The sequence below is a fragment of the Zea mays genome, chromosome 3 (assembly GCF_902167145.1).
Source record: "Zea mays cultivar B73 chromosome 3, Zm-B73-REFERENCE-NAM-5.0, whole genome shotgun sequence".
In the NCBI taxonomy this organism is placed as follows: Eukaryota; Viridiplantae; Streptophyta; class Magnoliopsida; order Poales; family Poaceae; genus Zea; species Zea mays.
In genome coordinates this window covers 111,409,334-111,481,422 of record NC_050098.1, presented here as the reverse complement: position 1 = coordinate 111,481,422, position 72,089 = coordinate 111,409,334, and the positions used below count along the sequence as shown (strand labels likewise).

The 72,089-nt window shown below is 42.0% G+C and overlaps 2 protein-coding genes and 2 pseudogenes across 3 annotated transcripts; 2 read left to right on the top strand and 2 right to left on the bottom strand.

The window, feature by feature from the left end:
* Window positions 1–10,267: 10,267 nt before the first annotated feature.
* Window positions 10,268–12,386, bottom strand: LOC109945070 (uncharacterized; annotated as a pseudogene).
* A 21,021-nt stretch (window positions 12,387–33,407) lies between these two features.
* On the bottom strand, window positions 33,408–35,985 carry LOC103652043 (quinone oxidoreductase PIG3-like; annotated as a pseudogene).
* Window positions 35,986–49,639: 13,654 nt separating this feature from the next.
* Window positions 49,640–52,549, top strand: LOC103652044 (uncharacterized). Its single transcript, XM_035966576.1, has 8 exons — window positions 49,640–49,722; window positions 49,861–49,991; window positions 50,075–50,156; window positions 50,669–50,798; window positions 50,895–51,046; window positions 51,160–51,559; window positions 51,651–52,132; window positions 52,291–52,549. Exons 1-7 carry the CDS (start codon window positions 49,640–49,642, stop codon window positions 51,720–51,722), a joined length of 1,050 nt encoding a protein of 349 aa, XP_035822469.1. The 3' UTR covers window positions 51,723–52,132; window positions 52,291–52,549.
* A 449-nt stretch (window positions 52,550–52,998) lies between these two features.
* On the top strand, window positions 52,999–54,230 carry LOC118476683 (uncharacterized). Of its 2 annotated transcripts, NM_001398829.1 has the most exons (3): window positions 52,999–53,214; window positions 53,284–53,435; window positions 53,770–54,209. In NM_001398829.1, the coding sequence occupies exons 1-3, from the start codon at window positions 53,124–53,126 to the stop codon at window positions 53,779–53,781; spliced, it is 255 nt and encodes an 84-aa protein (NP_001385758.1). In that variant the 5' UTR covers window positions 52,999–53,123; the 3' UTR covers window positions 53,782–54,209. The 2 variants fall into 2 exon arrangements, with proteins under 2 accessions (NP_001385758.1, NP_001386000.1); NM_001399071.1 differs by having other exon boundaries at window positions 53,284–54,230.
* The last annotated feature ends 17,859 nt before the right edge of the window (window positions 54,231–72,089 follow it).

Here is a 72,089-nt window from a genome sequence, read left to right as displayed (position 1 = left end):
CCATTTGGGATGCCACAGTACCCTGCCTGGGGGGCACCCCAAACATCTGTTTTTGACAGGTTGACGCCACCAGTACAAGACCGATTGAGCACTGCTCAATCCGGTCACCAGGCACAAACCCAACAGGATTGCCGGACTACTCGGCCTTCCAGGCCGACCAATCCGGCAGGGGGGCATATGCCTGCAGCAACTCAAAAAACAACAAAAAAGGACATCATCAAAATAGGCACTGCAGATGTTGTCATACAAGAAGATAATAAAGGGCCGATGATTTTCGGCGAATCGGCCAACACAACCGAAAAGGATACGGCTACCATCAAAACAGTCGATCCAAAGTACTCCATGCCTCGATGGTGCCCAGCGGGATTGACACGATCCCAAAAGAGAAAATTACAACGCCTAAGAGCAAAGGAGAGCCAGGAGAAGGAGGCGGAAAAGACATTTAATTACACACATCCATTATACCCGCCACCGCAAAAGAAATGGAGACCGAAGGCCATTGAGAAAAAACAAACGGCCACAGAAATAGAAAGTCAATCTGCACCAGGCGCGGACAGTCCGGCCCCTACGCGCGGACCGTTCGCCGTTCACCAGGAAGTCTCTGGACAACCTGCACCAGGCGCGGACCGTCCGGCCACCGCACGCGGACCGTCCGCCGTTCACCAGGAAGCCTCCAACGACACGACAACATCAATGGAAGAGGACGACCTGCTGGGAGAAGACCTAGTCGACTACGAGGCTTCTCCAGAACACCCAGGTATGGATGTAAATATTATTACATTTTCTGCCGATTGTACTATTATCGGCGACGATGAACCTGTTGTTGCCCAGTTTGATTTTGGTCCTAAAGAAGCCGCCTTTACTAAACCAAAATAATCGGTAAATCATTTAAAGCCGCTCTTCGTGCGCGGCCACATTGATGGGATACCGATTGCTAAGATGTTGGTAGATGGAGGGGCGGCTGTAAATCTAATGCCTTATTCATTATACAGAAAATTAGGTAAACAAGATGACGAACTTGTCAAGACCAACATGACCCTCAGCGGTGTTGGAACTGATAGTTCGATCAAAGCCAGGGGAGTCATGTCCGTTGAATTAACCATCGGGACTAAGACCCTTGCTGCTGCATTCTTCGTCGCTGATGTAGAAGGAAATTACAGTTTAATTCTAGGCAGAGATTGGATTCACGCCAATCAATGTGTACCTTCCACATTACATCAAATGCTAATACAATGGGTAGGCGATGACATAGAACAAGTACATGCTGATGTATCGGCTTGCATCGCTGTGGCCGATGCCCCTGTACTCTGGACTTATGAGACTGCTACATGTCTCACATGAGTAGATTTTTCTGATTATCAATTCATAAGTATAGATAAGAAAGGCTTCATTCCTGTAATGCTAGAGCCGATGGAGAATCGGCTAAATCCTAAATAAAGTTTAAATGATGAATACACACAAAATTCATGAGTCTCTGGCCACGGACAGTTCGGCTTCCAAGGCCGGATGGTCTGGTCTTTCACAAAAGGGTTCGGACTTTAAGACCGAACATATATCACAGCAAAAGGACAGTATTACGGATGATCCGATCCCCGAGACCGGAAAGTCCGCCATCACACAAAGATCATCTGATTCCTCTGTGGGGGACATGATAGAGGAATTTAGAGATCTTGATAAACTAGGACAAGGGTTTACATCGGCTAATCCTTTGGAGGAGATTGACATAGGAAATGGTAAAACTCCAAGGCCGACTTTTGTAAACAAGACCCTGGAGACCGATTCTAGAAATGAGATGATCGGTCTATTGAGGGAATATTCAGATTGTTTTGCTTGGAATTACACTGAAATGCCTAGACTAAGCCGAGAAATTGTCGAACATCGGCTGCCTATTAAGCCTGGTTTCAGACCTTTCAAGCAGAAAGCTAGAACATTTCGTCCAGATCTTCTCCCACGAATCAAGGACGAAATCCACCGGCTGCTAGAAGCTAATTTTATTAGACCTTGCAGATACGCAGAGTGGGTCTCCAATATTGTGCCGGTGGAGAAGAAGGAGTCAGGTAAGCTTAGAGTATGCATTGATTTTCGTAATTTAAATAAAGCAACTCCTAAAGATGAATATCCCATGCCCATAGCCGACACATTAATCAATAATGCATCAAGAAATAGAATTATTAGCTTCCTTGATGGTAATGCCGGATATAATCAGATTTTCATGGCCGAAGAAGATGCGTCTAAAACGGCCTTTATATGTCCAGGCTTCATTGGTTTATTTGAATGGGTTGTCATGACATTCGGTCTTAAAAATGCTGGTGCTACTTATCAGAGGGCTATGAATCTGATCTTCCATGAGTTGTTAGGAAACACTGTGGAAGTCTACATTGATGATATTGTAGTCAAATCGGCTGAGTTTAGTTCTCATATAGCTGATTTGCGCAAAGCCTTTGATAAAATGCGTCGGTATGGTTTAAAAATGAACCCACGTAAATGTGCTTTTGGAGTGTCGGCTGGTAAGTTTTTAGGATTTGTCATCCATGAACATGGTATAGAAATAGACCCTGACCGAATCAAGTCTATTCGGAATGTGGGGCCTCCGACTTGTAAGGTCGAAGTGCAGAGGTTTCTCGGCAAGGTGAATTATTTACGAAGGTTTATTTCTAACTTAGCCGGGAGGATTGATGCCTTCACCCCTATCCTTCGGCTTAAGAATGATGCTGAATTTACTTGGGGGGCAGAGCAGCAGGAAGCATTTGATCTCATTAAAAAATACTTGTCTTCGGCCCCCGTGTTAAAAGCACCACAAGTAGGAGCACCATTCAGATTATACATTGCAGCTGAAGACAAGGTTATTGGGGCTGTTCTGACACAAGAAACTGAGGGGAAGGAGCATGTGCTGACATATCTAAGCCGAAGGTTGGTGGATGCTGAAACAAGGTACACTTTTATTGAAAAGTTATGCTTATGCTTGTTTTATGCATGCACCAAATGTAGATGTTATTTACTGTCTAGTCATTGCACTGTTTCTAGTCAAGCCGATGTAATCAAGTACATGTTGCATAACCCAATTATGAGTGGTAGAATTGGTAAGTGGGCTTATGCACTCATAGAATATGACTTGGCTTATGAACCATTGAAATCTATGAAAGACCAAGTCGTAGCGGATTTTATTGTAGAACATCGGGTTAATGATATTCATGAACTAGACATATCATACCTCACTATTACTCCTTGGACTTTATATTTTGATGGATCGGTTTGCAATGAAGGGCAAGGAATTGGCATTGTGCTTGTTTCACCAAGTAATGTCTCCTTTGACTTCTCTAGCCGATTGAAAACTTATTGCACTGATAATCAAGCTGAATATGAGGCCCTCCTATTCGGTTTAGAACTTTTAAATGGTATGGGAGTAAAACATGTGAAGGTATTTGGTGATTCTCAGCTGATTGTCCAACAAGTGTTAGAAGAATATCAATGTCTTGATGGTACTCTAAATAGTTATCTTGAGAAATGTTGGAGCATAATCCATTCTTTTGACGAATTCAGTATTCGGCATATCTCTAGAGTTGAGAATCATAGAGCTAACGATTTGGCACAAGATGCATCAGGTTATCGGATAAAGAGAGGGAAATTTCACAAAACTGAAAATCTGATAACCATTGCAGAGCCAAATTCCCAGGTCGCGGACCGTCCGCTTGATGACGCCGGATCGTCCGAGGTTACCAGAAATGTTCTCTTAATCGATTCGGCTGACAATGAAGCCGATGCAAGCGATTGGAGGACACCTATACTTAATTATTTGCAAAATCCCAATATCAGGACAGATAAGAACATTCGGCGAACAACTTTCAAGTATGTTTTGATGAGTGATGAACTTTACCGCCGAACGGTTAATGATGTCCTGCTTAAGTGCTTGGGCCCAGATGATGCTATATTAGCCATGGCCGAAGTACATGAAGGAATTTGTGGTACCCATCAATCAGCTCCAAAGATGAAGTGGTTGTTGCGAAGGTCTGGTTTTTATTGGCCTAGTATGACAGCTGATTGTTTCAAATACTACAAGGGGTGCCAAGTGTGTCAAAATTTCGGCGACCTACAGTTGGTCCCTGCAGCCGAATTACATCCTATCATCAAGCCTTGGCCATTCAGAGGATGGGGATTAGACTTTATTGGAGAAATTCATCCTTCATCATCAAAGGGGCATCGGTTTGTGTTAGTCGCCACTGACTATTTCACCAAATGGACTGAAGCCGTTGCTCTAAAGAACATGACGCACAAGGAGGTAATTGAGTTCATAACTGAGCATATTATTCATAGATTCGGCATTCCCCAGACCTTGACTACAGATCAAGGTACTTCTTTCATGTCAAAGGAGGTACGTGAATTTGCTGAATTATACAGAATTAAGCTGCTTAATTCGTCTCCATATTATGCTCAGGCCAATGGACAGGCCGAGTCTAGTAATAGGACGTTGATTAATTTGATAAAGAAGAAAGTATCTGATAATCCTAAACATTGGCATAAGATTTTGTCTGAAGCTTTATGGGCTCATAGAATATCTAAACATAGTGCTACTAAAGTATCTCCTTTTGAGCTTGTCTATGGGCAGGAAGCAGTGTTACCTGTGGAAATAAGTTTGAATGCTGTCAGGTTTGCCAGACAAAATGATCTAACTGCTACCGATTATTATAATTCAATGATGGATAATATTGATGAGGTGACCGACAAGAGGATGATAGCTTTGGGAGCAATAGAAAAGGACAAGATCATGGTAGCTAGGGCCTACAACAAGAAGGTCAAAGCAAAATCATTCCAAGTAGGAGACTTGGTGTGGAAGACCATTCTACCTCTAAGGAATAAAGACCGAAAGTTCGGGAAATGGTCGCCAAGCTGGGAGGGTCCTTATAAAGTGAAACAGGTGATGTCTGGTAACGCTTATTTACTACAAACATTACAAGGCAAGGATTTACCTAAGGCTTTGAATGGGTGTTTCCTCAAACAGTACCATCCTAGTATGTGGCAAGATGCCTAAGAAAACCGATGTGATCACATCGAGTTAGTTGCTTTTGGTTTGCCCAGCTCCACCAAAAGGCAGGGGGGCATATGTTCGAACCAGAAATGAGCCGGCGGACTGTCCGGCCCTGAGGCCGGACGGTCCGCGGTCCGGACGGTCCGCGCCTGTGGGCCGGACTGTCCGCGCGTGCGCAGAACAGATTAGGGTTCCGAGTTTTGTGCTACGGTTGTTAGCTATATTCGCGGGATTAGCTCGGAATCAGTTGTGTAAAGGGTCCAGCCCCCCTCCTCTATAAATAGAGAGGTCTACGGCCGATTTGTAATCATCAACAATCGAATCAATACAACTTTTATTCGCATTTTATCCTAGGAGTAGTTCTAGTTTAGCCCTAGTTTAGCCTTCCAATCCCCAAATTCTCCGCCTCTCCTCGACTCTACGTCGATTAGAGGAGTCTAGGTCGGTCTACCCGAGCCTAGACACCACCTAGGATCTCTCCTCCCCGACGGGGTCCCTCCCGGGAGCGAGATCCAGGCGCCACCGGCAATCCTCCGCCGCCCCTGCGCATACGCGGACCGTCCGGCCCTAGGGTGCGGACCGTCCGGCCGTCAGGCAGGGAACCCGAGCTCCTGCACCAGGTCGCGGACCGTCCGGCCCTGCGCCGCGGACTGTCCGCGCCTGACCAGAGAGCACCGCCGCCTCGCGCTAGGTCGCGGACCGTCCGGCCCTAGGCCGCGGACCGTCCGCGCCTGACCAGAGAGCACCGCCGCTGGTTCTCTTGAGTAATTGGCGCCTCCAAAAGGGTGTCAACACATGGTCATACGTCAACACTTTTAAAAAAGCGTGGTCCAAGCCTCCCCATCCTAGTTGCCCTACTTTTGCAAAAAAAAATCCTTAGATTTCTTTGTAATCAACCCGCGATATGAGCCTCACTCATCCTGGCTCCCTCCCCACTTTTGAAAAAAAAACCTTATAGTTCTTTTTAATCAACCCATGGTCTAAACTGTCGTAATGCACAAGCATTGTACTAGTGTGTATGTATATGAGTTTAAATATGTTTACATACTTATTTCAAGATACTTTAACCTTACCATATGGCTGTTTTAAAAAAAACACTAATTTTAATACATTATTGAAAGGACAATGACATCTAAGAGTGATGAATATAAATAAACTATCTAAATGTGTAAATACAGTTTTAACTAAGTGTGTTGCTATCTCTATCACAAAAGAGTAAATGAAGCACACAAGCCACTGATTATCTCATGGTTTAGCTCGCCACAAAGGCTTACCTAAGTCCACATTGTTGAGAAAGTCACAAACGGCTTAGCCTCGCCCTAATCAAGAGAGCCGACTCTTGATGTGGGGGTGATTTCTTTAGCAATGATTGATGATTACAAACCTCCTAGGGTTGCCACAAAACTTGGCAAACACAAGGGCGACACTGAGCCGGCTATGAGCAAGCTCCAAGGGTAACAAACCCTAGAAATGTCGGCCAAATGTGAACCAAATCTGCCACTCTCCAAGTGAAGTTTGTTGCCTTTTCTTTCAAGTTTTGATGGTGGGAATCAAAGATTTTCTTGGGAGCTTGAGAGGAAATAATAGAGGAGAGAGGGCTGAGCAGTTTTCTGTTCTATAATAGTCTGATGTGAGGAAGAAGAAAAAACTAGCTGTTATGGTCGAACAAATGGGTATTTATACTCCGGATGACAACGACTATGTTATGGGCGACACTGTTGCTCTGGCCAAATCAAGAGATAGTAGATGGATTTTTGGTGGTTGATTTGGCTAGGTATGAGGATGTCAATTGTGGATTTTAAGCATCTGGTAAATATTTGACCAATTGTCCTTGAGTTTCCCTTCATAGTATGCCTTTTCTGAACTTAAGGTATAAAACATAAAAGAATCTAAACTCATTGAGTCGGTAAAGCCATCTTTAATGATTGGGGGGGTATTTTAAACTGTATAACATCCTTCCTTTTCAATTCCCTGCTTATCATCTCAATAACTCTTATTAGTTCTCTAATTCGGTGGGCATCAACACCAAAACCCTCATGAGGCCTTGATTGAACTTTCACTTTCCTCTAGTTTTTGTTGCAGCCTCTCATAAAGACGCCATTGCAAGAGCCAAACTCTTGACCGAGTAACTGTGATATCCTAGCCCATGGGATGGTGATATCCTAGCCCAAGGCTTAATAGAATTAATAGAGTACTCATATCAACAAGGTGCATCTTATTTTTTGGAAGCCTATCTCGAAAGAACCTTCAAGTTAAGTGTGCTTGGCTTGGAGCAATTTGGGATGGGTGACCGACCGGGAAGTTTTCTCGGGTGTGCATAAGTGAGAATAAAGTGCGCACAAAAGATCCGTGTTGGTCTATGGGGACAATATATGATCCTAGAGGACTGCCAGGAGTAAGTACCGCCGGTCCGGGAGTGGATGGCGTGTTACAGTAACTCTATGGATAGCCCTTGAGGCTTCCTCACACGTAAGTGGGCCTCTAAGATGGTTTCTCTCATACTGCTCCCCGCCATCTTCACCATCAAGCTTCTAGCCAAATCGATATGAACCTTGTCCCTTTTGGTACATGATGGTGATCACACTACAAATATGGTTGGTGCAATCTCGCAAGACTACAAATCTATCTGAATATAACAAATGATGTGTTCAAGCATCAAATGGTATGTGGTATGTGAACCTTACTAAATAACAGGCCTAAACCTAGAGCAGATGTATAAGCTATGGTATAACTAATCTAAGCACTTACCAAGGCACCTACTCTAGCCACCGAGTGATTTTTAAGCACTTTGGTGTCTAAATCTAATAGAGAAGAGCCTTAACTCTCTTGATATATTTTCATTTCTCACACATCTCAAATGATCGACTAAGGAGGGGGTATATATAGTCCCTGAACCAAATATAGTCATTTGTCCAATGCACCCATCGAACACGTCTGGTGCATCCACGTAAGCTAGGCACAACTTCGTATGAAGAGCAATGCGTCTGGTTCTGATCGAGAAAGAGAAAATTCTCCTCCCCTAATGCATGGCACTATTCACCTATTTATAGGCGTGGAGTACATCTTTAGCGAATTTACAATCATACCATATAATATATACATTTAAACTATCATACACACCGAGGGCAAAGTTGTCCTTTCCTTCTCACATCATGTTGACTAAGCTTCAAAAGCTTCTTGTGGTTTTATTCAGCTTTATCAAGTATCTTCATCAAGTATGCGCACATAGTGACTTACGGAAGCTTCTTCCTTATGGTTCATGTATGTCGGTAATTTTGGCCGAAGCTTACCTTCGGCATTAGCCCTACATCATATAGAACAAGGTACAAAACAATTATCGAATTAGCGTTTTGAGAACCTTCGGTAGAAGAAGGCATCCCCAACAATTATCATGTAAAATAAGTATAACAATATACTCTATGTATACACTGATATATTTGGTATACATACTACACTCGAGTATGATCGTATACTCCGTCTACGTACACTTCATTGGGCCATATAAATCTAAAGATATATAGAAGACACACGTCTAGTTACTTCCTAGAAGTAGAAAAATAATTACACTTAAAATTATTATAAATATATACATTAATTGATCTGATGCTACTTACTATATATCATGAATGCTAGTACAATATTAATTTATGTTTTGTTAAATTTGAAGTTGACTATAATTCATCGAGGGGCTGATGATATTTGTAAGTCTTTAGGAGCGGAGGGATTACATGAGTTTCCATCAGAAGCTGGAGGACAGTGTCAGCAATGATGGTGCACCCCTCAATATTCCATATGGCCATTCTGAGAGCGAGCTCGCTAGCTCTTGCATGCCCACCCCATTCGTCAGTTCATCGACAGACAGAGACCCACATATGTATGGGTGGCTCGCACACTCGATTTGTGCTGGTCTGCCCATGCATGTACTTGCTCATATACTATATATCTCTCGTCACCGACCGCGCGTATTTTGTATGGCCGGCCAACATGTGTCGCGCAAATAATGCTGGGTCGTCGATTTCTTTGTCCGGCCGGGGGCTGCAGTGGGAGCAGGCACACACACAGACACCACAAATTAAAAAGAGAAGGTGGCTCATGCATGCATGCACGAGCATGCGATGGATCGGGAGTAGGAGTTGAATTGGAGGAGGAGACAAGACGCAAAGTGCAGGGACGACAACAGACAAGACGTCCCTGCAGCTATAGCTATCCCACATTATTATCGATTCGCCTGATCCATGATGACGGCGACGACCACTACTGCTCGCTCTCGCTCGCTCGCGTTGGGCTGGGCTGTGCTGGCCGGATGCATGATCGACAGCCACGCCCACCCACCCACCCACACTTGCAATTGCAACCGCAAGCTTAACGTTGATGCATGGGTTCGTCATCTCATCTCGTGCACAAGTCAAAGAAGCTAACCGCCACTAATAGAGAATGGATCTTTAGTTTTTAGCCTCTATTTTTTCTTGGTACCAAGAGATGAGTAACTTTGTGTTGGCGTCGATTTATTCGATTTAGACGTCAATCACTACGAAGTGTATCGGTGGTGGTGCTCTCTACGGCAGCGCAGACGGTCCACGACCTAGGGCCGGATAGTCCGCGGCCTGCGGGACGGGAGCGGGTTTTTCTCTGCGCCGAAGCCGAACGGTCTGCTCCTGGTGGCCGGACGGTCCGCGTATACACTGAGGCGGCGGCGTTCGCCAATAGCACCTGAATCTGACCCCCCGGGAGGGACTCCGTTAGAAAGGCGAGATCATATGGTTTGTCTTGGGATCGGCAGGCTAGCCAAGTCACCTTCAGACGACATAGAGCCGAAGAGAGGTGAGATCGTGGATGAGAAGGCTAAGTTACTGCTACTCATAGGGCACAAAAAGTAGAAGAACATTAAATAGATTGATTGGTTCAATTGATAATGTTTACAATCAGTCATACATGTATAGGGGAAGGTCTGGACCCGTTCCTAGACATTTCCCAACAAAACCCGCAGATTTAGATGGATAAACTCGCGCGGAAAAGGGGGTTAATCACGCCTGTTCTGGTCTAATCATGGACCGTCCGCGCCCACGAGCAGACCGTCCGCGACCCTGACTATCCGACCTTAGAGCTGGACAGTCCGATCATGCCCATTGCCACAAGTGGTGCTCAACACATGCCCCTGCCTTTTGGGAAAGCTGAGCGAATCAAAATCAATGGTGCAGGCTGGAATCAACTCAATGTGACATCATCGTTTTTGTAAGCATCTTGTCATACACTCGGATTATATTGCTTCAAGACACGGTTGTTTAGTGCTTTGGTTAGGTCCTCACCTTTTAGAGTCTGTAACATATAGGCATTGCCAGATATTACCTGTGTGATTTTGTAAGGTCCTTCCTAGCTTGGGGACCATTTACCGAACTTCCGATCTTTGCTTCTTAGCAACAAGATGGTCTTCCATACTAGGTCTCCAACCTGGAACGATCTAGCCTTAACCTTCTTCTTGTAGGCTTTGGCAACTATGATTTTGTCCTTCTAAATCTCGCTTAGAGCCATCAATCTCTTGTCAGTCACCTCATCAATATTATCATCAAATATAAGATCAAAGTAGTCACCGATAGAAAGATCATTCTGCCTGGCGAACCTGATAGCATTTAAGCTGATCTCGACGATCGAAATAACTTCATGTCCATAAACAAGCTCAAAAGGGGAAACTTTAGTAGCACGGTTCTTATATATCCTATGAGCCCATAGAGCCTCAAACAAAACCTTATGCCAATTCCTAGGATGATCAGATATCTTTTTCTTAATAAGGCCAATCAATGTCCTATTGTTAGACTCGACATGTCCATTGGCCTGAGCATAATATGGGGATGAATTGAGCAATTTGATCTTGTATGATTTGGCAAACTCACGTACCTCTCTTCACATAAAAGAAGTCCCCTGATCTGTGGTTAAAGTTTGGGGAATGCTGAATCTATGAATAATATGCTCCGTTTTAAACTTAATGACTTCCCTGTGTGTCATGTTTTTCAGAGCAACGACTTCAGTTCATTTGGTGAAATAATATGTGGCAACCAACACAAACAGATGTCCTTTTGATGATGAAGGGTGAATTTTCCCTGCAAAGTCCAAACCCCATCCTCTAAAGGGCCATGGTTTGATAATGGGGTGTAGTTCGGCTACAGGAACTAATTGCAGATTGCCAAACTTCTGACATACTTGACACCCTTTGTAGAACTTAAGAATATTAAGCTATCATGTCAAGCCAATAGAGGCCAGATCTCCTCAATAATCACTTCATCTTTGGAGCCGATTGATGAGTACCACAAATCCCTTCATGTACTTCGGCCATAGCTAATGTAGCATTATCAGGGCCCAACACTTAAGCAAGACATCACCAAGAGTTCGATGATAAAGTTCATTATCAATTAAAATATACTTGAAAGTTGTATGCCAAACATTCCTGTCTGCCCTAACACTGGGATTACGTAGGTAATTAATTATAGGCGTCCACCAATCGCTTGCATCGGCTATATTGCCAACCGAATTAATTAGGGAAACATCTCTAGTATCGTCGGACGGTCCGGACTCCTTGCCCGGATGGTCCAAACTCACCAAGGATGGTCAAGCTATATAGCCTGAACGGTTCGCGACCTAGGAACTTGGTGTAACATCGGTTATCAGAATTTCAGAGTTATGAAATCTCCCTCGCTTTATCTGATGACCTGATGCATCTTGTGCCAGTCTATTAGCTCTGCAATTCTCAGCTCTGGATATATGTCGGATATCAAATTCGTCAAAAGAACGGATTATGTCCCAACATTTTTCAAGGTAACTATTTAAAGTGTCGTCTAAACATTGATATCTTTACTACTCTATAAGAGCCCAATGTGGGCATCCACAATTCCACACAGTGCACGCTCTGCCCTCCTCTGCGCACGCTCCTGCCTCCATGACCCCCTTCCCTTGCTCCGCCACTGACCGTGATTCTCGCCGGCAAACCTGACTGTCATCCTCCTCCCCCGCCTCCCGCCCCCGTCCTCCCTGTCCGTGATCCCCGCCCCCAACCGAGTAGGTGGGGTCAATCTCGAATCCGTCAATCCCGCGACAAAAAGAGAGAGAAAATCCAGTGCGCAATTGCGGAGGCAACGCGTGCGGGGGAGCGGGCAGAGAGCCTCGGAGAACCCACCCACCCTCCTCGACGTGGTGCAGCAGTCAACAGATAGGGAGGAGAGAGCGCGGCACGGGGCACCCACCTCTGATCGTAGACGACGAGGTTGCCCCCGTCAAAACAGATGAAGCAGACGACCTCCTCCTCGTCCTCCCTCCGCCTTGCGGGCCGGGCCGGTACCACCGCGCCCGCACCGTCTTTCCTCTTGGGCGACATCCCCCCTTCCGCTTCTACATGAGCGGCGGCATCGGCGGGGGCGAGGGAGGGGCGGCCGCGTCCCCGATGATCGAGCTGAGGAATTGCGGATCGTCCGTCCCCACAGCTGGCGGCGGCGCGAGGAGGCGGAGCTTGGGCGGCTAGTCGAGCTCCTCGGGGGCCGGGGATGCCTTGCCGGCCCCGTCGGGCGCGGCGGCCTCCATGGATCGGCAGGGGTTTAGGGCTAGCGGCCACCTCGATATGCTAGGTACGTGTACCCCTCCTCTTTCTTTCCTTCTGTGCGAAACCGAGCACCCGCTTACATATCTGATTGAAAACATGAGCTCATCCTATAACAGATCCCACGCTATAGCAGCTAAAAATGCAAAAGTTGCTATCTACAGGTGTCCATTTTGTGTTGGTAAGCAATAACACTTGATTTTTCCTTACATTAGTAATGTGGGTGCAATCTAAATTTTGTGTTGGTAGCAATTTTTGCTCACGTGGTAATGATGGTTAGGTTTTGATTCTTGGAGGAATATAGGAGACATGGAGCATATTTGTCCACATACTAGCATCGCTTTCAGCGGTCTCTTTCTTTGATGACAGAGTGAGTGCCATCACTTTTGGTGTGCAAGTGGCTTCGATGTCTTGAGCTTCGCTGCTTGGGCATCACATCTGATCATTGCATGGTGTTGCTCATCGCTTGCTAGGGATTCTATTGTTGTGGGACACAATCAGGGGAGACAGACAGAACATACAGACAGATAGACACTGATGAGACTGAATGTCTTGCGTGATGTGCACATATTTCTTTTGTTGGAGTCTGATGAATAGACAATCTAGTTGACCAGCAGTTTGTTTCACTTTTTTTTGTTCCTGGCGCGGACACTTTAGTTTCAACTGTTAAACTGTAATATGATGTAATAATGTAGAGACAAGACACCATTTGCAGCAGCAGGTCTGTGCCGGACGCCCTCGACGCCCATGCCCGGAACTCCACGATTTGGCTGGCCAATGCGCCGCACTAGCGTGCGCTACGCAAGATCATGTGCACTGAGCTATTCATGCCATGCCGACTGGACACTTTGTACCATCGCTATAGCGAGAAGCTACAGGAGCTCGTGGACCGAACAAGCCCAAAAGGTATGGTTTCCCTGCCTGCTGCTCTATCTCTCTCTCTCTCTCTTTTATCAGTTCTCTTCTCATGATGACTGTTGCTTGTTACTATGGTGCTTTGGCGAGAGCTTGGCTGTCGGGCTAGAATGAAGTGTTGCGTTGAGGGGCATACACTATTCACAAAGTAGTGGTCTGCTCGATCCCCTGTAGAACATATTCATTGTTCGCAAGTAGCATTATGCTCGATCTCTTGTAGTATGATTCGTAGGTCCTAAAAAATTTCATTTGGTTAAAAATGGAGAACTGTTCTCCATGCTTTACCTGTGTTATTACAAAACTCTTATATAGAGGCCGGAAATACAATGAACTTAATCCCCTTTTGTCTGATAAATTTAGCGTAGGGTGGATTGGGTGTGTGGTTTAGTGTTTGGTGATGGAATTGCTATTCTTTTTTATCAAATGTAGGTTAGGCTGTCTTGGATCATCAGACAGATCAACATGACTTGCAAGCAACAAGTTATTGTTTATAGTTTACAAATGTCCTCTACTTGCCAAAAAATAACAAAGGGCTTCTCGTTCTTGAAAGCTGCATAGATAGCACCTCAACTTGGCCACTAAAACAACTAAGTTTTTTATGGACATGTTTGATGTTTCGCTCAATAATTGTGCAAATTTTCCTTTCATCATTTTCCTTTGACTCATTGATTTTCTTGGGCTTTAGGTCTTGCTTGATCTAAGTTATTAACCCTTTTTGAAGTTGGATGGTTGAAGATGGTGAAAAAAATCAAGTTTCTAAGTGGTGGGACACTGGGACCCATTTTCACCATGGATCTGACAAATATATATATCAAATATTGCAAATGTAAGCCTTTTGTCTTGAGTCTTGACTCCTTTGTAAGTTGCCCTGAAATTCTTTTATCTGGCCATCTCTACTGCTTGGCAGATGCTAAATTTCAAAGATAACAATATAAACAATGATGCTCCTCCCTTCGATTACGCAATTCCAGGCTTAAAGCTATATAAACTTGGCATTTCCTAAACCATAGTAAACCTCACTTTTATTTATTCACTATATAAAGTACAATTAGGATTATTTTCCCATCTGTGATATGGTTTTCCATGTTATGTTTATAGTTCTGCTATACTTTCTTGCAGTTCAAAATCTATAGTGAAATGGCCCGTAATTAAGGTTTTTCAAGGAGCTGATGTCAAAAGTTGACATAACTCTCCTACACAACTAAATGATACTCATCTAGATTTTGATGACTTGGAGGTATGTTAGTCAATGGGATACTCCCTGATCATGCACAATAAATCTTGGGTTGTTGTTTTAACACTGACTAATAATAGATAAAGCTTGGAGAGCTGGAAGCTGAGCTAACTAAGGTCAACGCAGTGCTGTCGAGTATCTGCTAGAAACAACAACAGTTAGCATCAAACCTTCTGGTGGGGGACCAAAACATCTAGCTATCTTGGTAGTGCTAAAATATAAATTGGCCCAGTTTGGCATGCATCTTCTCAAGAGGAAGTTATAGACTGCCAATTCAGAAGAACATCAATCCTGTCTTCAAGGTATAAGACCAACTTCCCATTTCTGCCCCATTGAGGTCGAATGATCTGATATACATGTCAACACTGAAATCATCAATCAATCTTACAAGTGGGCTTTGTCAAAGTCATTGCTGAGTTCCTAAGAACGGCTTCGAACAAGCTGCTGAGAAGGCATCTGAAGGATTAGCTTGTGCAGGAACTCTCAACTCGCTGCAAGAGCAAACTATGACTTTTGAGACTGTTCTGCCTTGTTTCAACTCTTTTCGTGTGTCTCAATATTACCGATTTTCCTATTCCATTTCAATAAAACACTGCTTGGTAAAAGAAGCATATCAAGATGATACTACAAATCCCCTCCCCTTTGTAAATTTTCAAATCTAAGCTTGCATGTTTTCCACATAATTTCTGTTTAAATTTATTTGTAGTGGGAAAGGAAAAAAATTATAAATCTCATGCGTAGTGGGTGCATATGTATATTGTCGCCGTTCTGGGTGGCTGATGATCTTCCTCTCTAAGACATTCTAAATGAGTTCCAAAAAGGGCACAATCACATGGCTGTGGCAGTTAAACGAACAAAGGAAGCATGAGTATCCACTGAAAAGCAAGAGAGCACAACAACATATTATAAAACAAACCCCAAAGATGCTCATGCTGATGGTACACATCTTTTAATTTTTTCAGCACTGATTAAGCTTCACTCTAAAAATTGTGTGTTGATATATACACAGTACTATTCTAGTAGCCTTTTGCTGATAACATGTATTTCCAGGAAGTGACTGATTTGTCTTTGGCTTTCAGTCTCATCCCCTTCTTGTACTAGCACTGCTAGAAGTCGTAGAATCAACATAGAAGTTGTGTGCTATCATGTTTTTTGTAAGTAGATCTATGTTATGCCAGTGTTTGACATGATAGAGACTATGCTGGTGAAGAAGCTGTGGCTCTCTCTCGGTCTCAAATTGCGTTTGATTGCACGGACCGTCTATGTTGGTAATGCACATGAGTCTGAACTGAGTTGACCTGAGCTGAGTTGAACTGAACTTGTGCTCCAAATTGGCGCCTCACTGAACTGATGTGATGCAACCTTGTGCAATGTTCACAATGTTCATAGTCATCACCTTCCCCTTCTTCGATGCACTGCTCGGTTTCTTTGGCAGGTTTGCCTTCGCGCCGACCACTTATTTTGTAAGCTCTCGTTAATCCATCTATCCTATTTTTTCTTGCAATTTCATAGCCTACAACTGTATATTTATTATTTATAACACTTGTATACGATCAAAGTAATGCACTTGTTGTTTGCAATTGGTGGTTGGCATTGAGATGTTTTACTCACGTTTCTTTTATATACTTCGGTTGTGTTGGACCCTAATGTGTCAAAGGATTACCTGGACCTCATCCAGAATCAGACCCAGGAAAGGAGACATACTTTCAATCATTTGTGCGCACCTGGATGTTCCAATTCTGTATGCGACAGTGAGGTTTGCTCTGCTCTCATCAGTATGGTTGGCATTGTGATGTTTTACTCACGTTTCTTTTCTAGACTTTGGTTGTACTGGACCCTAATATGTCGAAGGACTACCTAGACCTCATCTAGAACCAGACCAAGGAAAAGGTACATACTTTCGATCATGTGTGTGCACCTATATGTTTCAATTCTAACAAATTTCGTCGTAAGATCCTTCAATAAGAGCTTTTTGGGTGCAAAACTGACAGGTTGCAATAGAAATTGAATTGTAAAAGATACTAGAAATTGAATTGAACCATTCTATTTCTAATTTTGTGGCTTCATCCTTTTTCATGTTAACTCATCGTTTTCTTGGAATCTTTGCAATTTTTTCAAGCGAGCTATGATAATAGACAAAAATAGGGAAACCGAAAACGAAATTTAGAGGATTGATGTCTTTTTTAAATAAAATCTCATTTAAACGAGGTCTACCTAGATATATAGGTAAAATAATGTTTGTTCGACATCAGTTCATTCTATTTGAGTCGGTGTACTTGAAATAATATTATATATTTATATCATCAATATAATATTAGTGTTACACTGATATTGTCACACGAATTTTGCATATCATAGTGATGATTGTCGTTCCATATCTATATTTTATACCAATTTTCAACGTCCGTAGCAACACACGGGCATATAACTAGTTCCTCTAAAATCTGTTAGACTACTAGCTAAGAATCACCAAATACCTTCACATGTTTTACTCCCATATAATCTAAAAGTTCTAAACCGAATAAGATGGCATCATATTCGGCTTGATTGTTAGGGCAATAAGTTTTCAATCGGCTAGAGAAGTCAAAAGAAGCATTCTTTGGTCAAATACAGAGTCTTGGGAGTAATAGTGAGGTATGCCAATCCCTTGTCCCTCATTACAAACTGATCCATCAAAATACAGATTCTTGGGAGTAATAGTGACGTATGACATGTCTAGCTCATGAGTATCATCAATCCGATGCTATACAATAAAATCAGCTACAACCTGGCTTTTCATAGATTTTAATGATTCATAAGCCAAGTCATATTCTATAAGTGCATAAGCCCATTTACCAATTCCACTACTCATGATTGGGTTTTGCAATATGTATTTAATCACATCAGTTTGATAAGAAATAGTGCAAGGACTAGACAATAGATAACACGTAAGCTTGGTGCATTCATAAAACAAGCATAAGCATAATTTTCCAACAAAGGTATACCTTGTTTCAACATCCACCAGTCTCCAGCTTAAGTAGGCCTCAACATGCTCCTTCCCTTTGGTCTCCTAAGTCAGAACAGCTCTGATAACATTACCTTTCGTTGCAATGTATAACCTAAATGGTACTCCAATTTTTGGTGCTTTCAATACTGAAGTCGAAGACAAATAGTTTTTAAGAAGATCAAAAGCTTCCTACTATTCTGCCCCAAGTAAAATCAGCATTATTTTTAAGTCGAAGAATAGGAGTAAAAGCGTCAACCTTCTCGGCTAAGCTAGAAATAAATCTTTGCAAATAGTTTGCCTTGCCGAGAAACTTCTGAATTTCAAGCTTACAAGTTGGAGCTCCTACATTCAGAATGGACTTAATTCAGTCGGGGTCTTTCTCTATGCCATTCTCATGAATAATGAATCCTAAGAACTTGCCAGCCGACACCCCAAAAGCACATTTACATGTGTTCGTTTTTAGACCACACCGACACATCTTATCAAAGCCTTTGCACAAATCAGCTTATGAGAATCAAATTCAGCCCATTTGACTACTATATCATCATTGTAAACCTCCACACTGTTCTTTAACAACTCATGAAAGATCAAATTTATAACCCTTGATAAGTGGCACCAACATTTTTCAAACCGAATGTCACAACAACCCACTCAAATAAACCAATAAAGCCAAGACATATAAAGGTCGTTTTAGATGCATCTTTCTCGGCCATGATTATATCTGGCATTACTATCAAGAAAGCTAATAACTCTATTTCCCGATGCATTATTACTTAATATGTCGGCTACAGGCATAGGATATTCATCTTTTAGGAGTCGCTCTATTTAAATTGCAGAAATCAGTACATACTCTGAGCTTACCTGAATCCTTCTTCTCTACCGACATAATATTAGAGACCCACTCCACATATCTGCAAGGCCTAATAAAACATAGCTTCTAAGAGACGGTGAATTTGGTCCTTAATCCTAGGGAGTAAGTCCAGACGATGACCTCGGTCTTTGCTTGAAGGGCCTAAAACCGGGCTTAATAGGCAACTGATGCACCACTAGCTCTCTACTTAATCCTGGCATCTCAGTGTAGCTCCAAGCAAAGCAAACAAAATATTCTTTTAATAAGTCAATTATTTCTTCCCTAGGATCGGCTTTTAGGGTCTTGTTTACAAAAGTTGGCCTTAGAGTTCTACCATCTCCTATGTCATTTTCCTCCAAAAGATCGGCCGATGTGAACCCCTATCCTAATTTGTCGAGATCTCTAAACTCTTTTATTGTAGTGACCTTAGAGGAGTTTAAGACTCTCTATGCGGCTACAGACTGTCCAACCTCTGGGGCTGGATTGTCCATGATAGTGGACTCGCTCCGTGGTCTTCTCTGGTGGCCACTGGACCGTCTGGTCTTAGGAGGCTAGATTGTCTGCGAGAATGTCAAACTGTCTGGCCTTAGGGACCGGACCGTTCTTGAGAGGGCCCTCAATCTACGGTGCTCCCTGGTGTACCTCAGACCGTCCGGTCCTAGGAGCCAGACCATTCGTGACCTGGCAATTGTCATCTGTGGGTGTGTACATCATTTTAACTTTATTTATGATTTAGTCCATTCGCCATCGACTCTAGCATTACAGGAATGAAGCCATTTCTGTCTATACTTATGAACCGATAATCAGAAAAATCAACTCCCATGAGACATCTGGCAGTCTCATTGGTCCAAAGTACGGGGGCATGGGCTATAGCAATGCAAGCCGATACATCAGCGTGTACCTTTTCTACATCATTGCCCACCCAGTGTAACAAAGTTTGATGTAAAGTAGAAGGTATAAATTGATTTGCATGGATCCAATCTCTGGCTAAGATCATACTATAATTCCCTTCTACTTCGATGGCAAAGAAAGCAACAACGAGGGTCTCTGTCCCGATGGTTAATTCAACGGACGTGACAGCCTTGGTCTTGATCGGACTGTCGCTCCCAACACCACTGAGCATCATATTAGTCCTGATCAGCTCGTCGTCCTACTTACCCAATTTGTTGTATAATGAATAGGGCAATAAATGCATGGCTGCCCCACCATCTACCAACATTCTAGCAATCGGTATTCCATCGATATGACCATGCACAAAGAGTGGCTTTAAGTGGTTGACCGATTCTTTTGGTTTGGTGAAGACTACCTCTTTAGGACCAAAATAAAATTGAGCAACTACAGGTTCATCATCACCTATAGTAGTATAATCGGTTGAAAATGTAATCACATTAACATCCATACCTGAGTGCTCGGGCGAGGCTCCGTATTCGACCAGGTCCTCTCCCAATAAGTCATCCTCCTCGATGTTCTCCTCATCCATAGGTGCTGGCACATCGTTGGAGGCATCCTGGTGAGGTGCGGACATTTCGGACTCAGGGGTTGGACGGTCTGCGTTTGTTTCGGATAGTCTGGCTTCTAGAGCTGGACTGTCCGCTGTACCTACAGGGGATTGCATAACTGCTGTTTCGTTTTCTATTTTTGTGGTCGCTTGATTTGCTTTGGTGGCCTTTTGTCTCCACCTTTTTGTGGCGGTGGATACTGCAGATGTTTATCATTAAATATTTTTTCTACCTCCTTTTATCTGCTCTCTTTTGCCCTTAGGTGGTGTAATTTTCGCTTTTGAGAACGTGTTAATCCCGATGGGCACCATTGGGGCATGGAGTACTTTTGGTGGAGTTTTACTAGTTGCTCCTGTGGAGTTTCCTCGTCTAACTTGGCTGATTTACCAAAAATCATTATCCCTTCATTGTTGCCCTGTATGACGACATCTGTTGTCCCTATCTTGATGATATCTCCACTTGTCATTCTCTTGGCGCTTGTGGATATTTTCTCTCCTTGCCCCCTGTCGGACTGAGCGGTCTTTGTGGCAGAGTAGTCTGGAAACCTTGCTGGACCTGTGCCTGGTGACCAAATTGATGTGAACCCAATTGGTCTTGCACTGGTCGCTCCAACCTATCAAATACAGAAGTTTGGGGTGCCCCCCAAGTGGGGTATTATGTCATCCCATATAGATATAGTGGCATGCCCCACATCTGATTTAGGGCATATAGTGGTGGTGGGTATGCATAATGATAAGGCACATGTGCATACTGAGGTGGAGGTGCCCATACTGGTATGTTGGGTATTAATTGGACTTTGTTTTTAGGTGACTCAATAGATCCTACATGTCTCTCCGGGAAGGTGAATGTGGTCGCTTTGCTAGCCGATCATTAAGACCGACCCTTTTCTTGACATATTTAGATAATAATTGATCAAAGGTTGGACCAGCTTTGACCATCCGACCGAATGCTTTGAATGTATTCGTCTTCCACATTCCTATTTCTGTTCATTGTGGTCTAAAGGTACGTGTCCGTCGCTATACCTGGTCGTTGTCGGACTATCTGCCAGACCCGCCTGGACTATCCGGCTGTGAACTAAACCATCTGCGCCAATGTGTTGGACCATCTGTGGTGCGCAATGTAGGGGTTTGTGCCTAGCCACCCGCCAGCGTCGGCCCTTCAGTGTTAGAGGCCATGATGGTGACCTTCAATGTCTCCCCTCCATCTGGGGTCCTTTCCGCAACCACTTTCCTGTAGGAAATTTTGGTATTTTTATTGGCATCCCACGGGTTGCCGATGATGGTCTCCTTGTATTTGCCCTTATCGGCGGCATTAGGCCGAACCAAGAGTTTTTTATTGTAAAAATTGATCATGTTCATCGGAAAGGGCTCTGTGTCCACCTTAATTTCTTGAAATTTCAACCGGTCCTCGTTAATGGACGATTGGACATGTCATCGAAACACATTACAATCATTAGTGGCATGAGAGAATGAATTATGCCACTTGCAATAAAGACGATGTTTAAGCTCATCGGTAGATGGAATAATATGATTTATTTTAATGTTGCCGCTTTTAAGTAACTCATCAAATATTTTGTCACATTTGCAACAATAAATGTAAATTTAACTTCGTCTTGATGTTTCTTTTGAGCCAGCTACAGAGAAGAATAAACTGAAGTTTTGTCCTATTTTGGCCAAACCATCTCAGCGGCGTACACTTCTTGTGGCTCGTCATCTGGGCTACTCTGATCATAATCTACCATATGGACATTGTGATGAACCATTTTAGCAGTGTCTTTGCTTCGGCTTTCGCAAGCCAAAGCTCTCTGGTGTAATTGAGCTAGCATAAAAATTTAATACCTTCTAGCCTTTCTTTTAAATAATATCTCATTCCATTAAAAGTTAATCCTTCTAGTTGCTTTTCCGCAAGGTGGATTTGGAAGCATTAGTTTCTTGTGTCTCGGAACCTCCAGATGCAGTCATTAGCCAATTCGTCCTTCCCCTGTCGTAGAGCTACTAAGTCTACCATGTTTAACTCATAATCGCCAGAGAAAAATAATCATAAATTTTTTGTTCTAAATCCTCCCACGAAAAATAGAGTTAAGTGGCAGCGTGTTATACCAAGCGAATATATTCCCAGTTAGAGACAATGAAAATAAACAAACGCAGAACACCTCTGTATTAGCTAATTCTCCTAATTGTGATAGGAATTGGCCTATGTGCTCATGCGTGCTTTTACCCTAGTCACCCGAAACTTTTGAAAATTCGGGTATTGATGTTCACTAGGATATGGGTTGTAGTCAAATCGGCTTTCATAGGGCTTTCGATACAACTGCCCCGAAGGGATAATGTTAACTCCAAGCTTATCTCGGAACGCCCTAGCTATCTCTTCCCTTATTATGTCAGTGGCGGTCTGTGGTAGTCCACCGGCCCTCTGGTCTATTAATGGTGTGGGTGTTTGGGTATTATGTTGCCTTCTTGCCAAGGGGTTTGAGTTCTGTGGAGCATTAATGTTTGCCATAGGTGGCTCATATGACTGGTCATCCTTTTATGGCCTTCTACGGGGCCGAAAAGTGCTCGCTGCCACGTATCTGTGGGGTGATGCTATGATGTTGAGGAGCCATAGGGAGTAAGAGGAAGCTTGGATGAGAAGGATGTAGATATGGGTGATGATAACTAACATCACGTTCTACATATTTAGCGTCGGACTGTTCGGCCGTATAGGCGGACCGTTCGAGGATGTATTTGGACTGTCCGGCACTATGCGCGGACGATCAGAATTGGTTTGTTAGGGTTTGAGTGGGATGTGGTGGCCTTGGCACGGATTTCGGTGGTTCAATTCGGAAAACTAGGCTAGCCGCCGCTAGTTCGGATGGTCCGCACTCATGTGCGGACAGCTCGATTATCCGCAGATCAATATATTTACCCCCAATCTATGCAAGATGCTATGGTTGTTCAGGATATGTGTTCACCAGCATCCGTAAAGTGGTTGAGATTGGTCGTGCCAATTTGCTGCCGATGAATCGTGCGTATTTTCCCTAGTCTCAACCTCATGCGAAGAAAAATTAGCAATAATAGATTTATGAAATGCACATGCTAGCATCTTGTAATTGTCTTGCATACCCCCTATTATTTATTGTATTTGTTCTCGTTGTTCATCTATGTAAAGATTTAAGAGTTTGGATTTCGTTTGTTTCATTACCTTGGGGGTAGTTGGAGCAGGTCAGAGAGAAGCCAGATCAGTCGCCTATTGTCGGACGACCTTGTGGTTCCTGTCCACCTTGAAGTTTGTCAGGAATTTGGCATGGGCCTCCTTGATCAGATGTTCTTCGTGTTCCCCGAATTCTTGCTGATCTTTAGCCGATAGAGACTCCATAGTCGGCTCGATGATGTTGATCTTTTGGACCGACCATTGAGGGTCGATCTGATAGATCTTCACGCTTTGTCCCCAGTGGAGTCACCAAAAACTGTGTTGGTACCAATCTAGGCGTCAATCACTATGAGGTGTACCAGCGACACTGCTCTCTGCAGCAGTGCGGACGGTCCATGGCGTTGGGTCGAACATTCCACGACCTACGTCAGGGTTGGGTTCTTCTCTGCGCCAAGTCGAACGATCCGCGCCTAGTGGTCGGATGGTCCGCGTGTGCGCAGAGACGGTGGCGTTCACCAACAGCACCTAGATCTGACCCCTGGGAGAGACCCATCAGGGAGGAGAGAGATCCTAGGTCTGTCTTGGGATCAGTAGGCCACCCAAGACAACTCTAGACGACGTAGAGCCGAAAAGAGATGAAATCGAGTTTGAGAAGTCTAATTTACTGCTACTCCTAGGTCACGAAAAGTAGAAGCATGATAAATAGATTGAATGGTTCGACTGATGATGTTAACAATCGGTTGTACCCCTTTATATATATTGGAGGAGGTATGGACCCGCTCCTAGGCGTTTCGTAACAAAATCCATGGATTTAGATGGATAAACATGTGCGGAAAAGACGTTAATCCCACATGTTCTAATCTAATAATTGTGGATGGTTCCCACCCACGGACAGACCATCCGCGGCCTAAACTGTCCGTTCTCAGAGTTGGACGTGCCTAGTGTTACAAATGATGCTCAACACTTTATTTATTTATTGATTTTTTGGTTGGTGTTTAAACAAAGGCGAAGGCTCCTCTGCTTTAGTCTACGATTTCCGTTAAGTACTAGGTCCGCACATCTTTATTCCAATTGTTACATTATTACCATGTTTGATTATTTGGTGAAATATTTTCTTGTAAAGCATCCGAGGTAGCCATCGGGAAACATATTATGTGGATACTAAGCTTGCAAGCACATGCACTGGATGTCACGTCAAAATAGAAATGATCTAGAGCGACTCGAAGTACATAAACTATAAAAAATGGACCTTATGGGCCACTAATTAAGTTCAGATGTTGGTTTTTATGAATAACATCACCGTTTGAACTAATGTTGTTTGCAAGAATACAAAGATATAAAGATATAATTCAAACGAATGCAAGATGGTCTTGTACTTAACAAGTGACGACCTGCATGATCAACATATCAAACAAAACATCATAGGGCATATTGAAGATCTACAAATATGTACAAACAGTCTAGATGGAAGAAGTCTGAAAGAAGACACACGAAGAAATGAAGAAAAATACATGCATCTCGGTAGTACCAGACACATGAGGCACCTCAAACATGCCACAGAACAATATCCGATGTTGTGTAAAGAATAGGGCAGCTACATATCGAACACTAGACATGTAGGTGTGCACCAGATTCTATGAACTAGACATGTATGTCACGATGGCTAGCTCACTTAAATGCATCAGACATGTCACGATGAGAGTTTACATCTCTATATTACTTAGGGCGTATTTGGCATAACTTTGCTCCACCGAACAGTAGTTGTTTGGCATGGCTCCAACTTCAAATTCCATACTAGAGTTGAGTGGAGCCAACCAAATACTCCAACTCTACCTTTTTTTGGAGCAGTCCAACTCCATGGAGTTGGTGGAGCTCTAGTTCATTTTGAATCAGGAGTTTGGAGCACCTCTTTCCCAACTCCAAACCACTCCAAAATAGTTGTAGACATGGAGTTCTGTGATATTTACCCACTAATACCTTCTATTACAGAGAAAAAATGTTTCATTTCTATTCCACGAAACCTAACTCCATCGGCCACGCCTATGTTCTTCTCGTTAGACCAAGCGTGCAACCGTCGGCTTATCTTCACGGTGGCCCTCTGTCTTGCCTTGCTCTCCTGCGCCATCGGCCAGTGCTAGCAAGCACCGACATCGCCATTTCTCACCCGCGTCACCGACCAGTTGTTGTAAGCATCGACGCCTTCCCTTCCTTCCCCACGCCGCCGGATACCCGTGCACCATCCTGACGCCGGATTCCCTGCCTCTCTTTCGTCTCTGCCGATGTACGTGGAGAAGCAGTGTGGAATTTCTTTAGGGCTAGTTTGGGTATTTTTTCAAGGGATTTCAATTTTTCCAAAGGAAGATGAACTAATTTCACTTGGGAAAATGTAAAACCCTTGGGAAAATGGGGTTTTCAATCTAGCCCTTACATGAAGAAGTTCGCCTCCGTTTGCTCCCTGCCTGTGTACATGTAATATTTTGGTTTATTCTTTGATTATGATTTTACTAGGTGAGTGCCCGACTGCCCGTGCATTGCAACGGGAACATATAATAACATGATAACTTATGTACAAATGTGTGTTATACTGCTATGAGAAAATGTTTCATAATCCATTTGTGATTCTAGCCATACATGAATTTTGTTATTTTAATCTAGCTATTTCCACACTTAAAAGTTGCAACACAACCAAGGAGAGAAAGATGATCCAGGCAATGAGACCTCAAGATAGAGTTCACCCTAGAACAACTTAAAACACAAGGCAGAACTCCCAAGTCGTGGACTCATGACCCTTTCTACTCAACCAGGTCATCATCGTCATCAGGAAGAGGTTGTGCAGCTGCTGCAGCAAGCTCAGCTTCATACCTGAGTAAATGAAGAGTGGTTAAGTTCTCGCAATACATCGAATTGAGGCAACATATTAAAACTATAGTAGGACCATAATGATTATAAGTTGAACAAAGATAATTGTCTAGTGTGCATCAATATGTTTGCTTGACAAAGATCTCTATAACTTTAGGAAAACAGCTAAATTCTGTGAAACCATTTTTCATATGTCAGACACCTGCTGCTATTCTTAATGTTTCATAGTTAAGTGCTTATGCGTTGCTACAGTTTTTATTTATCATACAAGTAGACTTTAATTAAATGAGATAATTGTTTAAAGATGTTTCAAACATTTACAGTTATTTGTGCTCTATTTGAATGGGTCGTTATATCCTATCTCAATATGTTTATGTAACCTGCATAAATGCATTTCAGTATGCATAAATGCATTTCATATACTAAGCAAGAAAAACACAATTCTAATTCACGTGTCGTCTTTTGTAAGGTGGTTCAAACGGCATCAAACTCTAGCTGTCGCCGTCGCACCTTCCTCCTCACCTCTCTGCATGAACCTGCATGCACATGGGTCAATTCCGGAAAGTAAACCTCTAGGTCCCGTTTGTTTCCTTTTATTTTGAGGAATTGGAATCTTACTAATGGAATATGCTATTGTTTTATAATGTGACATTCCACCACTTTCCAAAGTTATCATATAAGTCTATCTCAAATTCATGAGGTGAGAGATGAAAATTGATTCTATAAATTTACATGCTATTTTTCGGATGTACAACTTATAGCATACTCTTTTACTTGCTTCGCTATAACATAAATGTAGTATATAACTATCTCTCTCATATGATTTAAGATAATATACAAATATATTACATATATAAATATATGAATTTAATTAGTTTTGTCTAAATTATAATTATTAAAATAGAATTCAATTCCAACGAAACAAACGGGGCCTTAGTGTGTATGAATTGTTGGTATTAAAATGGCGACTGAGGGAGGCAAGTTAGTACAAGTTTCTCATGAACTTCTTCAAATGCCTTGCAGAAGAACTCTGTCTTTGTCGCTCCAATCTGCCATAGTGTGAGGAAAAACAATTTATTAAACCGCCATAAAAATGTGCATGAACTTGCCAGATAGTTAATGTTGGCCAAACATGTATTCCAACAAAGATCGCAATCGATAAAAAGAAATATGGCATCCATGAGAGTAGTGGCAGGGTGCACCAACCATACAATGCCACCCCAATATATAGTCAAACAAAGATAGTTGGGGATACTTGCTATATGACAGAGTAACCAAATATCTAGAAAATATATCCTGCAAAATCACACATAAGTGATAGTCAAATGGCTGAACATTTGGAGTGTAAGCTCTATTTTCCGTGTGGTCTGTTAGTTCAGTTTGACAAGAAAATGCCCATAATATTAGAGAACTCAATATGAACATTATGAAATAAGTAGAACATTATTTTAGTAAGAAAACTAACTGTCCGAGAACTTTTTAATGTATATCAGTTTGGCAGACATAATTATCCACAGGATCAAGGTGCATGCTATGTAAAAAAATCTTTAATGTTGTTGCAGTCAAAACAAAAGATAAAAAGGCATGCACCACAAAATACACAATTTATAACATTAACGACAACAATAACTAGGCAACCAACCAAATTCTCCTACAACAATATTTGATTTGCAAGATATTTTTTAATATAGAAAAAGAACAATTACTATACATACCACTGCTAAGTAGAAATGCAGCAGTTGCACCAATTGTTGCTCTAATGGAATCAACAACAAACCCTGTTGGCAATCCAAAGAAATAGCCCCCAAGCTGGTAAAAGAACTACAACAACATAAAAATGTGATCTAACATAAGGTCTCTTAAAAGAGGAAAAGATCAAGTCTTGTAAAAATGGGAAAATGTTGTTTGGTGTATTGTGTTGTACCCACTCGGGCTGCAGCTCCCACAAAGTATATTACTCCATTATACAAGGAGGTCCTTTTACATTGAACTGTTTACACCAACACTCCCCCTCAAGATGGGCTAAATATATTCAACATTCCCATCTTGCTACATGCCAATTCATTATCTTTAGGACCTAGACCTTTTGTGAGACTATCTGCTAACTGATTACGAGACTTAATATACTTTAACTTCAAAATCCCAGCATCAATCTTCTCCTTGATGAAGAACCTATCAATCTCCACATGTTTCATGCGGTCAAACTGGACTGCATTATTTGCTATATTGATCGCTGCTACATTATCACAATGAAGTAACATAGTCTCGTTTTTCAACACCCGAAGCTCCTTCAGAAGATCTTTCAACCACATCATCTCACATAGAGCTAAAGCCATCGCTCTATGTTCGGCTTCTGCAGTAGACCGAGACACTACAGCTTGTTTCTTGCTTCTCCATGAAACAAGATTACCTCCCACAAACACACAGTATCCAGATGTGGATCTCCGATCATCTCTACTGCTTGCCCAATCAGCATAACAGTAACCCACCAGATTCAGGTGTTGATTCGCTCTAAACCACAACCCCTTACCAGGGGTTCCCTTCAGGTATCTCAGAATTTGATAGACCACCTCCATATGTCTTGTTCTAGGATCATGCATATACCTACTCACCACACTCACTGCATAAGCAATGTCCGGTCTCGTATGACAAAGGTATATCAACCGACCCACTATCCTCTGATATCTTTCTTGATTCACAGGGTCACCTGACTCGGCACAAGTTTGGTGATTTTTATCAATGGGTGAGCCACATGGACGGCACCCAAGCATTCCTGTCTCTGTCAATAGATCAAGAACATACTTCCTTTGAGAGAGAATGATTCCTTTAGACGAGCTAGCAATCTCAATCCCAAGAAAGTAATGAAGTGGTCCAAGATCCTTTACCTCAAAGGCTCCACTTAGTTTTTTCTTCAGTTTCTTGATCTCCTCCACATCATCTCCGGTGATCACTATGTCATCAACATAGACAGCCAGGATAGTGATACAAGAGCCTTGATGTTTGTAGAAGACCGTGTGATCTCCATTACATTGATAGTAGCCCATATCACAAATTGCTCGCCTGAATCTATCAAACCATGCACGTGGTGATTGCTTCAGGCCATAGAGTGATTTCTTAAGTCTACACACTTTTCCAACAGTCTGTTCATTTGCAAACCCAGGTGGAATTTCCATATAGACCTCTTCCTGTAGGTCACCATGAAGAAATGCATTCTTCACATCCAACTGATGAAGTGGCCAACCAAAATTGGCCGCACATGAGATTAAGGTCCTCACCGTGCCCATTTTTGCCACAGGTGTGAAGGTCTCATCATAGTCAATCCCATATGTCTGACTATATCCTTTCGCCACCAGTCTCGCTTTGTACCTGTCAACCTTTCCTTCTAGAGTCTGCTTTACTGTGAAGACCCACTTGCATCCCACCGCCGTCTTTCCTTCTGGAAGATGAAAAAGTTCCCATGTCTTGTTCTTTTGAAGGGCAAACAACTCTTCTTTCATGGCATCCTTCCACTTTGGATCCTGTTTAGCACACCTCCAATCTTTCGGGATAGACACAGTTTGTAATGATGCAATGAAGGTTCTATATGCAGAAGAGACACTAGAGTATGAGACATACTTAGCAATGTCATGTTCATAACAATAACGAGAAGGAGGTTTCCCAGCATTTATTCTAGGTTCTCTTCTTTGTGCAAGAGGTAACTCTTCATGTTCAGGGATGGGAGAAACAGAGATTGGAGAGATATTACTAGTTAGATCTGGAGAGGAGTCTGAAGAGAGATATGGGACTGGAGCTTCAACTTGTTCGGGTTGTGGTTGCTCCTCCTGCTTCTTAGTCCTCTTCCGATAGTATACTATAGGTTGCTTCCCATGTTTTTCATTCACTTGTCTTCCAATGGAACAATCAGGTTGCTCCCCATGTTTCTCATTCAACTTCCCTACCGTGGAACATGGGATAGACCCAACAATCACCGCCTCATCATCCTCTATCTCCTCCTGAATGTTCATAGTTGGATCACCATGGTCCCCTCTACCTTCATCATTACTTAGTATCTCCGTAGTCATCCCTTCCTCCATTTCTGGTGGAATCATACCTCCAACAATTACCCCTCCTGAAGCTCCATTAGCCTCATCACTACCGCGACCACAACCATCCTGGCCACTATCATCCTCCCCCTCTCTACTCTATCTTCCATCAACCGGAGAGAAGTCATCCATGATTTGTTCTAGATTAACTTTCTTTGTGTAGTATGGGTCTTCCTCTCGAAATGTCACATCCATACTCACAAATAATCGCCTACCAATAGGATCCCAACACTTGTATCGTTTCTGAGTAGATGCATAACCCACAAAAATGCACTTGACTGCTTGAGGATCCAACTTGCTCACCATAGGTCGATGATATTTTACAAAGCAGACACAACCAAAGACCTTGGGTGGAACTCGAAAGTCACTCTTTCCCAACAGAAGCTCAGTAGGTGATTTCATATCAAGTATTCTTGAGGGCATTCGATTGATGAGGTATGTGGCTGTCATTACTGCCTCACTCCACAGATACTTGGGCACATTCATCTGAAACATGAGAGATCTTGCTACCTCCAACAAATGACGATTTTTTCGCTCTGCTACACCATTCTGAGGTGGAGTTCCAGCACAAGTTGTTTGGTGAATAATCCCTTGACCTGACATATATGATCTAAATTCATTATTCACATACTCTGTTCCATTATCAGTCCTAATAATTCGAATCCTTGCATTAAACTGATTAGAAACCAGTTTATGGAAGTCTTGAAAGCATTTTAACACCTCATTCTTATGCTTAAGTATATAGATCCAAGTCATACGAGTGTAACAATCAATAAAAGTGACGAACCACTTTGCACCATTCACAGAAGTGACTGAACAAGGACCCCAAACATCTGAGTGTATTAGAATAAACGGTTCACAACTGCGAAGACCAATACTAGGATAGTTGGATCTAGTATGCTTGCCAAGTTCACATGCATCACATACAAGCCTACTCTTGTCCATTCCCTTAAACATCATAGGGTACAATCGACTTAAGTTCTCAAAAGATATATGTCCTAACCGACGATGAAGTAGCAGAATCTCCTTCACATCCCCTTTAGCAGTTGCTTTCAAAGCTGATTCCTCATGACTGATGAACCATAACCCATTATGCCTGACTCCAGTCCCAATCTTTCTCCCAGTCCTCCTCTCCTGAAAGACACAAGAGGTTTCATCAAATGTTATTGTGCACTTGAATTGATCAATGATTGAACTCACATAAAGGAGATTGACTGGAAAAGATGGAACATGCAGGACTGATGACAAGCTCAGAGATGGTGTACACTCTATGGACCCTATACCATGGATTTGTTGGGATGTACCATCAGCAATTTGAACCGACTCAGAATGTGTATAAGGAGTGTATGTTTTGAAAGAAGTGGACATGCCGGTCACATGCTTTGATGCTCCTGAATCTATGACCCAATCTATGCGATGCCTACATGAGGATGCAAAAACTTGTGCCTGAGTACCTTCGCCCATGTGGGCATAGTTGGCAAAGTTACCAAAGTTGTTGGTGGCTTGTTCAACAGGTACAGTGAGGCACTCAGAAGACTTGCCCTTCTGCCATTGCTCCCACTGTTTAACTTGTTCCCCAGTTAGAGTAACAGAGGGACTCTCTTCAGTGGTAGCTATGTTGGCCCTAGAACCACCACGACCTCGACCTCCTCCATGACTACCATGACCTCTTCCATAACTCCCACAAGAACCCCATCGACCTCCACGAGATCATCCTCGGCCACCATTTCCTCTAGGATTAGGACAATTGTAACTTAGGTGTCCCTTTTCCCCACAATTATAGCATTCTCGATCCTCGATTGCAGTATAGACCGGTTTCACATGATTATCATTAGCCATCATTCGAAGTCTGCTCTCTTCATCAATCATGGCTGACACAGCCTCATCCATGGTAGGAAGACTCTCCTGGTGACAAAAGGCAGCTCTCCTACTCTTAAACTCAGGATCCAGATTCTTTAAGAAGTGGGTCACTCTCCTGTCCTCTACCCACTTATGAACAATGTGTGCATCCTGTGGACAAACCATTTGGAGAGGGGCATAGTGATCTAGTTCTCCCCATAAGTACTGAAGCTCACTAGCATATTGCTCCACTGGTCTCCCTGCTTGTTTCACCACATCTGCCTTATTCTGAATCTCCATCATCACCACCACATTCCCCCTCCGAGAGTATATGCTACTCAAGGTCTGCCATATCTGTGATGCAGTGCGCATAGCTTCCACCCTCTTGCTAACAGTGGGAGACATAGATGCCAATAACCATGCCACTATCACAGAGTTTGTTGTATGCCAAGTTCTCCATTCAGTGCCAAGCTTATCAACCGGCTCAACACAGGTCTCCTCCAAGTAGTGCTCCACTCCCTTGCCTCCTAAGAGGACACGCACTCTCCTCGACCAGCTCAAGTAATTTTTGCTGCCCTCTAGCTTCACATCGTTTGGCACAAGTTCTAACTTTAACTCAGATGGGTTTGTATTGGCCTTGGCACCAATCAACCCCAACCCCATAAGCTCCTGGATCATAATCCTCATCTCACTCTTTGTAATCCCACCTGAACCACCACCAATTGTTCCCTTCGTTGCAGCCTCTTCTTCCCTTCTCTTGAGATCCATCTCTTCTGTACTCATCTTCACAGAAGCACTGAATCAAGCAGCTATACAACAAGCACCGGTAAACACAACTTCCAATAACAACAGCACTGTAGCCACACCAACCAGCAGCACTACAGCCACACCAACTCCTTCTGGCTGCCTCTTCTTACCGCACTAGCTCCTCCTCTTACTGCACCACGACAGCAATTTCTAGTTGTCCGCCTCCTCCTCTGACCTGAGCCGCGGCCACCACTCGAGACAGCAGGGCAGCAGCGGCACCCACGGGGCAGCAACAGTGCCCAGCAGCAACAGGCCGACGTTGTGCCAGCAAAGACCGTGGTGACGGCGGACCGGTCCGGTGGCGGGTTCTGCGACGAGTTGTGCGGTGCGGGAGCAGCCGCCTCCTTGCTAGCTGCTGACGCGCTCCGGGGCCGGTGGACGGCCGAGAGCAGCCGCCTCCTCCCAACTGTCGACGCACTCGCCGACGTGCTCCGGGGCCGATGGACGACCTTCTCCTCCCTCAGGCGTGCGAGCTCGAGCTCGAGCTCCAATGGCAGCACCGACGGTAGGGGAGGCTAACCCTAGCTCCGAATACCATGTTGTTTGGTGTATTGTGTTGTACCCACTCGGGTTGCAGCTCCCACAAAGTATATTACTCCATTATACAAGGAGGTCCTTTTACATTGAACTATTTACACCAACAGAAAACAACAATCTCATTTATTGTAAGTTAATGCTGGAACAGCTAAGACTGTCAGAAGGATGTAAGCGAGGGCTTGCCTAAAATATGGATCCAGATGACCAAGTGTGATCGAAATAATTTTAGGGGCCATAGGTGCAGTCATGGGAGTGGCAGTATCTTGCCGATATGGGTGCTAGCATCCATCAACCTATGAGCCTCAGCAGCTTCACATAACAGAAACGTCGTATAAATCACCGACTTCACCTTGCCAACGGCGACATCAGGCCACACGTTCTTTTCCACCTCACTAACAATCTCTGCTTTATTAGAAATGCATCTGTTGCGCAGTCCAGCAGCTGCACACAGTCATGGAAAAATATCAAATAAAAAAACTATGTGAAAATTTTAATCAAGTGCTAAAATAGGAGTGGCATTTAGGAACGTAGAGGTTGGTTGCTATTGCCTATACGCCGATAAAACATACTGACCAACAAACTGACATAAAAATTCATACTGAGCAATGAGCATCAAGGAAAATGTAATGTATGATGTTATTGCCTATAGTCTTGTGCAACTAAAATACCTTGTATGGTGAAACGATGTGCAAGCACAGCTTGCAGGTTCACTTCAGCTACTATGCTCCTTGGAAACCAATGGTGAGAAGTCTACCATCAACACCTAAGCTGTTCAGATTGTGCTGGCGATATGGTCCTCCAATATTATCTAGAATCGCATCAACACCTGTTAGTGAGATTTCCAGATTACAGTTAGGGATGTTGCACTATTTGATGATAATGCTGCCAAAAACCGAGTGCATCAAAGTAGTTCCTACAAGGAGGAATGCTACTAATGAACTACCAGCATCCATATACCAGTAATTGCATGCCTTCATATGACAACTCCAACCCCTTAAATACAATGTAAGAGACAAAAGATAATCAGGTGGGATATTATATGGTATACCCTTTCCATTGGTTTCCTGATTGATATGTTCAACAAAGTCTTCAGTTTTGTAGTTAATGCAACATATTCAAACATCGGTAGCATAGTAAAACAACTGTACCATAAACAATTTTTTGACAGGTCACTGAACATACTGCATGTCAATTTGATTGCAAATTTGGTGTCCTCCACACAGTACATCAAAAGAAGGAAGTTTCACCAGTAAAAGTTGTACCTAGGCCTTAACCAACCATTGATTGAGTACCATCGACGGGAGGATTAATTAGTTGATTGTGGTTGTCTAAATCATCAGCATGCATAACCTACAATATCAATAGCAGTTGATTAAATAAACTTCTTTGCTATTATATGAAATGGCACAAAATTATTTAATGGCAAGTAATAGATATAATCTATGGTGACCAAGCGACTGGATCGGTGATGGTTTCTTGACATTTAGGTTCTCTGCACATGTCATTGTTCACGACACAAACTCCAACTATTTGAGCAACAACAGCAACATTCATTTTAATCATAGCAACTTCAACAAATTACTGTCATTGCTTGTCTCGTGCAGCATAGTACTTGTGTTTCAGGACATATGTGGCCAAGAACATATCTATGTGACCCTCTACAAAATCAATGACCTATCATTAGGTAGAGCTAAAGAAAGACTAACATTCAAAAATCGCAATTTTCTAATCTAGTGAAAGCAAGATAGTTATAGGCATCCTAGCCCCTATGCTGCTAGGCATCAGACCTACATGAAGCGTACAATAGCTGAAATATCTAAAAAAATGTCACCAAGGCAAGTTTAGGCAAAAGAGCACTGGAGAGTAGAAGGAAAGAGAGCACTCCATATTAAAGAATGAAAAAGGCAGAGGCTTCATGCCTCTAGGGAATGCGTGGCAGTAGAAGTTTCCAACATCGAAGAAGAGACCCAACGGCAACGCGGCAACGGCAATGGAGAGGCCGAGTCAGGGAGCAGTTTCCGTAGCACACCGTCGTGGGCACCAAGGCTGAATGTAGCGGTGTGGGCCCCTCGATTGCGGGCGCGGCGGGAGTAGCCGCCTAGGGTATGGGCGGGGGTTCTACGCTTCGGGAGCCTCTTAGCTCGCGTGGAGGCGAGGAACTGGACGGAGAGGCGAGCAATGGTACGGTGGCGAGCGATCGTCTCAGGAGCACCGCGGCCGGAGGGAGCTGCCACATCCGAGTCTCGGGTGTGGCGGTGGATACATTGGAGTAGATCTTGTCGCACTTCTGTTTTCGGACATCCTTGTCGTCGTCCACGGAGGGGCTCGCCACGACGTCGATGGTCCCCAACCGAGGTAGAGGCGTAGAGCCGCAGAGCTTGTCGCGTCGGTGTGGTGCTTGGGTTTACCATTTATCCTCGCGCGTGCTAGAGAAGGAGGAGCGGATCTAGCGGAGTGAAGAGAACGTGGAGGGAGCATGCAGGAGCAGTTGCGAGGGAGAGATTGCGGGAACGGTTGTGAGAGGGAGAGTGTGTCTTCCCTCTTCCGTGCGACGGTCGACGGGCAGGGAGGGTGGTCCCGGTGTTGCTCCTGGAGCTCCACGATGCGGTGCGGTACGCGCGGGCAGCGGGGCTGGTGCTCCATCTCCGCACCAGGGGGCACACGTCTCCTACACCACCGAGGACCGCAGCGCGTTCGCCATCGACGACCTCATGGTGCTCGACCGCGTTCGCGTCGAGGTGGGCCGCTGCACCGTGTGGGTGCAGTCCGACGCCATGCTGGAGCAAGCGTACTGCGCCATGGCGGCGGCGAGCGCGGTGCTCGCGTTCTCCGTGGGGTCATGCTCGCTCGGGCAAGCACATCGCCGGTGGAGGGTTCTTGTAACCGGAGAGGCGGAGACGTAGGCGAAGGGCGATGGCTCAACGAAAGGGCGATGCGGCAGGTCCTGGACTCCGATGCCTCGTTTGGGACTCCATCTCCATTGTGAGCAGGCATAGGTTTGAGATTCGAGTTTGGCATGATACAGAGAAGGATGGCAACGAGGCACACGGAATGGGGGCGGAGGAGCAATCTTCTCTGGGATGCCACGTGGAGAGGAGGCAGGGGCGAACCGCTAGGGAAGGCCGGAAGGGCGTTAACTCCAAAAGTTACGAGGACCCTAAATAAGGGCAACGACTACTATCCAAGCAGTCCTTCTATGTAAGCGTGCATAGCAGTCTTTCTATGTAAGCGTGCATAGCAAACAAACCATCTGATCCATTAGATCCAATCGTAGGCCACATTTAATACTTAAACCCTTCCACTACCAGCTCAATAATCTTTATAAAAAAACCACTAACAAACTATGGTTATATCTGTGGTTGGATCGTAATCTAATGGATCAGATGGTTTGCTTGCACGCTTGCATAGAAGGACTGCTTGCATAGCAGTCGTTGCCCTAAATAAGTTTTTTTAGAAACACAAAAACATGTCTCCAACATTTCCTCTAAGAGTGGGTTTGGTTTAGCAATGGGAAAGAATAGAAGGGCTACATTCCAATTTTCTGAATGTTTGGTTTCTAACAAAAATAAGAGTGGAGCGGCTCTGGATCTCTATATGAAATTTTACTATAAGTAGTTGGAACACTCCCGCTCCATAAAAACGATAGGATGCAAGCGCTCTCTCGAACGTGAGCGCTCTCCTTCCTCTCCTCTCCTCTACACCCATATAGTTCTCGAACCAAACAAAGAATGAAACGGCTTCGCTATTTTTATTCTTCAAACAAACAAAAAATGAAACGACTTTGTTCTTTTTGCCAAACGCGGAATAGAACGGCTCCATTCTCAAATACTGGAATGGAGCCACTCTATTCTATTAGACTCTCCAACCAAACACACCCTAAAGTGCTCTCAACTTTTTTATAACTCTTAAAACTCTCGCATTTGTAGCTACAAATAGAGGTTTTTAGGCTCCCAGAAACAATCTAACGCTTTAAGGGATCTGTTTGAGAAAGGATTAAAATCTACCCACTAATTTTTTAGATGTTCATTAAAACTGATTTTCTTGAGTCATTTTCAGGAGTCATTTTTAGAGGAGTGGGGGTGGGGCCATGGGAGCGGGCGCGAGTGAAGGGAGAGGGAGGGAACGGGGAATGGGAAAAGCAGAACAACGCATAGGAACGAAAATGGCAGGACAAGGAATGATAGAACATGGAATGACAACATATCCGTTGCTACCTTAATAAGTAGTAGAAATTTAATATGTATGACAAAATTATTTTTGTACATAAATTGTTTGACAGAAAAATGGGGATCAAAGGAAGAAATGTCAAAGCAGCCGTAAAAACCCATTTTCTAGAGATAGGGACACCCTGTTACCCAAACAACTCCTTCCACTTAGATTCAACTCCTTGTGAAGTCTGCTCCACCTGAAGTTGTGGAGTGGAGCAAAAAAATTTGGAGTTGGAGTTATAATAAATATGGCCTAAAACTCTGAGCGGAGCAACTCTGCTCTAGAATTTAGATTGATTTCTCATAACTAGTGACTGACGAGTAAATAACTTTGAACTTCATGTCTATGTTGCGTTTTTAGATATTTCTGAGTAGTAAAATAGATACTCCAAAAATTGTACTGCAACTATAAAAACTTTATGAAGTTTATAACTCTAGAGTTAAAATGTTTGGCAAGCTCTGACTAACTCTTCTTTTAGAGTTTTACTCTGTAGCTATGACAAAAACGCTCCTAAACTTACACACTTCACTTATTACTTATCTAGAGCCGGAAATAATTGCCCTCAAAGTTAGACATGAACTGTCGACGGTATTCTTTTCGAGACCAAATCACGAACTCGGACAAATTCATAAGCCAACTCGGACAAATTCATAAGCCATGAATGCGCAGAGCCTGTCAAAGGCACACACGAAGTTAATTTGTCGTCACCCGTTCATCACCCCAGCGATGATGATGAACGACATGTCCGTCTTTGTTAATAGTTTTCTATTGCATGGGAAAATAGTTAGGATAGTAAGTAGAGGTGGACTACTTGCCCATCTTTTTCTTCTGGTGTTTGAAATATTACGGGTAGATTTTTATATGCTATTCGTTTTCTCCATCTACATACTTTCACTGTCTTAACCATCTACTCCCTCTATTTTTTTATTTTTCGTATTTTAGTTTAAAAAATAAATTAACTGATGACAAATATTCGAGAATGGAGGTAGTATTTTTCTATAATTTTACTTATGATCTATGTTTAACAACCACGACCATCCCAAAATAGAGAAGCTCACATAGGGTAACCAAAAAATGTGACTCCGTATTTTTTTCATTGAACTTGAGAGAGACTAAATCTAGATATTTGCTGTGTAGTATTTATGCCAAAGTACCTTTTGGTGTAAATTGTGATGGGCAATTTAAAAATTACTTACTGGGAAACAGGGGCGAGAGAGTGTGGCAAGATATGGCATCAGCCATACCTTAATTTTCTAGTGAATTTAGCTCAAAATCACTATGTATAGTACCATAAGAACATAGAAGGAAAGTAATAAGTTTCGTTGCGAGAAACTTAGCATCGGCAGCTGGAGGAAAAACAGAAACACATGTACTTTACGAACAGGCCTTTGGCCTTTGCTTGGCATGTTAACAGTTGACTATAGCCTTCTTACTAGCTAGCTGGACTTGGAGCCAACCACATGAGTATGGTTTATGAGATGAGACTAGGACGATTTCACCAAATCGTCTTTATGGCTCCGGTGTCCATCGCTCAGTTATCTTTCAGTCTCCCACAATACCAAGGTCGCTCGTTCATCGCGAGGGCTGAGCCAGAGTCATGGCATCTTCGACGAGTCCATGATGGTAATGGCTGCGCAATGGGTCTCCTATCTATACCACTAAGCGAAAATCTTTGCTGTGTTTCGTCATACCTTAAATCTTTTCTGTCCTCCGCCACCGAAGGGAAAAGGGATATGTTTATGATGTCTAAGAATTAGGAATATCAAGCCTACTTTAGTCTTTGGATTGACATAGAATGTGCGGTTTAACTAATTTGTTAGAGAACAAACGTGATGAAAAATAATCTAGTTTTTTAGGAACGTACTGTGTCTTCAGAGCTAACGCTCAGTCGCTCACTTGCTGCCGCCTGCCCTCCTTGTTCGCGTGGCACATCACCGGATATTTCCTTATTTACAAACACGGTTCAAAACGGGTGTGATTAGGCTATCCACGTCATGTCTTTATTTATGCACCGTCCGATTTTTCATCTACGGTCCCTGTCTGCCCAAATGCTACAAGCCGTCGGAGCTCTGGTGCCTTTTCCCATTCCATACGGCTCTAGAAACTTCATCCGTATTCATTGTTTTTTGCCCACCAGTCCACCGCGCTCAACCTTTGCCTGGACGACATGGACAGCACCGCCCGCTCCGCCGCCTGTTCGTCCTAGCGTCCTGTGCCGCCACGACCTACAGGTACTTCTCATCCACGCTCCCTTCTCTGTTGTGCACTAGACATAGCTGCTGATCCGGTTCATCGCCATTTTTTTGACGGCTCCTTCGTTTTAGGGTTCCTGTTTTTTGACCAGCCGCGCACCGCCATTTTTTTTGACGCCTCCTTCGTTTTAGGGTTCCTGTTTTTATGACCGGCCACACTTTGATTTACAGTTTATTCGCTATCTCTATTTTAGAGTTTGAGTTTTCGCTAAACAATCATTGACTTCCATCACAAATCGTTTATAAATTTGCGTCTATCGCCTGTACAATTTTCCAGATGTTACTGTATACTCAAAGGTTTACGTTTTGCTTTCTCGGAGTCTAAGAAATTTTTTCGTACATTACAAAGCGCCTACGAGTGATCTTGTCAGTCTTCTGGGTTTCACTATTAAATAAAAAAATCTTTCTGATGGTTTAATGTGTTCCTCCGCTACACCCATTTTCATTGCAGCTTGCCTTTCGAAACACGTTGAGTAATACCTCTTCTTAAGGACTGCAACGACGAGGTAACTATCTCTTGTATTATTCCGTTTCTATTAAGGTATCATTAGTCGGCTGCATGTTATGCTTCGCTTAAATGTCAGCTTTATCTACTTCGCAATTAATGCTTTCATTTTAGATAAGGTCATGCTACAATATCTTTTTTGTGGGGGGGGGGATTTAGGTTTGAATCCTCTTCTTATGCAGTGCATTGAGTATTGAACGGACTTCACATTTAGATGTTCGGTTCTATTGTCAGCACTTTGTAACAAAAAATAGTGTGGTCGATTTAGACTCTAACGCTCTTCTTATATGCATTACAACTGCATCGACAAGCGATTTCAGACACAACAGCATGTCTTCTTATAACTCCTGCATGAAGACAACTTGCGTATTAGCATCATGTGTTTCCCAAATTAGCTCATAGAGATCTTCTGCCGTGTTTTTATTGAACCTTTTACTTACTCCCTCGAGTATGCCTGGCCTGTTCGGTGTGCCTATTTTTTTGGCATAACATCCCATATGATGCTTGACTGTTGACTCCTCACCGACCAACCACTAATGCTTTCGTATTATATATATTTGTTTCATAAAATATTTTTATATATCGAATACAACGATTATTTATTAGGCTCCTCTGTCCAACATTTAATTTCATCACAATTTATTCATATGCGGCATGCGACATATGCTCTGTATTTCTTTTTCCTTGCACATGGACCTTGATATTAACATTGTATTGTCAATATTTTGTATCAGTGTTCCTTCTCCTTTTTGAATCCCATTAGTAGCAGCAATATCACGTATCTACGGTTCATCTGAAGAGGTAATTAGCTCTTGCCTTCCGTTGTTCTACATTTCCGTGCAATTGTGTCATTGCATGTTTTGATACATGTACATCTGATTATATGTCTAAGTCATATAGTTAATTTACATAATCTTAGTAAATTGCAGATTGATAACATAGGCAGCGTATGCTGTTACGATAAAATTTTACAATCATAATTACAACGTGATATCCAAAATGGAGCATATTAATGCAAATAGCAGAAAAAAAGGAGTAAGTGCCTTAGAACTCTTCCATAGACTTTTTTCCCTTCCACCATACGGATTGTGATATGCTCATGGCACATTAAATGTAACAGATCATAGTAATGCATGTTGTGCCCCATCAGCTATACCTCCTGGCGAAGCTCGTCGTATGCGTAGGCATTTATTGAATGAACGAAGGTTATTATCCGCAGGTAGCATCATTACCAGATAATTTTTAAATAGAGTTTCCATAACTATCTAGTGATGATAAAGAGAATAAATTGTATTAGGTAATCGCATATCTGCTCAGCAGGCTCCGACATTGCAATGTGGTCACTTTGACACAGAATTTGTTAAAACACTCAAAGGTACAGTCGTATATATATCTAATCCATTAAACGTTTACATTACTAGGTATACTTCGCTATCTTTCCTAATTTGTTAAAAGTGGGGAATAAAAAAAATGTTATCATTCTCTATTTATATGTCGCTATCTTTCCTAAATTGTGCGCCAAAATGCAGCTTCATACCATTCTCGATCCTACTATGGAACACCATCATACCAGTGTAGTCACTGCTCTGCTCTTTTCTGGTATAACGAAAGAATAAGATCATCAGGTGGATCGCGCGCCATCGTGTACAACAATTGTTGTAAAAATGGCAAAGTCTGTCTTCCTCCTTATAGCCCTAGACCTGAGCCATTACTATCGTTAGCACGATTTGATGGAGATTCGATATCTAAGGCCTTCATGCAGAATATTCGGCAATACAACTGCTTGTTTGCATTTACATCCATGGGTGCTCAAGTTGATAGATCAATGAATGATGGCAACGGTCCACCCATTTTTAAGGTATGTGGTCAAGTGCACCATCGAATAGGATCATTACTACCGATGACTAATGAGCCTCCGAAGTTTCTTCAGCTTTACGTGTATGATACGGCACATGAGGTTAACAATCGAATACAATCGTTATCTAGTACTGATGCCCCTGTTTCTCCTATACGACCAGAAATTGTTCATGAATTGCTAAAGATGTTAGATGAGCACAATCCCTTTGCTAAAAAGTTTAGACTTGCTAGAGAAAGACTTAATGAACACACAAACGAAGAATTTATCATTAGAATTGTTGGAGCTAGAGAGGGAGATCCTGTGCAGTACAATATGCCAACAACTGATGATTTAGCCATGCTTGTTATTGGTGATTTCTCACTTGATACCTTTAAAAGAGACATTATCATAGAGACAAGGAATTCAGAATTGAGGCGCATTTCATCATTGCATCCAGCATATATGGCCCTTCAATATCCACTTCTATTCCCATATGGCGAACGTGGATTCCAAGTTGGTGTTGTGTATAGTGGTCTAGAGGCCAGGGAAACAAATTCAAGAACACATATGACCATGCAAGACTACTATTGCTATCAATTTCATTACAAATCTGGCCAACCAAATCCATTTCTGTCCTACGGGACATTGTCAAACCAAGCTAAGGTTGATGCTCGGGCCTGCATTGATGAGAATAGACTTACATACATTTTGCATAACCAGGATAGATTGCGAATAGAAAACTTGCAAGGTATATCAGATGCTGTTAGCAGAGGTTGCATAAATGGTGATGAAATGGGAAAAACAATTGTACTTCCAGCTTCACATATCGGTGGAAGACGATATATGATTCAAAATTATCATGATAACATAGCCATATGTAGAGTCCATGGGCCACCAGATTTTTTCATAACATTCACATGTAATGCAAAGTGGCCTGAAATTGTTGAAAGCCTTTATCACTCTGGCCAAAAAACTTCAGATGCACCCGATATTGCAGTAAGAATATTCCACATGAAGTTGGAGGAGTTGTTACAAGACATAAAATCCGGTAATATATTTGGTCCATGCAAAGCAGGTGCGGATACCGTTCTGCCATGTTTTCATGATTAAAAAGTTTTTTATCCCTCTATTTATTTTTTTCACATACGTGTCCACAAACATTACCTACAAATAACAACTTCATTTTTTAAAATTTTGGATAGTATGTTATTGATCATACTATGAGTACTGGCTTCGGTTTTGTACCTTATGTTTAGGCTAATTCCCTTAACATTGTGTTCATCAAATTCAGCATGATTGTTTGTCTAATATTGATCATACTGCTCATCAACTGGATTATTTGTTGTACTAAAAACATTGGTTTCATCCTTGTAATATGTTTTAAAAGGACCATTCCTATAGCATTGTGTTTTTTTCAATTGGGATTCAGACATAACTGTATGTGTAATACCGCCCATGCTGCTCATTCGCACATCTCTTTTACAAGTTGTTGTGATTAGCTTTGCGGAGCACATTTGTTGACATCTTTGTCCTTTGCTTCCTTGGTTCTTATGGCATTTAATTTTCCTTTGCTTGAAATTTATATTGCATAGTTCCTACTATAGCTTGTTAGTTGTAGTGAAATGGCCTTTTTTTGTTCCAGTGCAACCACCACACATAATATTCCTCCTTCGGGAAATAATCACATACACATAATATTCCAGTACACCCTTATTTTTGGCTGAAATTATTGCTTATATTGCTTGTGCACAAGTTTACTGTTAAAATTGATTGAACATACAAATCCTCGTCTTTTAAAAAAAGACTTATAGAACATTCACGTAAAGCTCATCATAGATTTCTTTTACAACAACAAAGATATGTTGCTACATACAATTAGTACTTACAAAAAAGAACATATTTTTGGTTAAATTATTGCTTATATTGCTTGTCCACAAGTTTATTATTTCGGTTAATTGAAGATATGCACCCTCTTATTTTTATAAGAGACTAAATAGTGGGCTTACAAAACATTCACAATAGATTTTTCATAGCTAATTCTAGAATTACAATGGAAAAATATTGTTTGCTTTATTGTCAGACATGGTTCCAGTAGTATCTTCCCTACTAATATATTGTTACTGTAGTGCACCTGCCACCTTAGTTATGAAAATTTTATCCTTTTTTCGATTCAACTTATTATTTGCCCTATGCAGTTTTGTACACAGTAGAGTTCCAGAAACGTGGATTGCCCCATGCACACATTATTTTCTGGGTTTCCACCAACACTACGCAACCAACTACTGAATTTATAGACTCTTTTATCACTGCTGAGATACCAGATCCAGGCATTGATCCCTTAGGATACGCTTTGATTGCGGAGCATATGGTTCATGGGCCATGTGGATCTTACAATCAGAACTCACCTTGCATGAAAAAGGGTCAATGTTCAAAACACTATCCCAAAAAATTTCAAAATGATACTGTAGTAGATACAAATGGATTTGTTGTCTACAAAAGATCGAAAAATAATAGATTTGTCATGAAGTCTAACATCAAACTAGATAACAGATGGATTGTTCCATATAACTTGACATTGCTCAAGAAATATCAAGCACACATCAATGTAGAATGGTGTAACAAAAGCATATTCATCAAATATGTGTTCAAGTATGTGACAAAAGTTCCGGACCGGAGCAAACTATACCTACAACGAGTTTTAGATGGTCAAGACACTCCTATTGATGAGGAGACAAACACAAGGAATGAGGTCAAAGAATACTTAGATGCTAGATTCATATGCCCATATGATTCATGTTGGAGAATTCTTGGTTACGAAATCCATAGGCACTTTCCTCCTGTTACTAGATTGCCAGTTCATTTGCCTAATGAGAATTACATTACATATCATGCCAGCGCCAACATGTCACAAATCTTGTCACAAGAATTTCTACGCCGAACAATGTTAACAGAGTGGTTTGTTGCTAACCAATTACATGAAAGTGCTAGGTCTCTAACTTACCCTGATTTTCCATCCGAGTGGAGGTGGGACGAAAAAAAAGATCATGGGAACTAAGACATAGACACGGTAACATAGGCCGCATACACTTTGTGCATCCATCTGCAGGGGAAAGATATTATCTTAGAATGCTTCTAATGGTTGCAAAAGGAGCCCAGAATTTTGAATCATTGCGAACATACAATAATGTTTTATACCCCAGCTTCAAAGAAACGTGTAGAGCTCATGGGCTCCTCGAGGATGACCAAGAGTGGTATAATGCCTTTGATGAGGCCGCTTCGTGGGCAACGTCCAGTCAACTTCGAGATCTATTTGTCACAATGCTTCTTTTTTGTGAAGTAGGTGATGAATTTACTTTCTTTGAAAAAGTATGGACGTTACTGGCTGATGATATTCAGTACAACGCGAGACAAATACTAAATCATCCAACTTATCAAATGAGTGATGACGCCCTAAAAAATCAGTTGATAGAAGAACTCACTACATTATTCAGCAGAAGAGGAAGTCGAATACAAGATTTCAATTTACTAACTAGATCTGACTCACTTTGTTTAGTGAATTCAAATCGCTTTATTGACGATGAACTATCATATGACATTTCCATTATGCAAACTGAGTCTGAAATGATGACATCAAGGTTAAATAATGACCAGTTGCACGCATTCAAGATTATTACAGAAACTGTTTTGGCAAACAAAGCAGGCTTCTATTTCGTGTCGGGTTATGGCGGTACAGGAAAACATATTTATGGAATTGCATCATAACATTCCTACGTAGTCGCAAACAAATAGTTCTATCTGTAGCTTCATCTGGTGTGGCCTCTTTACTTCTACCAGGAGGACGAACAGCACACTCTCGTTTCAAAATTCCATGTGAATTAGAAGAAACAACGGTATGTGACATCAAATGTGGCACGATGCTTTCCGAGTTAGTTCAAGTTGCATCATTAATAATATGGGATGAAGCACTAATGACACATAGATTTGCTTTTGAGGCTCTAGACAGGTCCTTCCGTGATATCTTGGCATCTTCATCACCTATAGCTAAGGACTTACCCTTTGGTGGAAAGGTTGTTGTTCTAGGTGGTGATCTTAGACAAACATTGCCTGTGATTGAAGGAGGCAACCGCTCACAAATTGTTAATTCAGCAATAATCAATTCTTCTCTTTGGTCTCATGTACACATCCTACATCTTACACAGAATATGAGACTTCTAATGCCATCATTGTCACAAGAAGAACGACAAGGACTATCTCAATTTAGCAAGTGGATGCTCGATGTTGGAGAAGGAAAAATAGACGCCACATCACAAGAAGGTGAAGACGAGCCAACATGGATAGAGATTCCACAAGAATTGCTCCTAATGCCTCAAGGTGATAAAATCGCTTGTATAGTTCATACAATTTATGAAAAACTCAATGAAAATTATATGAGACTTGAGTATCTAAAGAGTCGTGCCATATTGACTCCAACAAATGATATAGTTGACTCAATAAATGAGTACATTGTCTCTCTTAATCCTGAGGACGCAAGAGAGTATCTAAGTTGTGACAAGATAATCAAAGCACCAAACACTCATGAATCCTATGATCTTTTATATCCTGTTGAATTTTTGAATACATTGAACGGAAACAGCTTTCCACAACATCGAATAATTCTCAAAAAAGGTACACCAGTCATGCTTCTCAGAAATTTGAACCAATCAGAAGGTCTATGCAATGGTACAAGATTGCTCATAACTTCCTTATGTGACAAAGTGATTGAAGGTCAAATTATGACAGGTATTCATAAGTCAAAAAATGTGCTTATTCCTCGTATATCATTAACACTGAAGAATACAAAATGGCCATTTGTTCTTCAGAGACGTCAATACCCTATAAGGGCTGATTTGGTGACCCGGGATCCCGGGAGGATTGAGGGGGAAATTAGTTTATTTCCCCCTCAATCCCCTCCAATCCTCCCGGGATCCCCTTGTCACCAAATCAACCCTAAAGGTATGCTACGCAATGACAATTAACAAAAGTCAGGGGCAAACACTTTCAAATGTTGGTGTATACTTGAAAAAACCTGTTTTCACACATGGACAACTCTATGTTGCCATATCAAGAGTTACATCTAAAAAAGGTCTTTCAATCCTTATTGAAGATGACTCGGGAAAATGCAGTTGTAAGACCCGAAACATAGTGTACAAAGAGGTTTTCGCACGTATTATTGCTGAGCAAAGCTCCGACCAATAGCAAGCTGTGTTTCTAATGTCATATATATATATATATACACAAAAGTTTGTTTACAATCATGTGTATGTATATATAACCATGTGCAGACAGACCATTATATACATGACAGGTATGCTTTGTACTACATACATTATCAATCTCATTATCCACTTTATACAGTGCAAATTTGTATCTGTCACTGTACATTGCCAATAACTTGCTAAGCAATTCTACTTCTCTATGTGCAGATATACCAAGTAACAATGTTATTCACACCTGTGGCAGAATTACATCCTCAATCTACCAATGTTGTCATAAGAGTGCGTGTGATCAGAAAATGGGAATTCCGAGGTGCTACAAATGACGGCCCTCTGCAACACATTAATTTGGTTCTAGCTGATGAACAGGTACTATACTAAGTGTTTCCAAAATTACTTCCATTATTCAAGCCATTTGCACATATACTAATGCTAGCTGACGAGTGTGTATACTAAACTAAATAATCTGCTTTAAAGATAACTACATGAAAACAATATAATTCTTCTATATGTTTTCCATATTGTTTCCAGTATTCAGAGCATTTGCACGTAAACTACAGCTTATACACCTAAACAACATGTTATCCTCGTGGAGAACATTTACATGTTGTTTATTCAAAACATTTTTTAATAAATTAAATGATTGAATAAATTTCTTTATGCATTTAGGCTTTCTTTTCAATGATTGAATAAATAGTTAGATCAAATATTTTTAAACTTAGAACAACATTATCATGACCCACCTTTGTCAACTGCCAGAGCCGCTTCAAAGAACATTTACATGTTGTTTTATACAATAATGTTTTTAAACTTAGAACAACATTATCATCGTTTTATTACTTCGTCGTCTTCTTCAGAACCAGTTAGTTACATATGTTTATCTTGACAATATAGACAACAGCATATGTGGGAAGGCCAGCAAAGATATTTGCCTTGCTTAATAAACTGAAATTTATCCCTTCCCTAAGCACCCAATCTATATCCTGCATGCAGAAACTAGATCCTATTTCTATTGGTGAAAAAATGACTGAAACAAATGTTGGACGTTTGGCCGCTCTACAGATCCCTGATCCCCAAAGTGCATGCTCAGCATCAACTTAAATCACTACAGAAAATCCTATTCTAGATTAGTTGATCTATAAGACAATCCACATCATACAGTAGCTTTTGTTTAAAATTATTGTATCAACACAAAAATGATGTCTTGAATCAAAACTAACTTGGAGAGCAATAAACTTTCTATTCAAATTTTGGGAGTTTTGCAGAATATAAACCAACCAGTTGGGAAATACAAGCATACCATAGTCTTGTTTATAAGGTTGACATAGATTGTGTATATCTGCAGGGCATATTATATCCTTCAACCCAATTGTATTTTTTTAAAAAAAATGAGAACTGCATACCATATACCATGTACTTCAATGGCTGTTTTTGCAGTAATATGTCAGCACTTGGTGCGCACCCCTAGTACTTGATTTGCACGCTTCAGTTTGCTTTCAGTACCGGTACCACAAGTAGTTCCTCTCATTGACTTTGTATCTTTATTTTACCATCAAGTATATATCCTAATAGCCAATTTTGTAGTAACTATTAGCTAGCACGATCCCTAGTATTATCTTCTACATGTAATTTGGGTTCACTATAGAATTTAAGTACCAAATCACTTCAGATAAAACCTCATATTATTATTCATACATATGATGTCACTTACATCTCTCATAGTCTTCTCCCTAGATTTTGGCCACTTTCTCATTGATTTTATAAATAATTAAATTCGATGTGTTTCAAGATAAGTAGCCACAATACTTACTTGACATACAATGTCATGTCATCTATACTTATTATCTTACTATGATGACAGGGTACGTCCATCCACGCTGAGATTGCAGCGGCTCTGGCAGTTGACAAAGGCTCACTGATAGAAATTGAAAAAGTATATGAGCTCAAACGCTTTCGGGTCACGCCTTCCAGAAACTATTTCAAACCTGTTGACAATAACTTCATGATACAATTCACTCTGTACACTCAAGCCAAAGTAGTCAAAGATCCACCACAAATGTTTCCAAGATATATCTACAAGCTCACATCCTTTGAAAACATCGAAGATAACATTGACAATAGAACTTACTTGATTGGTAAGAAACATTTTGATAAATTATAGTACACTCACTTAGGTTACAAGGATATACACATCATTTACAAATGAATAATTTACTTCTCCAATAATATAGATGTCCTTGGAATGTTGACACAAATTGATCCTCCACATCTAATTGGCTACAACAACTCAACCATCATCAGAGACATCTACATCAAGAATGCAAGGTATAAAATTCTCCTTTATGTATTACTGCTACAATCTTGCCATATAAAACGCATGACAAGTACTACAAAATGTTTACACAACTAATCCTTATATCAGATTGTGTATTCATACTAGCTATATTGTTCTTATTTCTTCAGTGACATGTCTCTAAAAATTACTCTTTGGGGAAATCAAGCATCAAACTTTTCTATCAGTGATGTTTACAATCAAAGCAGCAACCAACCTATTGTCATACTGCTTGTTGGATTTCTTGCTAAACGATTCAAAGGTTATGATCCAAGCTTTTCAAAAAAAACATTTGAATTATTTATTCCAACAAATATGATAACACATAATCTACATGTAATGTAGGTCAACCATACCTAAGTGGTACTACAGCAAGTTCATGGTACTTCAATCCTGGAATTCCTGAGGCGCAGACCTACTACAACAGGTAAAACGAAATAAAATTTGAATACAATTCCTTCAAACACTCACTATTTTTTATATCACATTTCAAATATGCTCCTATCTAATCTTATGCCCACAATTATCTAACAGTTTATTAAGCTACAATATACTAAGCTACCAGTAGTAATATTTAAAATGAAATTGTACATAAACCTTGTTTTTACCATTACCTCTTTATATATTACATTCAGACCAATTTGGTCTCTCTCTTTAGAAAATATTCAATACTTACATTTATTTATTAACTAAAACTAAACAAGACTTTCATTTCTTTTGCTCTATCAAAAAAATCAAAGACAGTGCAAAACAAAAATCGTCGATGCCTAGAATCAGTATCTACAAAAAAGAATTGTTTTTTGAATAGTGTTATATTTGCTTGTATTTCTTATCACTCTTTCACTTATAAAAAGATGATAATATAAAACATAAAAGGAACTTTAAAAAAATATACTAGAACTAAGTCTTATTTGATCATGGTTGTGACATCAATTGAAGGTTGCAAAACAATGACCTCCAACTAATACAACCCACAGCAGCCAAAGAAGAAATCCAGGTTTCTCAACCACCAAATTTGGAACACAAGACTGTTGAAGAGCTGCTCGACATAGATCCAGACATGTTTCCCGTATTCATTACTAAATCTTCCTATATTTCACTTATCTAACACATCTACGATATGTTTGTCTGACTTGGTACATCTTTTTTCTCTTTTATACTGCAGCCAGAAGGCTACAGATGCACTGTTACTATCTCACGCATTGTGCAAAACAGCAAATGGTGGTACCCATCTTGCTCCAGGTGCCACAAATCTTCATCTCAAACTTCAACTGGATATCACTGCACATCATGTGGCTGCACAGATATTAACTTTAGGTAAATCTTAGCACACACACTTGATTTACTACCATTTATTTCATCTTGATAAAATCTTATCTTTACTACAAACTTAATTGCTGCTTCGAAATACTCATATTTTCCATTGACAGATACAAGCTCAGCTTCATTGCTACTGATGGGACATGTGAAGCAGAGTTCTTTTGTTTTGATAGCATAGCCAGAAAAATAGTAGGAAAACCTTGTGACAACCTTGTTACAGCAGTTACAACTTCTCAGGGTCCCCCAGCAGCCCTAGCCGCTATTGTGTGTCTGAAATTTACCCTTGCAGTTGCCATCAATATGTCAGCCTACTCAGTCACAAATAGAGTCTTCTCTATTCTGTCTATTTTAACAAATCATGGAAGACAATCCTTCATACCATCTAACATGCCTAGCCATCCTCAACAAGAGTTGCATACACAAGATGAAATACCTAGCCTTCCGACCACACAAGACTCTCCAGCAACATCAATGGCAAAACTATCTACCTGTAGCAACGAAAAAAACGAGGTACGAAACTTCTTATTTTTCTTGCCATGTACAGCCTATTATAAACATATCATTCCTTCATGCATACAACTTAATGAAGTCTATTCAACAGGCACGACGCGTTCTAATATATTCAGATATGCCGCATGACACAGAGGTACCTTTAGTACTGCTAAATACTTAATTTCCATGCACTCACAAAGGTACATATCTATTGCATTTTAATACCAGATATAAATTGATACAAACAATACCCACAGAATAAATAAACTAAGACAAAATGAACTTCCACTTTGTCATAGCAAACTACATTCATATATTTTATGCACTTAATCACATGGTGATGACCAGCACATAAGTGAAGTCAACAACCAAGAGTTATCGTCACCACCGAAAAGGTATGTATTACAAAGATAGTTGAACATAATAGCAGTACCAACGACGACCTTCTTTTAAATGATACATCTTATTTTCCACGCTAATACAACATTCATAATATTATACAGGATAAAACATAGCCACACTAACAAAGGCGCACCAGATCTTACAGACCCAAAAAAGAAAAGCTCCTAGATCATCATCAAGTTCATGGAGGTATAACACCATGTGCAAACCTTATTCATACACCACAAATATACTTATACACAGTCAACATAATGTATTCCACTCACCCTTTTACACAGCAACATTAGCAAACTATTCGGAAAAAAACTTCCAACAACTCTAATATTTTTTCCCTCCTTCCTACACAGGTATTTGCTTTTGCGCACCTATCAAGAGCAACCATCACTTTTGGACCATGAATGCTTCCCTGTACATATGAACCTACTGGTAGACTATTTATGGATCTGTACATATTGACTTAACACCTGCAAGCACACTATTGCTAAGTGTTGATGTATGGTGGTTGAATACTACTTAGTATGTATTGTACTCTAAATGCACTCTACAACTGGTATCAACTATTAAGGATGAACAACGTTATCTATTTATATTTTAGTTCCTTGCCTACGTATTATATAGTCATATCATGTTTAAATTTATTTTATGTACCTGGTTGCTCACACCAAACACTTAACCCATATGTGGTCACACGCGCATGGGCGCGCGGTAAACACTAGTTTCTTTATTATTAAAGCTGGACGGAAACGGTGCCTATAAGGCTATCCACGTCAGCCCAAATATTTCCAGGCCTTAGATTTCCAATCAACGACCACGATACAATCTTGTGTCCATGTAATTTCATTCATCACTACGCTCCTTCGTTCTCTACGTCTCGATCCTTCCGGTCGATACTTTTCAGCTCCATGCGACACGATGCTTCTAGACTAAAATCGGTTGTTTCCTCCACACGATCGACGGTCACGATTTGGCATCGGTGGACCACCCGACTCTTCTAGACGAATGCGAACGAACGAGTAAAAAACAATCTGAGGTCCCAGTCAAGCTGACGAGTCCTGCAGCCCCACAACACAAGCTGAGAGAGGCCACCGCTCTGGTAGACGAGATCAGGACGCCGGAGAAGCCTGCAAAGGAGCCAGCACCGGCCGCGAAGCAGATCACGGCGCCGGATAAGCCAGAGGAGATGCTGAGAGCTCAGCATATGCTGACCACTCTGGTGGACGAGGTCCGGCCACTGGAGAAGCCAGAGGAGACGCCGAAGAACACCTCCGCAGGTCAGCCTGCCCTGTTGCGGTATCGCCCTGTCAGTCTTCGTCCTCCCTTGACTGACCGTCGCCGCTCAGGATGTTCAACTCCATCCTACCCCGCCAAGAATGTTGATGCCGAGCGCTCCGCCTGTTCCGCTCCCGCGCCGCCAACGAGCACCGCCGAGCTCCTCCCTGGCGCCACGTCCCGACAGACATCGGCGCCGAGCGGCTGGCTCCACCGTGCCGAGGTGCTCCCCCATGCCCCTACCCCCTAGGCCAAGCGGTTGAGCTCCGCCTCGCTCCTAGCGTTCGTATCTAGACCGTGTGGACTCTTCTGTCCTAATCTACTAACGATATTTTTACAAAACATTCTTTGCTTCTCTACGCATTCGGGCCTGTCATCTACAGATAGTAGCATCTTCCTATAGTAATATTTAATCATAAAAAATAATTAATGAACTCTTCAGCATTGTGGTTTAGGTCAATATATCAAACAAGATAAATCCTATATAATAGCATCACGTTCCATCACCATATTAAACTAACAATTTTATTTTTTTATCATCATGTGACATTACCCAGTTGACCAAATAGGTCTGTCGGAAAGAGGAGCATTTGCTGCTTCTTGGCTTGCAAAAGGCATCCTGACCTACATCCACCCAGCATAAAAACGTGTATTGGTCATATCATCGAGCAAATAGGTGATACGATGCTTTATGTCTTATTCTTACATGCATCTGAGTCTTATGGTTTCTTCAGTTTTCTTCTTTCTTTATTTCTTAATGTTTTTTTGTGAAGTTACGTCCAAAAATTGACAGAAGGAATAGCTCATACACACTTGATAATACACTTTCTTCTTTTTATCAGCATACTTTTCAGTCCATTCTAAGTTCTAACGTTGTCACTTTCCAAATTCTGTTGTCACTTATAAAACTTGCACGTTGATATTTGATTTAGTATCAGTACAATTTATATGGAGGCATATATTTAGATGAAACTTGATATTTGATTTTGTATCGGTACAATTTATATGGAGGCATATGTTTAGATGAAACTTGCTGAAGCATTGTTCAATATTCATCACAACTTCAGGAATAATAACAACGACACCATGTGGACCATTACTTCGATTTTGGCAAATCTGGTTTCAAAACATTCGAGCTAAACAACACTAAGGACAATAGTTCATACAACCTCATGAAAGAATAATGCCAACATAGAGGTGCACAACATATGTCATACTTTCAATTTTTCATTGTCCTAAAAACACAGCAATATGTGCCATCTAATACTCATGATACGAAGGTCAGTGGAAGACAATGAATTTGTAGCAAGCTTCTAAGAAATAGTACACAGAGGCGATGAATACATTTAGTTCTATGTCTCAAGCACTACATGTCAACCTTTTTACTAATACATTTTTTATAGCAGGCAAATCTAGCTTGCTTTTGTATGATAGATCACTAGGTCAGTAAAGACAAATTAAGCATTATATGCCAGAACATCTACCTGTATAGAAATACCTTCCTTTATGCAAAGGAACACTAAAATCATACCACATATAATTACTTATAAAAATCACTTATAAATGTTTTTAACCACGACGCCGCACGCGCGCAGGGCGCGCGTCAGCTACTAGTACGAATACGATGGGGAATGGAAATCGGCAAATGCATGCATGGTAGATAGCGATGGGGAGGGAAATCCCACAGGGAATCGGCAGCGGTGCCCGTGCGGCTGGGCTGGTTTCTTGGATGCCCGCTGTGCTTTCGAAGAACCACAATGGGCCTGGATAAGTCCAAGCGAAGCCCACGAAAGAAGAACCTCTCAGCTCATGAGACAGCTACAGCCTGGTTGTATACATCCTTATCCTTGCTAATACTAGCATATATAGGTCCGGTTTGGCACAATGCTGCTTGTTGGAAAAATAGCTTGTATGAGAAGTTGGTAAAAATCAGCTTATGCTTATTAGCTGTTTTTAGTTTATTCTGAGAAGCAGCTAAACTGATAAACTGCTGCATAAGCTACCTGTTTAACACAGTTTATATCTAAATCTGTGAAGAAGCTGAAAATAAGTTTGACAAATAGGACCATAGTCCATACTAACGCTACGATTCCAAGGAAACAAGGAAAGAGGTCGACATTGGAGGCGGCGTGAGGAAAAGGGTTCACGGCAGCGGCGCAGGTGAGGGGGGAGTGGGTTGTGGTGGTGGGGAGAGCGGGGGGAGGAGGATGCAGGGGGCGGTGGTTCGTGTGTGAGAAAAAAGGGAGAAAGACGAGGGACGATCGAAATAATATTATTTATTGGATTTAAGTGAGTAAAAGAGAGTAAGTTATTCAGCGATCCAAACCATTGGGTTTATGGTGTGTTAAGTCTAAGTGCAATTTTTGGTGGATTTAGTGGAAGTTATGGGTGTGGGAGTAATTTGGTTGGGTAGGTTTTGCAAAGTATAAACTGGTAGATTATATAATAGTATAGATAAAGGAGGAATTCCGTCCTGCATCGTCACTCTCTCCCACACGCGTGCGTAACGAGCGTTCCCCACGCTTATGCAGCTGCCAGGATTCAAAACGTTGTCTCTAGAAAGGTAACAATCGCCTTTAACCACTACTAACGTTGAGCTTTCAGTCTACTAGGGTAATTCATTTTTTTTTAATTTCAGGTTCTGGAAATGAGAACCAAATTTTTTAAAATATTTTTTGTAATCGAACCAAAATAGACCTATAATTTTGGTTCGATCTATTTGGTCCACCGAATACACCAAATAGCAGAGAGACTAGTGTCTTTTGTTAAAATATAAACAATGAATAATTATATATAAGTACCTTTTTACAACAATGACTATAAAAAATAGCATATATATATATATATACTATCATTAAAATGTCATCATAATTTTTAGCTAATAGGTTCATAAATCACATAATAATATCATCACGTACTAAGAACTTTTTTATATTTCAGGTTATTCGGTCTATTTAGGTTTTAAAGGCTAGAAACCGAACCATAACCTGTACCCGAAATATAGTATATACAGGATTCGAACCGAACCGAAAAAAACGAATTGATCCATAAGGGTCCGAGTTTAGTTTTCGGTTTTAAAATGCCTAGTTTAACCACTACAACTCACGTTGGTTTATATTGTACAAAGAAAACGTAGCGATTTATGGAGCTAGTACTAATATACGATCACGCGTGCTATATTTAGTTCTCCCTTAAATTGTTTAACCGCAAAAAAACTTTTAAAAGATTATATAAATTCATGGTTAGGGAAGTGATATTTTTTCTATCATTTAGTTTTTCTATAGACGTTCTTAGACGAAATTTAAAGTTCTTTAACAAAGATCACGCTCAAAGTTAAGTTTAAATTTGAAGTTGAGTTCTTAATCATTCCAAACAAGCCATGTGATTTTAAATGAAAATTAAAATTGAAACTTCATTGAGTGACGTATTTGGAGGTTCGTGTGTACTTTCTTCGGAATCGACAAGAAAACAATCTCCCAAATACAATCCATAGAGATAAAAAAAATTGTAGAAGCAAGTTGTTAGGATTACTGTAATTGTAGTTGTAATCCATAAAGATAAAATATTGTATAAGCAATAGAAGTTGATACGGATTAAAGCCTTTATTACACCTTTATTACATATAGAAAACAATATCATATAGAAATTCCGTACAAAAATATCAGAGGATTACTGTAACTCGTGATACAGAAAACAATATCACACCTTTATTACATATAGAAATTACGTACAAAAATAGCTAAGTAAAATACATCATATGACGACAATGATCCTCTGCAACCATAGTTGAATGGAGATAATGACCTAGACCTCTCCGAACTCATCGTATCATCCTTCATGCTCCTCACATTGCGATACATGTCCTTAACCTGGTGTGATTATAGCAAGAGTGAGCTCACATACGTTCATCGCTCAACAAATGTGGGGAATAATGTGCATGAGCTCACTTACGGTGGGGCTCATGTATAGTGTATGGCTTACCAAGGAAAATGGATAAGGCCGAGCATTGCTTTTAATAAGTTGGTCAAAATTGTATAACAATTATTGAGTATAAGTGTATACCAACCCAATTAAATAATTGATCACAATTAATAATAAATCCCACAATATAATGCAATTGACAGGTTAAGTTTAATTCCATAAATTACTAATGTGAGGGTCCGAGCCGCTCTTGACCGTGATCACGACTGATATACCAGTTTTGCACTCTATAGAGGTTGCACATCTTTACCCACTATGGAGCCTCGTCTCCTTTTGCAGAGGTCATGTTTACCCATTTTCCAGGGGTCTAGAATTCCCATGCATCTCTACCGTGGATAGCGGGTTAATTTGCGCAAAGGCCAAGGTCGCACTACGAAGGGGTATGGTTAAGTCCTGACCTCCCGATCGAAACTCAACGGCTCGTATTAGATCTGTTCCTATCCAAACCGGTACACGACTAGAGCCTTTGATCAATCGATCCGCGGTCTAGATTCTATATGCACAAAGGGGTACGCCAGATCAAAACATGACCACTCATCTGCGAATTGACGGTTCCGATTTATTATAACGAAGAGGTATACACGCGATCTGATCTCAATCATCCGCTAGTCGATCGACGACCAGTGTGCATCGTCCTCTTTGCGATCAATCCCGCGGCGGCAACTCGCCGGAACAACTCATTGACGCTTTCTAGTGCCCAAAATCATGATCTAATAGGTGCTACACGTAGAGAGCTAAGAGGCAAAGCTGTGAAGATGATTCTCACTGGTCCATGGAACAGTGACAGCTCGGACGATGGTGCACTATGGATTCCGGGATGAAGCTGGTTGTCGGCAAGAAATTCTTGTAGGCCTGCAGCTTCACCTGTCGAATTGAGGGATGCTGAAGCCTCCACACGTGCTCGCACATCTCCTTGTCCTCCTTTTGAAGCCGAACGACGCCGAGAGTGTGGGGGTGTCATTGGCGGCATAGTGGCAGCTCTCTTCCTTCTCGCTTCCTCTCTTTGGAGACGGCGCACCCTTTCCAATATGCTGCACACATATATTGTTCATTTTAAATGTGAATTCAATCAAAAGTTTTCTTTAAAACTCAATAATCATTACTTATTTGTTTTAGTAGGAATAATCTTTGTTATAATAGAATTTAATTTGAAACTTTTAGAGGGTATTTATAAGTGCATTATTCAATAATTGAACTTATACAAGGATCTTACTGATATGATGTTACCGTCTTTAGAAGAAGTGATTATTCACTAGCTTTTAAGGGAGTGTTAAATGGACAACTATATTTAGTTAATTTCACTGATGGCAATGCTAAACTAAACAATTGACTGATTGCTAAGACTAATATGGGTTGGCTCTGGCATCGTCGAATTGCTCATGTTGGAATGAAGAATCTTCACATGCTTTTAAAGGGAGAACATATTTTAGGACTAACCAATGTTCATTTTGAGAAAGACAGGATTTGTAGTGCATGTCAAGTATGGAAGTAGGTTGGAGTTCTTCATCCACACAAGAACATCATGACAACCGAGAGGCCACTTGAGTAACTCCACATGGATCTATTCGGTCTAATTGCTTACATAAGCATCGACAGGAGTAAGTATTGTCTTGTTATTGTGGATGACTATTCTTGCTTCACTTGGATGTTCTTTTTGTAGGAAAAATCACAAACCCAATGAGTTCATATTGAGAATCAAAAAGATTAGAAGCGGCAATGGAACAGAGTTCAAGAACTCTCAAATTAAAGGATTTCTTAAGGAGGAGGGCATCAAACATGAGTTCTCTTCTCCTTACACACCTCAACAAAATGGTGTTGTGGAGAGAAAGAATATAACTCTTATGGATATGGTGAGGACCATGCTTGAGGAATACAAGACATCAGATCGGTTTTGGGCGAAGGCGATTAACACCGCCTGCTACTCCATCAACCGACTCTACCTTCACCGAATCCTCAAGAAAACATCATATGAACTCATCACCGGTAAAAAGCCCAATGCTTCTTATTTTCGAGTTTTTGGGAGCAAATGCTTTATTCTAGTTAAAATAGGTAGAAATTCAAAATTTGTTCCTAAAGTAGTAGAAGGTTTTTTTACTTGGTTATGACTCAAACACAAGGGAATATAGAGTCTTCAACAAGTCCACTCGATTAGTTAATGTTTCTTGCGACATTGTGTTTAATGAGACTAATAGCTCTCAAGTGGAGCAAGTTGATCTTGATGATGATGAAGAGGCTTCGTGCATCATGCTAAGGAACATGTCCATTGGAGATGTGTGCCCACAAGAACCCGAAGAGCCTCCACAAGCACAAGATCAACCATCATCTTCCATACAAGCATCTCCACCAACTCAAGACGAGGAATCGGCTCAAGAAGAAGAAGATCAAGTTCAAGACAATGAGCCACCTCAAGATGACAACATCGATCAAGGGGAGATGAAGTTGATCAATAAAAGGAGGATGAACAAGAGATTCAATACCAAAGGCCACCTCACCCAAGAGTCCATCAAGCAGTTCAACGTGACCACCCTGTTGACTCCATCCTTGGTGACATTCAAAAGGGGGTAACCACTCGCTCTCGAGTTGCTCATTTATGTGAACATTACTCATTTGTATCTTCAATTGAGCCATACAGGATTGAAGATGCACTTAGAGATCCAGACTAGGTGATGGCAATAAAAGAGAAACTCAACAACTTCACGAGGAATGAGGTTTGACATTTAGTTCCACGTCCTAACCAAAATATTGTAGGTACCAAGTGGGTATTCCGCAAAAAATAGGACGAGCATGGTGTGGTGACTAGGAACAAAGCCCGACTTGTTGCCAAGGGGGTATTCCTAAGTCAAATGTTTGGATTTCGATGAAACCTATGCACCCATAGCTAGGCTTGAGTCAATTAGAATTTTACTTGCCTATGCTACTTACCATGGCTTTAAATTGTATCGAATGGATGTGAAAAGTGCTTTCCTCAATGGCCCTATCAAGGAAGAGGTGTATGTTGAGCAACCTACTGGTTTTGAAGATAATGAGTATCCTTCACATGTTTATAAGCTCTCAAAGGCGCTTTACGGGCTCAGGCAAGCCCCAAGAGCATGGTATGAATGCCTGAGAGACTTTCTTATTGCTAGCTGTAAGGAAAATGGACCCCGTGCCATTTGGCTAAATAGGTTTTGGTGTTTGATGATCAACATAACATGTGGACTAATGTGTTTGCTAGTGTTTGTGTTTGTAGTTCACAGGATGCTAAAGTTACTTGCACCAAGGCATTGAGGAAAGCAACACCTCGAAAAAAGACATTATGAAGATTAAGCAAAGTCCAAGAAACGAAGCAAGTGTTGCTAGATGGACTATCCGGTGCCACATGCCGGACTATCCGGTGCACAAGGGAACTACAGCCCAACGGCTAGTTCCAGGTCGCACTGTGGAGAAAAGACCACCGGACTATCCGGTGTGAAGTCTAGACTGTCTGGTGTAAAAAGCCTGCGCACCAACGATCACCTGTTGTGACAGTCCAATGGCTAGGAGCACCGGACAGGGGCACCAGACTGTCCGGTGTGTGAGAGCACCTAGAGGGGGGGGGGTGAATAGGTGATCCTGTAAAAACTTAAAACTTAAAGCCACAAAACTTGATTAAGTGTTAGCACAATTTAAATCAAGTGGCTAAGAACCGAGCTCTTGTGAAACACAATAGACACAGGGAGAACAAGCACAAAAGACATGATGATTTATCCCGTGGTTCGACCAAGTATAACACTTGCCTACTCCACGTTGTGGCGTCCCAATGGACGAGAGTTGCACTCAACTCCTCTCAAGTGATCCAATGATCAACTTGAATACCACGGTGTTCTTCTTTCTTTACTCTTTCCCGTTTGTGAGGAATCTCCACAACTTGGAGTCTCTCGCCCTTACAATTAGGATCAAAGTGAAAGCACTAGAGTAAGGGAGGGAAGCAACACACACAAATCCACAGCAATACGCACACACACAGCCAAGACTTGAGCTCAAATGAATAACATAAGGTTCACCACTAGAACGGAGCTCAAATCACTAAGAATGTCAATCGAGTGCGCAAAGACGGAGTGTGAATGATCAAGAATGCTTAGAGTATGCTTGGTGTACTCCTCCATGCGCCTAGGGGTCCCTTTTATAGCCCCAAGGCAGCTAGGAGCCGTTGAGAGCAATCTAGGAAGGCAATTCTTGCCTTCTGTCGGGTGGCGCACCGGACAGTCCGGTGCACCACCGGACACTGTCCGGTGCTGATTTCTTTCCTATTCTGGCGCAGCCGACCGTTGAAGATTTGGAGCCGTTGGCGCACCGGACACTGTCCGGTGCACACCGGACAGTTCGGTGCCCCATCAGACCATTGGCTCGGCCACGCGTCACGCGCGGATTGCACGGCCGACCGTTGGCGCAGTCGACCGTTGGCTCACCGGACAGTCCGGTGTACCACCGGACAGTCCAGTGAATTATAGCCATATGCCGCCGACGAATTCCCGAGAGCAGCCTTTTCACCAGAGCCAGCCTGGCGCACCGGACACTGTCTGGTGCACCACCGGACAGTCCGGTGCACCCAGACTGAACAACAGTTGGCTGTACACAGCCAACTCTTTTTCCTTTTGTCTTTTCTTCTGATTCTAGCACTTAGACAAATATGTTAGCACACAAAAACCAATGTACTAAGTCTAGAATCATACCTTTGTGTTGACTTTGCACTTCTTCCACCATTTGGCATAGTTTCACACTTAAACCATTTGTGTTGGCACTTGATCACCAAAATACTTAGAAATGGCCCAAGGGCACATTTCCCTTTCAGTGTGCCGCAGAAAATAGCAGCTTTTCTCCAACGGCTAGTTTTGTGTTGGGGGCAATAAGTACACCCCCAACCGACCATTTCAAGGTGAGGGAGCCCAAGCAACATACTAAGGCATATAGTAGACATTCCTAAGTGCTCATACACCCAAGTGCTTAATAGAATCACTCGGTGATTAGCGTAGGTGCTTTGCGAAGTGCTTAGGTTAGTTAGATCGCTTTAGTGCTTGTTCTAGGTGAACCCTAGTTAGTTGAGTGAGTTTAGATAAACCACACAACCCCTCTGCTCTTGTGTGAGCTGTTGTAATTGTATCGAGTGGGGCGAGAGTCTTGTGAGACCGTGACAACCGTGTTTGTGTCACGACTGCCACCGTGTACCAGAGGGAACGAGGCCCGCGATGTTTCAGCTGGAAGCTCGATAGTGGAGACGGCAGGGAGCGTCTGAGAGGAGTCAGAAGCGGAGCACCACTTGCACGTGGAGAAGGCCCGCAACTCTCTATGGAGTCACTCGACCGTGGTGCTTAGCCCTCGCGTGGGCTTCCTTTTGCATAGAGGCACCAACGAGGATTAGTCGGAAACTTGCGTGGTTTCAGATACCTCGGTAAAAATACCGGCGTCATCCACGAGAGTTTGCATCTCTACCTCGCTCTTTAGCTTCTGCACTTATATTAAGCATTTAAGTTTCAATCTTGTCCTTATGCTTATATTGTTGTAGATTGAAACTTAGCCATTACGGTAGAGATAACAATACTTAGACAAAACCTAGTTTGCACATTCTAGTTTGATTAATTGCATAGGTTTTGCTCTAGGGATTTATTTGTGGTCTAGTTTAGAGAAAGTTTTAGAAGTCCTAATTCACCCCCCCTCTTAGGCGTCACTTGTGTCTTTCAATTGGTATCAGAGCCTGGTTTGGCTCATTTGAAACACTTTAACTTCACCGCTAAAAGAGCCGACACTTTTTAGAGGAAGGGATGGATACCCATAGGTCATCACACTTTGATGGCACTAACTTTCCATATTATAGTACTAGAATGGCTTATTACCTAGAGGTTGTTGATCTAGGTGTTTGGAGATTCACTCATGACGGGATGAAACCACCTAAAAATCCTTTGAAACCCACCATGAGTGAGGAAAAAGAAATTCATTTAAATGCTAGAGCCAAAAATTGCTTGTATGAATCTCTTAGCATGGATATTTTTAATCAAGTTTTTACATTGAAAACTGCTAATGAGATTTGGTTAAAATTGCATGAGCTCTATGACGACACATCCAATGTCCGTGAGCAAAAACATTACCTAGTCTTAAATGAGTATAATTCTTTTGCTATGAAAGATAATGAGCTTGTTAGATATATGTATTCTAGCTTGAATCTAATCATCAATGAGCTCAATTCTATTGGCATTAATAAGCTAGGTCATGCGGACATTGTGAGGAAGATTATCTCTCTGCTACCACAACAAAGATATGGGAGCATCATCACTATTCTTCACAAAACCTGAATTGGAGATAGAACCAGACTTGTCGTACCAAGAGCACCCTATCAAGATACTGGACTGTAAGGAAAGATCAACTCGAGCGAAGTCAATCAAAATGTATAAGATCCAGTGGAGCAACCATTCAGAAGAGGAAGCTACCTCGGAAACTGAGGATTTTCTGCACTCACACTACCCCGAATTTCTACCTAAATAGATCGGTACGTAACTCGGACCCAAAGCCCCCCTTCCCTTTGAATCTAAGTATAAGAAAGATAGACTTAAGGAAAACTGAGTAAGCTGTGAAACCAAATCAAGAAGGGCTTCCTTCTGAAGTTGCAAAGAGGATGTCATTTGAAGAGCAGTTTGCTAGGGAACATTAACAAACAACCCCACACAGCGCAAGCACGCACCTTCTTAGCACCCCTCTAAAGGGTCCCGACCTAAATCTCAGGACGAGATTCCTTTAAGGGGGAGGGTTGTAACACCCTAGGTGTTACCCAAGGCCCTAGCTCAACACATTCACCTGTGACCTATTATCACATGTGGTTTCGTTTGGGAATGAAGCACCAAAATTTAGAAGCAATGTCTTAATCAAGTGTTGGACATACTAGAAGGAGTATCTTAGCCTTTTCATGCACCTCCAATTGGGAAAAATACTCAAAAACCCTAGAAACCCCCCTTTTGAGCCATTGGAGCTCCAAGATTGGATTGGTGAGAGAGCTAGGTAAACTAATAATTTATGACTTAAACCTTTTACCAAAGTTGAAGCACATTTAAATACCTACAAGAAATAGTCAGGGAGTTATTCCAAAAAGGTCCCACAAAAACCCCAAATTAAGCACCCAAGTGGAAAGCACTCAAGAGCAACCTATTTTTCTCTAAGTCAAAATTCAGCCCTCTTCTAAAGATCAAATGTTTTCACTTAGATGCAGATGCCAAATCAACATGGTCCAATCGAAAAAAGGCGCCAAATTACCCAAGGCACACCCTGGAAAATTTTGAACCCAAACCAAAACCGTTTGACATGGTTTGACATGAGTTTTGTCTCGGGTTGAACAGTACCGACAACCCTGACTTGGCGCCACCATATCTCACAAACCAGACGAGATCTTCACTTGGAACTCACACAAACTAGGTAGCCCTAGGTGCAGAGAGGAGATCTTACACAAGATTTTTGGCTAGATTCACACGTTTAGCTGCTCAGCAAGCGCTTGAACTAGGGCAGAAGGAAACGAACATGTGTTCGACCTACCCTGGCATGCAAGAGCATGCCCCAACGCTCGGCCCCGCGCGCCCGCGCCTATAAAACGGACCGAGGCCTTGACCGTACTCCCCCGCTCGCTCTCAGCCCCGCCCAAGTGCAAGATCGCCGGAGTTCCCTCTGCGCACGGTGTGCCAGCGGTCGCCCGAGCCCCGACCACCGTGGACCGGCCACTCTGGCCCACCTCCATCCAATCCAACCCCTCAGCTAGCCTCCCCAGAGCTCCGTGAAGTTCCTCGAGCCCTCAGGCCGAACACCACTTCACCGGAGGTGCCGAATTGACATCGCTGGACTTCATCCGACCGCCATCGCACGTAGACCCAGCTGCATAGTGAGCCACCCCTCGATTCCTTGCGCCTACAGCACCATTGACCTCCCGTGAATCTCCACGAGCGCTTTGATTGAGCTCTACCGTTGTGAGCAGGCCGAAGCACGCGCCGCCGACGAGCCCGATCGCCTGCGCACGCGGCCAACTCTACTCCGGCCACCATCGTCGGCGATCCATCCCTCGACGTGACCGCCAGGAGCCCCCGGACCTCACCCGACCCTCCACCGGACCTCTTCCACCGCCGGTAAGCCGCGCCACCACCTTTTCTCCCTTCAGCTACTGTTCCGGCGAGGAGGGAGCGTGGGTTAAGAAAGGGAAAAGGCCAGGGGGTTATTTGCGAAGTCGGTGACTCTGGTGAATAGTTCCCCATGGGCACAGATTTAATGATTCGGTTAAGGAAAACCCGAGGGGCCCCGGTGCAAAGCTGTTTTTCTTTAAACCTTTAGAATTATTCTTTTCAAATAAGCAGTAGACTTGGAAAATTCATAACTTAAATTGTATTCAGCCAAATTTGGTTAAACAAATTTTGTTAGAACCTACATTTTATGAACTATCCAGCAAAAATGATAAACACCATGGTTTCTGCAACCCTTTTTAGAGTTTGGATTTAAATAAGCAGACTGCCCAAACCTTAATAACCAGAGGAAAAATAGAAATACTTTTGGACTAGGGCTGAGAAAAATTGGAGATATACTTGACTAGTAACTACACAGTTTAAAAATATTAAGCTCCCTAGTATACTAGATTAAGGAAAGGTTATCCATTAAAACTTGAATTTGCCCAAATCTTAAGAAAATAAAAATGGGAATAAAAACGGAAACCAGTGAGTAACCACATTTTTTCTAACCTTCCTAAGTGATGTAGTTCATAAGAAAAATTTGTTGAACCCTAATCCAGTACAAAGAAAATGCACCATAATTTATTTAATGAAAACAGGGAGACCTTTAAAAAGTTATAGAAAAATAATACTAAGGAGAAAACACCCCTACCTGGGGAATGACTACTATTATGCTAATAGGAATCTAGGAAAAATACAAGTTCTGTTGTTCAACATTTTTCAAATAGCAAGTTAGTTATAAGTGTCTTTTTGGCATTAAACTTTAAAAAATCACAACTAAATAACCACTAAGTCACCCTTTGTGATTTTTGGCATAGAAGCATGTTATTACCCATAGATACCAGCAAAAATAACACTTAGTACAGAACTCCCACCTAAATAAGAGTTGTAGTACAAAGTGACCCTCTACCCTAACTTTTGTTATTTTTGCCTAGAGATTATCCTAATTATTCTTAACCTCAAATTTATAGGATAGACTACAGTAACCAATGTTAATCCACTGTAATGTTTATAGAATTTGTTTTTGGAAATTTCTAAATCACTATGGTAGTTCAAGCCTACCTTAAAGGCATAAATAGAAAATAAAAAGGAGAATTAGTGGAAGGAAATAATGTTACACACACCCCTACAACCAGACCTCCCTAAGTGCCCACTAAAACTTTAAGGGATGACCAAAATCTTAATCCACTCAAAACCTAGACTGGTAAGTATAAAACACTAAGAACTTCATACGCCAAAGAAACCCTAGTTTACCTGCTGCCTTAGTGTTAATTCACCATGCATCATAATTACTAAATTTTGCATATCATTAACATGCATGTATCTTATTCATTGCACTCAATAGATTGCAACCTCGCTGACGGAGAGTTCGTACTCATTCCGGAGCAAGGAGTTGCTCAGGAGGGAGTCCAGGAGTCAGCACCAGAGCCTGCCACCGAGGATCTCCCCGCCCCAGCTTTTGAAGGCAAGCCCCAGTTTTATGCATAACCGTTATATATGCTATTTTACTGCACTTAATGTTGTAGGCTTGTACTGTGCACTTAAGTGTAGGAGTTGCTTGAAACCCTAGTTGCATGAATTCAGGATTCCCTTTGAGATGGATACTAGTATGCTAGGTCGAGTAGCTGCTTTGCTAATTAGGGATCTCGATAGAAGTCGAGTGATTTTTCTAGCACTCGCGCGAGGTCAGGAATTGGTTGTATCCATTTTTATATCAGAATGATGATGATCTATGGACAACGATCCATAGGGATGCGTTGTCTACGAGATGAAAAATTGGAATAAGGATTATTGTTTGGTACCGTGTGTCAAGGGTTTGAACGTACTAAACACATGCCGAGAAATATGGTAAATCAGCAAGCCTAGTACCTGAGTGAACCTGCCCGCAGATTGCCCTCCTCACGTGACCTGAGACGTAGTCTCCCATTCCGGTTATGGTGGGTACAAGTGCGGTCATTGCACGACGGCAGCCGGGGTCAGTGAGGCATTGTACGCCAAGGCGGTGAGCCCCTTTCTGTTGACAGGGAATCGATGGGGACGGTTGATGTGTGTGGGGAAGGAGTTCCTCGCCACATCATGTGTTTAGGTTTACCTTGCAAGGTTAAAACTCGATTCAAATCGTCTGCTTCTCGCATCTAATGAGAATGCTTGATCCATGATGTTGCATTGAGTAATAAGTGGAAATGAGATGACTGGCAAAAGATGTTGATTGATATAATGTTTGATACCATGTATGAATAGGTAGGTACTCATCTAGTTTAAATTATTATTCTAGAACTTGAAAAGATAAAACTTGATGTTAGACTTAGCTAGTGCTTTTGGCAAACCAAACCCCTCAGCCAAACAACTGCATGGTCTAGAGGTAGAGGAGTAGACTCCTCACACCGGGTAAGTCTAGCTGAGTATTAGTATACTCAGTCTTGCTTGTGGCACAATTTTACAGGTACGCTGGAGGATATGGTTGTTGGAGTGACTTGGTCGTCCACCCTGCCACCGGGCTGGACAGTCGAGTGGGACCCTACCTCAACAGGAGAGGAGCATGAGGAGTGATGGTCCAGGCTTCCCCATCCTCCCTTTCTTTACAGTTAGTTAATTTCCGCTGCATTGAGAACAATGGTTACAGCTTTTGAAACTCTGATGATTATGTAATAACATCAAGTACTTCTTTAAATTATGGTTTTATGCTTTATTGTATTTTCTCGGTGCCTCACCTTCGAGTGAGTATGTGGTACTTGATCCTATTAGTGGCCTTATCGGACTAGATCCGAGGAACTAACGGTTTATTCCGATTTAAGTGTGGCCTTGCCTTTAAGGCGAGACTTGGGCACTTATGTTGGAATAATTCGGGCGGTTCCGCCACAGCATGATCCACTGATATCCCACCATTAGAAATGATATGTCCAAGGAATGGCACTTCATCAATCCAGAACTCGCATTTGCTATACTTGGTGTAGAGTTGATTATCCTGTAGCTTTTGTAGCACCAATCTCAGATGTTCCTCATGATCACTATCATTCTTGGAATAAATAAGAATATCATCGATGAAAACCACGACGAATCTGTCAAGATACTCCATGAACACCTTATTCATCAGATTCATAAAAAAGGTTGGTGCATTAGTTAGTCTAAATGATATAACTGTGAATTCATATAGCCCATATCAGGTTGAGAAAGCCGTCTTAGGAATATCCGATGGCCTAATCTTCATTTGATGGTAACCTGATTGGAGATCAATCTTCGAGAACACCCTTGCTCCTCCCGTTTGATCAAATTAATCCTCAATGTGGGGTAACAGATACTTGTTTTTCACAGTAACATCATTAAGGGATCTATAATCCACACACATCCTTTGTGATCCATCCTTCTTCTGTACAAACAGAACTGGCGCTCCCCAGGGTGAGGAACTCGGACAAATGTACCCAGCCTCCTGTAACTCAGTTAACTGCTTCTTAAGTTCCTTTAGCTCTTCTACGGGCATCTTGTATGGCCATTTAGAAATAGGGGTAGTCCCAGGTAAGAGATCAATAACAAACTCAACCTCCCAATCCTGTGGCATCCCTGGTAACTCCTCTAGAAAGACATCTAGAAAATCTCTAACCACACGGATGTTGTCACCAAGAAACTTCCCATCTACTAAGAATGCCGCAAGTCTGGTAGTGGTGGTTACTGCAATTTCAACTTCAAATATTTCGCCTTTAGGGCTGGTGAGTTCTACTGTACCCCTACCACATTGTATAATGGCCTTTGCCTTTCTTAACCATGACATACCAAGGATCAGATCTATACTGCTTTCCTCTAATATTATAGGGGTAGCCCAGAATTCTCTTACCATAATTGTCAGTGTCAATCTATGTGTCATATGATTTGCCTCAATAGGCCCTTTAGGTGTAATTACTATCATTGGTGTTTTCATATTTTTTAGTGGTAACTCATTTGTGTTGGCATATCGAGCAGACATAAATGAATGTGTAGCACCAGAATCAAATAATATTGTTGCTGGAATTGCATTAATATAAAACATATCGAGCGCGATGTCAGCACCATGTGCAGTGGCCTCAGCACTGACTTGATTCACCCTGGCAATGATGAATCCCTTGCCAGGAGTCTGTTGCTTGTTCTGAGCTGATGCACTGGAATTCCCCGCCGGACAAGCATTAGCATAATGCCCAACCTGACTGCACTTGAAGCATGTAGGGCCTGTCTTCTGTCCTGTGGGCCTCGTCGGGGTGCCAGTGGGGGCAGCCTGACGAGTGTGGGGTGTCTGAGTCCCCTATGGAGCATACTGAGCTGAGCGTGGTCCTCCTCCTGGATGAGCTGGTGTACCCTGGGGTGGCACGTAGCGAGGACGAACACTGCTGCTACCCTGCCCCTAGGCAATGGCCTTCCTCTTCAGATCTCCCGATTAAACACGCTTGTGTTCAATAGCAAGAGCTTTATCAAGCAGCCTCTAAAATGATGGAAATGTATGTGCGACCAATGCATATCTTGACAGCTGGATGAATTTGTCATCTGTTAAGTGCTCTTGCTTCCTTTCATCATCTGCCACCTCATCAGGAGCATATCTTGACAGATGGATGAATTTGTCACGGTACTCGCTGATAGACATGTTGCCTTGCTTCAATGACAGAAACTCCTTCCTGATCTTCATTAATCCAGCAGGAATGTGATAGTTTCTGAATTGTGTAGTGAATTCTGCCCAAGTAATAGTGTCAGCAGCATCATGGGCAGCAACATATGAATCCTACCAGTCAGCAGCATGACCAATCAGACGACCAGAAGCATATAGAACCTTCTCCCGGTCAGAGCATTGGGTGATGTTTAGCATCTTCTCAACTGACTTCAACCAATCATCAGCATGGAGTGGATCTGGCAAGCTGGCGAAGGTAGGCGGCTTGTGACTCATAAATTCCCGATGCCTGTCCCGAGGTGGAAGTGGTGGTGGCGGTGGTGGCAATGGACCTTGCTGCAGTTGTCCCCTTCTCTCCTGACGCATTTCCTCTCTCTCCTGGCGCATCTCTTGGTGTTCCTGCCGCATTTGTGCGTGCATATCCGCCATAGTATCCGCCATTTGTTGCATTATCCGCATCTGGGCTGCAACAGCTGGGTCAACACTGGCTGGTGGAGGATTTGGAGGATCCATCTCAGCTTGTTGTTGTGGTTGTCTGAATATTCTCTGACTGTGTCGATTGGGGGGTAGATCAATTCCACCACCCTTCCTGGTATTGATCATCTGAGTTAGAAACATATGGTAAGAAAGAAAGGTTTGTAGACAAGGCAAGTAATTACGAAGCATGTTATTTTGGGGGATTTATTAGCTAAGGGTGTCGCCTACTAAAGCTAATTCATTACCTTATGGTGGTACATGCTAAGATGCCCAACTATAATGTTTCAATCAATCAAAGAAGCGAATCAGACATTTATCATCAGAACAATCAACCAACATTTTTAAAGAAAATAGTTTTAATTTTGTCTTAGGTTTTCTATCTCTTAAAAAGGTCATAAATGTAGGATTCCAAGGTGTGAAATCCATCTTGTCTTCGAGTAGAGAAGATAAGAGTCATCAGAGTAGAACAGTAGAAGGTGAGACATGATCAAGATAAGTGTAGACAGAATCAGAGTAAGGTAAGTAGGTAAGGGTTTTGTCCATTTCTATCTAGGTTTCGTCCTACAGTCAACATTTCCTCTGATACCACTTCTGTCACACCCGAATTTAAGGGACAAAGCCGAGTGCATCTCATATATGCGCCAAAGAAGACAACACATATAATAACAGAGTGCATAGAGATAAATGTCATAAATATCTTAAATGAACTTATTACATAGCGGAAGTCTTACAAAATAAATGATAAAATAAAGCAAAATAAATATTATTTCCCTGGCGCCACAAAAGCTGACTGGGAGACGCCACCTAGATCAAATTGTAAGCTTCGGTGTTGGATGGCTCCTCTTCGACCACCTGTTCTTCTCCTGTGGGGGGTGTGAGACAGCTAGGGTGAGCTCACACATGTTCATCGCTCAACAAGTTGCGAGGAATGATGTGCATGAACTCACCAAAGGTGGGAGTTCATGTGAAGTGTAAGGCTAATCAATAAAATAAAGGTTGAAGCTGAGCATTGCTTTTATAAGTTGGTCAAAATTTTGTTAGCAGTTACTAAGTGTAAGTAAATACCAAACCATAGTAATAATAAGTATAAGTAATAATAAAATAATCCCAATGCGATGCAAATGACAAATTGAATTTAATTCCATAAATTAATCATGTGAGTGTTCGAGTCGCTCAAGACTGTGAGCACGGCTAGTATACCAGTTTTACACTCTGCAGAGGTTGCACATCTTTACCCACAAGTCATGTTACCCATTTGCCATGGGGTTGATCGGACCCATTCCCCTCTACCAAGGAAGCGAGGTAGGGTACCACACGAGGCCTTTACAAAGTTTCACTAGCTTCAGAAAACCCGCTACAGTTTATAGGAAGCTCCAGTGCAAGGATCCCTCGCCTGACCGCCATCGCAGCAAAATCAACCCAAGGACCTCCCCACACTGACCACTCCCCTACTGCCCTTGCCCCTATCGGGTAAGGTAGTCATCCACTAGCTTTTAGTTAATCAACCAAGGGCGTCCCATACCATCCTTGTGATAGCACTGTTTTCCCAGGTGGTTCTCCATGTTCCCATTAACATACTGATCTT

What these genes read in the sequence shown, in the direction of transcription:
- LOC103652044 (XM_035966576.1), top strand. Translation starts at nt 49,640, where the DNA reads ATGTTGACACAAATTGATCCTCCACATCTAATTGGCTACAACAACTCA. An exon ending in TCTTGCTAAACGATTCAAAG is followed by an intron (nt 49,992 to 50,074) that starts GTTATGATCCAA and finishes CATGTAATGTAG; the next exon opens with GTCAACCATACCTAAGTGGT. An exon ending in GTAGCAACGAAAAAAACGAG is followed by an intron (nt 51,560 to 51,650) that starts GTACGAAACTTC and finishes TCTATTCAACAG; the next exon opens with GCACGACGCGTTCTAATATA.
- LOC118476683 (NM_001399071.1), top strand. Translation starts at nt 53,124, where the DNA reads ATGCTGAGAGCTCAGCATATGCTGACCACTCTGGTGGACGAGGTCCGG. An exon ending in GCCGAAGAACACCTCCGCAG is followed by an intron (nt 53,215 to 53,283) that starts GTCAGCCTGCCC and finishes GTCGCCGCTCAG; the next exon opens with GATGTTCAACTCCATCCTAC.